This window comes from Astyanax mexicanus, chromosome 14 (genome assembly GCF_023375975.1).
Source record: "Astyanax mexicanus isolate ESR-SI-001 chromosome 14, AstMex3_surface, whole genome shotgun sequence".
NCBI classification, from domain to species: domain Eukaryota; kingdom Metazoa; phylum Chordata; class Actinopteri; order Characiformes; family Acestrorhamphidae; genus Astyanax; species Astyanax mexicanus.
Genome location: NC_064421.1, coordinates 12,382,229 through 12,454,317, shown reverse-complemented (window position 1 = coordinate 12,454,317; position 72,089 = coordinate 12,382,229). Strand labels below are relative to the sequence as shown.

Here is a 72,089-nt window from a genome sequence, read left to right as displayed (position 1 = left end):
TAACTAACTACCTTCCACTACCAGATCAGGAGGATCTCTTGCTATCTTTAATAAACTCCTGAAGACAGAGCTCTTCAAAGAGCACTTTCTCTCCTAACACCTCTAACTAACTACCTTCCACTACCAGATCAGGAGGATCTCTTGCTATCTTTAATAAACTCCTGAAGACAGAGCTCTTCAAAGAGCACTTTCTCTCCTAACACCTCTAACTAACTACCTTCCACTACCAGATCAGGAGGATCTCTTGCTATCTTTAATAAACTCCTGAAGACAGAGCTCTTCAAAGAACACTTTCTCTCCTAACACCTCTAACTAACTACCTTCCACTACCAGATCAGGAGGATCTCTTGCTATCTTTAATAAACTCCTGAAGACAGAGCTCTTCAAAGAGCACTTTCTCTCCTAACACCTCTAACTAACTACCTTCCACTACCAGATCAGGAGGATCTCTTGCTATCTTTAATAAACTCCTGAAGACAGAGCTCTTCAAAGAGCACTTTCTCTCCTAACACCTCTAACTAACTACCTTCCACTACCAGATCAGGAGGATCTCTTGCTATCTTTAATAAACTCCTGAAGACAGAGCTCTTCAAAGAGCACTTTCTCTCCTAACACCTCTAACTAACTACCTTCCACTACCAGATCAGGAGGATCTCTTGCTATCTTTAATAAACTCCTGAAGACAGAGCTCTTCAAAGAGCACTTTCTCTCCTAACACCTCTAACTAACTACCTTCCACTACCAGATCAGGAGGATCTCTTGCTATCTTTAATAAACTCCTGAAGACAGAGCTCTTCAAAGAGCACTTACTCTCCTAACACCTCTAACTAACTCTAACACTACTTCTAACCTAATTTCCTTCTTCCCCTCCTTCACTTCTCTATCCTATTATTTCCCTTCAACCTCCTTTAGGCCCTGTCTAAAGATGTTTTACCTTTAACTTCTATTACTTTTCTACTTGACTATTGTAAGTCGCTTTGGACAAAAGCGTCTGCCAAATGTAATGTAATGTAATCTGGCAATTGTTCTTTTTATTCAGATTTAAAGTGACATTATTGGACCAACAGAAAAAATCCTCTAAACAATTTGTACATTGTCTTCCATTAAAAGTTTAAAAAGCTATGTTCTCCACCTGTAAAGCTGACATTTTAGAGACTACGTTTTTAGATTACTGCGTGGACATGTTTAAAAAAAATGATTGCTTTAGTTGCTGGTTTCTATCATTGACTTCAGTTCTTGGAGCATGATGTGGTTTTGGGTTTCTTCCTCTAGGAGGAGCTAAAGTATCAACTGAATACTAGAATCTGCTTCATTTCACCCAGTTCTCCTGTTTTTTCTTGTCAATGTCACTACAAATTAATTACAAATAATTAAAGTATCTTAAAAACTGAGAAGTGGGTGAAAACATTAGAAGCTGTTTCACAACACGGGTTGAGTTGTGTTGATGTTAGTAAAAGTGGTTAAATGTGGTCAAGGTTAAAAGATTTTATGATTTGTGTTTGTACTCCTTCTATATCGTCGCTGTTCTATGAAAAACACTTATCACCATTTTTGTCAATTTTTAGTTCACTACATAATTTGAACAGACAAACTGTCCCTTACACTGTGCCAAAAATTCTTGATGAACAGACCAATAGAAACTCTTCAAAATTACCTGAAATAAACTCTTTTTACATTGACTTCCACTGAAAGTTTCCAAAGTTTTTTCTCTCTACTGTAAAGTTGCTGTTTTGGAGATGAGTGTTTTTCATTGGACAGCGATGATATGCTCCCTCATAAAGTCATTTTGCTTTTTCTTTCTAGGAGTGTATAATCACAGTCAAGTTTAAACTGATATTAGAAGCTAATGTAATGACATTTCATTGCTTGTTCAGGATCTACACTCCTTTCCGCGAGGACACGGAAACAGTAGGTCAGAGAGCTCTCAACTCCATCCTCAACGCCACCATCATGATCAGTGTGATAGTGGTGATGACACTGGTACTGGTTCTGCTCTACAAGTACCGCTGCTACAAGGTAGAGTTTCTGAAAAACGGATGTTAAGCCATAAATTATTGTGCTGGATTGTTCAGCTTGAGGGACACAAACCAACAAAAATATTGATTTTCTTTAAAGTCTTAAGTATACGATTCTTTATTATGGTTTTAACACCAAGAATACACACCAAATTAATCCAGAAATCAACTATTCAACATATCATGATCATCAGTAATGCAATCTGTGCACCAGTGATTGGAGTTGCATTACTGGTATTAAGTAGATATCATCTATAACCTGATTTTATTATGGTTATTCAAAATATAAAGAGTGTAAATTGTTACTTTGAACTTTGGACATGATATAACACAGTGGACCAACACCACCACATAACATAAACATAAACTCTCCTCCAGATAACCATCATTCACAATCAGTAAATTTTACATTTCATTTGTAAATAAAGGGATCAGAGTCTGGAGGAAGAGTGGAGAGACACACAGTACAAGCTGCTTGAGGTGTAGTGTGAAGTTTCCACAATCAGTGACGGTTTGGAGAGACATGTCATCTACTGGGGTTGGTCCACTGTGTTTTATCAAGTCTAAAGTCAGTGCAATGTTTTCCTGGAAAATCTTACAGCACTTCATGCTTCTTCCCTCTGTTGACAACTTTTATGGAGATGGGATTTCATTTTTCAGCAGGACTTGGCACACTGCCCACACTGCCAAAAGTACCAATTGGTCTTATATAATATTCAAATTTTTTAGACACTGATTTTTTGGGTTTTCATTGGCTGTAAGCCATAATAATCAACAATAAAATAAATAAAAATATATATATTACATCCGAGTTTATTTTAAGCAGAAGTATTTTTGTATCATGATTTTTCTTGTGGTTGCATTATCCCCGTATTTATTCTTAGCATGTTGATGTTACAGGTTATTCACGCCTGGCTGTTCTTCTCCTCCCTGCTCCTGCTCTTCTTTTTCTCCTTCATTTATCTCGGGTGAGTTTGATTGTTTGTCATCCGATGTAGATGCCGTCTAATTTAACATGTCAGTTCTATTAGAGTAGCTATGTAAATCTATAATGACACTGCTGTTTTACAGGGAGGTGTTCAAAACTTACAATGTGGCCATGGACTACTTCACACTGGCAGTGATTATCTGGAACTTCGGGGTGGTGGGAATGATCTGCATCCATTGGAAGGGGCCGCTTCGCCTGCAGCAAGCCTACCTCATCATGATCAGCGCCCTCATGGCCCTGGTTTTCATCAAGTACCTGCCAGAGTGGACAGCCTGGCTCATCCTGGCTGTGATCTCTGTCTATGGTAAGTAAGACTTTATTTGACTGATGTTTACAGGGATTGTTTATGTATTATGTTTTTTTTTTATTCTTTTAAATTAAAGCAGCAAAACCATTAACAACTTTACTGTTGTTACTGAACTGTGACTGTATATATCTATATACACACAATGCATTTGGAACTTTTTTCAGACCTTCCATTTTTGAACGTTGTTACATTTTTGTACAATTTATTTATTTATTTATTTTTTTCATTAATGGAGTAGCATTCCAGTAAAATACCATTCAATTCGTGAGACTGCATCTGAGATCCAAACAGGAAAGATATTATTTTTTATAAAACAAAGTCTTGAACTAAACATGAGAAGTCACATCTTAGATAGAGCCAGGTTTCCTTAAAGGTGCACCCTGACATTTCCATTATCAAAACACAATGTTATCACTGATACACAGGAAAATACAGTTATTTTAGTAACTCGCTGAGTGGCACAAGAACAGAAATAGAAGTGTTTTAGTGAGATGCACATAAAAGTGTGTACAGATCAATGTGAGGACTTGTAGACATTTAGCTCCATCTCTTTTTTTTCTTAAATGCCAATGATTTCTTCCTTTGGAATTTGTTCAATTTATGAAGCTGTTGGGATCAATCATCATAAATGTACAGCTTTTAACAATTCTGCTGTTTACAAACAAGTTCTGAATTATTATATTGGATTATATTTTTGATTGGACACTTTTTCCCCCAGTAACTAATTAAAGTTTTGGTAAATGGGGCCCAATTTTCAGATCTACTTTATTTCATGAGTAAATTTTATTTATCTCCTCTCAGCCACTGTCCACCAAAAACAGTGTTTCCATAGAGTTTCCACCCCTAGAACAGTCAAATTGATAAGTTTTTTTGGATAATATATTCTTCCAAAATTAATTCTAATGAACAGTATTATTGGCATTGTAAGAGCACAGCATAAGAATTCATTTAAACAGTAACTTTTAAGTGTCCGTGTTAGAATAGACATGTTTATTTAAACCTTGCTCTGTTTAACATATTGGCTCTTTTGTGTTAATTGTCTCCTCTTACTAAGTGCGGTATTGAGGTCATCAAAAATGACCGGGGTCATATCCATAATATTGTATATGTTTATAACATGGTAATGTACGGAGTGTGATAATTGTTTGTGGTTTTTCTCCCTCAGACCTGCTCGCTGTACTGTGCCCTAAAGGACCTCTTCGCATTTTAGTTGAAACAGCTCAAGAGAGAAATGAGCCGATGTTTCCAGGCCTTATCTACTCATGTAAGACTTTAAAATGACATTTTACTTCACTTGTTTTAGCACTTTCACAGTTGAGTGGCTCAAAAATACATATAATGCTCTTATTTTTACTTTTTTCAATGAATGTGCTCTTTTGCTTTGTGTAGCGACCATGGTGTGGCTGGTTGGTATGGCAGACAATGGGGAGACCAGGAATAACTCTTCCTCCTCCTCCTCACCTCCCCCTCAGCAAGAGAGCCATGGTGAGTCTTCAGGCTTTTTCTCAATAGTGTGTGTTTTACCTGCATCTGTCGGCACTTGTTTAGTCAAATGTGAAAGCAGCTTCCAGGGTACTGATCTCAGGTCCTCCTGAAATCAGTGATCGGGGGTTCACTTCTAGTGGACCGCTACAGGTGTGTAAGCTATCTGCTCCTATTGCTGTGTGTGGGGTTGCTTGATTGGTTCATTTTGACATTTGACTGCTTGGACTTTATTCGTCACTTTATTTCCTTCTGCAAGTATACCAAGCATAGCAAGGAGCACCCCCTGACACAAAAAGACAAGGGGCCCTCACACAACAGGGCAGATTGCACCTTGGGCAGTCCTCAATATAGCTGAAAGATGAGGCCATACGAATAAGTTATAAATATACAATTATTTATTGGTAATAAATGATAAAAGTTTTAAATTGGATGCTCAAGCCCATGCTTGAAGAAACTCACAGGTTCACAGGTTTGGTGCATATTTTCTAACATCGAAACTGCCTCAAAACATGTGAAAATGTCAATAATAAAACAAAATAATAATAATAAACAGATCAGAAACTATAGGGCTCTGTACCTCCAGTTCTCAGTTCCTAATAAAGCTACACTTTCATGGGACTAGAGTAAGGTCAGCTTTGTGGAGTGAGTGTGAATAGTGCCCCTGCACGGTAAAATGCTCTGTCCTTCACTACTCAAGAGTTTGCATCCAATCAAATAGTAAACATCAGAAAACCAAAAGCCAAAGTGTGCTCTCACCGTTTTGCAAATCTGTATACAGAAAATTGATGAATAAAATTGTGTTGTAGATCCATGGTGTATTTCTTATATATGAAATCAAGCCAATATAGCAAGAATGAGCCTTTTCCTGAATCAAGCCTAAGTTTTGCCTTGGGTTTTGCATGTTACACATCCTTTGCATGTATGTGTCTGTGTTCTGTGTCTGTGTAAAGACTGCACTTGTTAATTAAAACGGCATGCACTGTTTGTTGATTTGATCTTCTTCCCTCTTCTGAATCTGGACCTCACTTTAAGGTCTCTTGATGTATCCTGTAGTTACCATGGCACCGACAGCCCAGCCAGAGGATGATGGGGGTTTCACAAACGAATGGGTGGGCCAGCAGGAGCAGCGCCTGGGCCCGATACAGTCCACAGATGAGAGCAGGCGTGAGATCCAGCAGATGGCCTCTGCACGTCCACCTCCTCCAGATGATGATGAAGAGAGTGAGTGTCAGCTTGGCTCAGGCTTCAGCCATGCCCAACTCCCAACCTGCCAGTTTTTTTTGTTGTTGTTCTACTCCAGCCTAGAGCACACCTGAGCTGGGTAATCAAGGGCTGCAGAACTCTTGATGACCTGGTTCAGCATGTCAGGACTGTAGAGTACAACTAACTGACTGTGACTGGCTAAGATTTCCTCAGGGCTGGGTTGAGAACCTGTCAAAGGGTTTTTCTGAATAAAAAAAACAATAATTTATTAAGCTGTACTACCTCCTATAATTTAATTAGTTCACTGTTTTTGATTTATATAAAGCATATACACAACAATGAACTTCTGTTACCTCCAAATACCGTCCCCATTTGCCTCTACTGTCCATAATACCTCATATTCACCTATACAGCCACCTATACACTTTCCTTTACTTCACATACTTTCCTACATTGTCCTGTACTCCCATATACACTTATAGGGGAGTATAGTACTCTTACCTTACCTTATACTTCCTGTACTACCATCTACACCCCCTATATTCCTTATACTTTACTATAGAACCCTGCACTCCCCTATACTAAACTACACTCCCTATAATCCCTATATTACTCTACACTCCCTTATACTACCCTGTACCACCCTATACTGCTGTACACTCCCTATAGAACCTCTACACTATTCTATACTTTGCTACAGTCCCCATGCTTCACTATATTAACCTCATCTTCTCTCCCTATACTTAACGCACGCTCTATTTAACTACTATGCTACCCTCTACTCCTCTGTACTACCCTATACTATCCTTTACTCTCTACACTACCTTTCACCCCTATACTCCCTATATTTAACTATATAACACTATACTACCCTACACTCCCTATAATCCCTGTTAGGGCTGGGCGATATGGAAAAAAATCTTATTACGATATAGTTTTTCATATCAGCCGATATCGATATGTATCACGATATAAATCAAATCACTTTCTGTTACACTTAAAGGTTTCTATTTTTACTCAGAAGTGACAGAATAAGGGAGTTATGGACAAAATCACTAGCAGGCTCAGAGCCTTGTGGACAGACACTAGGATGTTAACATCTTGCCAGGTGGGTACAGCTTTTAAATTAATTTTAAAAAGGGGACAAATATATAAACTAAAAAATATGTAAGACCCTTTACATTATATGTCTGTTTAATTTAAATTGCAATAACACTTTATTTATTTTTATAAAATTATATTTAATCAAAAGATCATTCCCCTCCCTGAATGCAGGCAACTACATAAAGCAAAATACAAGAGTATATCACAGTGTTCATTTTGACAGGTGATTTTGATACAGTCTTAGTCTTTTCACTAAAATGTATAATAGTTTTAGTTACATTTTAGTCTATCGGATATTATTAGTTTTAGTCAGATTTCAGTCTAGTTTAATTTTGGTCATATAAAAAGTATGTATTACATATGTTTTACTGTTTTTCTATTTTCTATTTGTTGTAATTTTAGATAATTTACTGCTTATGTTTTTTTTTTAAATAAGAGCCTTTAGTTTTTTTTTCATTTAAATTAAGCTAACATTTAAATATTTAAAAAAAAAAGTGGCCTATAATGGAGGTGGGAGGAATAAAGTCAAGTTTCTGAAATGATCCACTTCTACTGCAGTACAGATTTATACTAACATTACTGGCTTTCAGTAGACTAGACTTACATTACTTAAGTGTATTTAAAACTCCAGTTCAGTAACAGCAATGTTTAGCTCAGTTCAAATACAGCTAGACAGATTATATAATCTTCTGTATTTAGTAAAATATCCAGCATAACAGACTCTCTATCTGTTAAAAACTATAAAACACAAAGACAGAGGAGAATGCTGCCCTCAGGGTTTTCTAACAGAAACAGTGAGAGTTAGGAAAAAAGATGGAAAGTGCTTCCTTTCTGTGTGTTTATATACTAACCCCTCACTCGTGCTGAAGTTAACCTTAATTTACACGAAACGTGGATTAACACGGCTAACGTGCGTTACCCATTAGTTTATTAGAATGTAAAAAGCAGTGAAAGCATCTTAGCTAATGATGACAGATTGCACAGATCCCTTTTACACCTAAACATCGCTAACTTTAAACTGGAGACAAGCTAATCTAACTAGCAGCAAACAGAGCAGCGTTTACCTGCCTTCAGAAATCTGAACAAGCTCACCTCTCTAAATATCTTGGAGACGCATGCCTCATATTTAAAAGGTGAGTTTTCCAGTGTAGCGCCGCTGAATAGTATAAATGAAGTTTATCCAGTAAATGGGAGAGAAGGAGCCGCTATGTGAGGAGTTCAGAGTGGAGGGGCTCGGGGGGTGGGGCGGAGGGGGATGGTGGAGAGGGGAGGGGAGGGGTTGTACTGGGCTGAGCAGCAGTTCAGCGTGCTGCCTGATCTCGTGCTGCGCCTTTTCACAACGCTACTTAAACGGGAAATAGAAAATTTAGTTTATCGAATTTCTCGCCCCGACTTATCGCGATATATAGTTTCCTCGATAACTATCGATATCGTTTTATCGCCCAGCACTAATCCCTGTACTACCATGTACTCCCTATACTTCTCTATAATTCCCTGCACTCTTATACACTACCCTACATTCAAAAGAACTATCCTATACTACCCTATATTCCCCTATACACCATATAAATTACTATATTACCCAGTGCTCCTCTGTACTACCTACACTTTCTACAATCCCTATATTATCTTATACTCCCATACTTACTGCCATGTATTGCTCTATAATCCATAAAAATCATTTTCTTAATGAAACATTCTCTATCACAACATATATTGATACTGAATTATTGTTATTATGGAGTGTCGTAGTTTGTCTTAGCTTTTTATGTCGCATTATGGTTATTCCCAAAATTGGACATTTTAAAACTGTTTTTCCAAGATAAACTAGAAACATTGCAGCTGTGTCGCTTACCCACGTCTGTAGATGCCACTTTTTATTTTGCTGTTAAATTAAGGGAATAGACTGCAGATGTGAAAATCCCCCAAAATCAGACAACCTTTTAATGTTGGCAAATTACTGTTTTTGTAAACATTTTAGCTGACAACCAAATTTTAAATGCTGCTATAAATACTGATGTGGATCAAGACTCTTTTAATTCAAAATGACATGAAAAAACCAAATGCTGTTTATTTTACTAACTAGTGACAGAAACTCCATGGAGTGTTTTTGAGTGCTGAAGCCTCATAAGACATTTTCTGACCATGCATTCAGGTTTAAATTAGTAGTTATGCCTTGCTCGTTTACGATACTCGATGATTTAGAGGTGAGGTATTAAATTGTTAATCCACTTGGCACCCCATGGGGCTGAAGCTGATTATGACTGCTGACTTCCTTGAGGTTTTTTTTTTCTATTTAGTGTTTTATAAGAACATGCATGTGTCCGCATGCTGTAGATCAAACGTTCTCATGAAAGAGAAGGTTAGGGCATCATATTTCGTAGAATTATTTTGTACTAGGCTTTAATCTGAAGATCTTAAATCCCCACCCAGTTCAACCACACCAAATACCAGTATGGAGAATGAGGTTTGCTCCGTAATTAAAGCCTAACGTTGGACATGGGGTACAATGAGAATGTGCTGTGCATGTTCTAAAGTGTGTGTTTTTGCAGGGGGTGTGAAGCTGGGTCTAGGAGACTTCATCTTCTACAGTATGCTGGTTGGAAAAGCCTCAGCCACAGCCAGCGGGGACTGGAACACAACGCTAGCCTGCTTTGTGGCTATTCTTATTGTAAGTGACTGTCAACATTCCTAAACTTAAAAACTTAAACTTAAAAAAAAATCAACTAATACTTTTCAATATGGGTGGACATGTGGAAGCTCACGGGTCACATAATCACACAGAAATCATTAGCAGTATAACAACACTTTGTGATATATATGTAGGACATTAACAATCCAAGCAGTTTTAAATCATGAATAAATCATTTAGTTTACATTTTATTCTCTGTAGTTACAGAATAAAAGCTGTAAAAGAGTGTAAAATAGCTAGAATTCTAATGGTCATATCCAGTGTTAAACTGCTTTTTTAAAAGAACTGTCCAGTCCACAGACTGCACTGTTCTTTCCCTTTGTACATCACACTCATGTGGCAGCTATTTCTATTGAAATGAATAGAATGCAATTAGATTTAGATATATAATTAGTTTTTGTAGTTTATAAGGAAGTATCTATGTAATTCATAGATTTGATCTATACATTCATATCATTGTAGATCTCAGACATTTATCTTAAAGGAGAACTGTAAAATGTACTGGTGTAGTGAAACATGATAAGGAGTACCAGCCTTTGTTGAATAGCCCACCTCTGTTCTTCTGCAGCTTTCGGAGATCTAGTAATTTTGTGCTTTTGGCCCAGCACTCTTTACAATGAGCACTTTGGGGCATTTACTTTCCCCTGCAAAAAAAAAAAAAAAAAAAAAAAAATCACTTTTCACACTGTTATCCAGGCTCAAAGTAGCTTCACACCTCATTGTTAGAATCTGGAGAGTTACAACATTTAAAAATGAGGCGTTAATATCTTTTTAAAAATGCACTCTGTTTACAACCCATAGCGTAAGCTAATCTCCGGGCACTGCCATCACTGCACTTTAAGATGGCAGTGCCCGGAGATTAGCTTAAGCTACTGGTTGTAAACAGTGTTTTTTAGTAAGCTTCTTGAGCATTTGAGCAGCTTTACAAAACACCTTTTATTTCTGTAATAATCTGATCAATAATTTGAATTTGCAGACGTCTAAAAAAAAAAAACTAAAAAAAAACAAGAACAATACTGACCAGCTGCAATAGATTTTAGTGAAAGACAGCAGGTGGCTTCGTCCTTCTTAATAAAAATTAGAATCTAGAATTAAACAAGTCTGAAAGCCTTGGTAAAAATCACTTTATCACATCAGATCTAGAATGTCCTGGTTCCCTACATTGTTGTCTAAGTGTTCTCTGGCTCCGTAGAGCTTTCACACCCAGCTAGACAAGGTGTGACCATTCAGTGACAACCCAGTAGTTTCTCAACCGTAAACAGTAATGATGGCCATTCATAGCAGTTTATGCACGTCATAATGGCCACTTTGATCCCTGCCTCACTGCACTGTTATCAGTGGTGTTTTTGTGCTTTTACCTTTTTTTGTTTGTTTTGTTTGGGTAACCCCCAAAATTACACCCCTAGTTTGATCCAGAATAATGATAATTTCCAAATAACCCTCCCTTAATACCAACTAAAATCTCCCACCCTCTCAGCACATTTCAAATATGCACACTAGGGTATGGAGGCAGGGTGTAGTGAGGACCAGGCAGGGTATATCAGAGCCAATCAGAGCCTTCCTGTTGCTTGTATCACTTGATGTCAGAGTCATTTTCAAATTGAATTGGATGAACTGAATTGGTTACTGTTTAGTGGCTAGTTTACAGATCATCTCTGATGACACTCTGTGTTTACGATATGGACCAAAAATAAAATGTGGGATAATCCTGTGGATATTACAATATCGAGGTGAAACAGAGTTAGTTTAAACTGGATCAGTGACCATCTGAAGCCTAAAAGAAGACCCACACCATGCAACTATTTGTTTGGATGATACACTCTCCCAAAAATAATTGTGATTAAATTATATTGTTGTCATGTAAAGACAATTATGCTAGTGATATAATAATAAATTAGCTCAATTATGTGAACACACTTTTTAATTAAGGAACTTCAGACATTATTATTCAAATATAAGTATAGAAAAAATATCCTAAATAAACAAAACATAAATAAAATGAAATGCAATTTTTTTTTATACTAGCAAATTTACGGTAATATGCCAGTATTGCCCAAAAAAACGAGTGGTGTCAATCGATTAAAACATTTAATCCTTATAATCTCAACAATATTCTGTTATTAACTGCAATTAATTGCACTTGTTCTTCTTAAGACACCGTTTTTTTGTATTAAACAGAGTTGCAAGCTGCAAGCAGTGAACGCTGCACATACCCTGCTCTAAGTGTGTAAACAGCATGGAGCAGCAGAGAAAACGCTTGTTCATGTGCAGTATATAATCAGGCTAATATATCATATTAATCTGGGCCTTATTAGCAGTTTAGTTCAATTAAAAAAAAGTACATTTGACAGATCACATTCTCATCACAAGCCAAACGCTCTAGAAAATTGGGCAGGGGGATGGCAGATTATGACGGATGTTGGGATCAAACTTGGTGGCGTTATTCAGTCCTTTAAAAAAATACTAACTTGTTAATGATTTCAAATTAATCGTCTGCACTTTAACGTTGACAGCCCTGCAAAAATGACTGATAATCATGTAGTTTTATTGTAGGATAAGTCAAAATAGTAATCATTAGGGGTTTTACGATTCTCTAAATCCTCGATTCGATTTTATTTCCGATTTTAGGCTCACGATTTGATTCTTGAGTTTCTTTTCTCTTTTTTTTACAGCAGAGAGGCCTGTTACAGATAAGATATATATGTAATGCCATTTAGTGGCTGTTTTTGGTAGCAGCAGTGTGCACTATTAAAACAGCAATGTGCAACATAAAATAAATAATAAAAAATACAGAAACAATCATGTACAAAATAATAGAACAATTAGAGCCTTAACAAAGTGAACTCTATCCTACTAAAACAGTTAAACATGAAAAATAAGACTCGGTCCCTGAGAATGACAAGTTTTTTTTCTTAAAAAAAAAAAAAGATATATTATGAACTTTATCTGAGAGAAAGATGATCCTTAAGGTACCAAAACTATTAACATATTTGAGGCTAGACAAAACAACTGTTTTAGAGGGAGGGATCGTTGATCATCTTTTTGACTTCGATGCTCGAGTCCATGACATAATTTCAATCGATTCCGATAAAATATCGAAATCGTGACACCCCTAGTAATCATCGTGACAGGCCTACATAAAAGTATCTGTCTGGCTCTTTATAAAAATGGCGCAACAACACTCAAAATGAACAACTAAATGTTTAATTGCACTACTTTACATTAACAACTACACTATTAAATAATGCTCCTGATTGCTTAATTCTAAGTAAGTATCTTATCACTATGTAAATAAATACCTGTCCTCGTAATCACTTAGGAAAAAATGGTACAGATGCGTCCCTAATTATCAACAACCCCAACAAGAATTCTCCAAATGTGCTAAGAAGATGAGAGACCTGCTAATATACAGGGTGAATGTACTATTTACCAAAATGCCACTCTGAGTTTGTTCTCTCTTTAACAGCATCCAGAGGTCTCAAATTATTTTCAAAAAGCTTTTTTAGGAAATCTGCATTCAAAAATAGATGAATGTGGTTGGGAAAATAATTAGTCAAAATAAGATGGAGTTTTTTACCACAAATAACATCATGACTGTCATTAGGTCCCTGTGAGTGCTGTATATCATCCTTCCTCAGAGACCATGCTCCTTGTAAACTTGAACATATGGGTTGTAAAATGGGTTTGTGTGGTGTAGTGGGTAACAACACTGCCTTCCTAGTGGCAGAGTCGGATATGATTCCATGAGCAAGCAAAAACACCACTTTATTTTTTTTCATCTGCTTATTATTTCTTTATGGAAGTTTATATCACTGGTTGTTGATGCAGATGAATGTTATTTATAGTGTCCTGCTTTCAGTTATATTATTATAATATTGGTTATATTATATTCTCTTTTGTTTCTCTTTCTTTCTTCTCTAGGGTTTGTGTCTAACCCTCCTTCTCCTGGCCATTTTTAAGAAAGCCCTGCCAGCTCTGCCCATCTCCATTACCTTCGGTCTCGTCTTCTACTTTGCCACAGATAATCTTGTGCGCCCATTTATGGACCAGTTAGCAAATCACCAGTTCTACATATAGCAGAAGACCATGTTCTTCAACCCACACTCTACGCTCTGGCTTCTACCACTGAGGATCCGTCCCTCAGGAGGAAAAGGCGGAGGGGGAAACGTTGGCACTCCTCTGGTTTCTCTGAGCTGGGTGCGTGACTGGACTTTTTTTCTGTTTGGAGTGGAGGCCTCCAGCTATTCATTCCTTACCTCCAAATTTGATTTTCTTTCTTTGTTTTTTTTTCTTTTTATTCATCAAATGATTTCTGTAATTGGAGTTCTCCTCCAATTGTGTTAAGTTAGTAATTGTTTGGGGTGAAAGCGGTGAAAAGTGGAGGATTCGAACAAGGCAACACAACGGTTCATCACCAAAAATCCATTTACATTTACTTTAAGTCCTTTAACTTTTATCAACAAACTGTTTTATAACTGGACGAGGAACCTGCATTACTTATTTCTGAGTGAGCTGAACTCTCTCTCTGCTGCACTGAAAGGATCCAAGACTGATCTTGTGCTTTAAAGCTAAATACAGATGCAAGGCATTATGAACATTTCCAGTTAAATATACAGTATAATGCATTAAATCAGTGATCTATGACTTGTAAGTGACTTTGATTAACACGGTGGTATTTGTGTTTTTGGAGAGCGTTTTTTTTTTTTTTATCCCCTTTTTCCTCTGTAGAGTGCCTATGAATATGGTTTTGGAGTGTTATATTGGAAAAAATGACAGACCATCCATGTTTGTATGTAAAGTCTCTGCATACTGACTTATCGCTGCAGTTTGCAATAGAATTAAAAGGAAGATGGTGGACGCTACTGTTTTGCTCTCAAAGAACGCCTGGGCTCGTCATTTTTTGGAATGTGTCGTTCATAAATTGCTCCAGATTTCGACAACATTTCACCAAAGTTTGTGCGGGAGATAAAGTTTCATGCTGTGACACTTTTGTTTCTGTTTATTAGCTGTGTACTCTGTCATTTGTCTGTTCCTTTTGTAGCTAATACCTCTCGAGGTTCGTTCATTTCAACGTCTTTTCTTTTTTTCTACGAAAAAGCGGAAGTGTCTCGATTGTTTTTGTAATTGGTTTGTAACCAACTCGGATGATTCTTGAATAAAGGGGAAGCTCGTTTGAGCAACCTTCTTGGGTCTGTGGTTCAAATGTATGCTTTAGAATATTTGTTGTCAGTATGTAAAGGATAGTTTGTACTCTACCTCATGTAATACCTCATGTCTTATTTCTAAATGTGCAAAATAATGCATTTATTGAGTATTAGAAGTTGGTATACAGTATGTATGTGATTTTGGGGCGAAAAATGCCCAGAAATGCTCCTTGAGGCGAAAAGCACATTTTAGTGCATTTCTTGTTATAATATGTCTACATTATCCTAATAATAGACTGTTAATGTGCTGATTAGATCAGGCCTGTTGGAAGCTAGGAAACACTAAAGGTGCAGAGTTTAGAAACCCTGGTTTAACAAACCTTTTTAGCACCCAGTTTTAGGCTTAGAATTAAACACACTGATTTATTAATGCTAAAATAAAAATAAAAAAAAAATGCTAAGCTCTAATTTACAGCACTTTGGCAGACTTTCAGACTCCATATATTTTAAAATAGTTGATGAGCCTTATCAAAAAACTATATTTGGTTAGTAAAACATATTCTTAAAGTTTCAGTCAATGTTCCTAGAATGATCGATCTCTTTTTTTTGATGTTCTTAATACATTTTTATTTAACATTTTCATTTTCATCAGAATGTTCCTGAAACATTATTTTTGTAACATTACAGGCTAATCTCCCTGAAACATCTTTGAAATGTTGCTTATGACCTTCTCTGTTAAGAGGGCATCAGCTAGTGTTAGATTTTAATTGGTGTTCTTTTTTTACCACTTTATTACATGCCAAATTTGAGCTCTTCTTCTATGGATAGGAAATGCCATGGTAATAAGGCTTGGTTTGCGTAGCAACCCATTACTAGCATAACTAGCATAGAGTCTGGAGGTGAAGAGCTGCTCTCCAGTATCCACACCACCATATTGTGCCAAAGTCTCATTTACAGTGACCACTTTACAAGCTTTTTTTTGTAGCACTTTAGAGTGGAAAAAGTTTTTATAAATTTTGGAGGTGCAATTATAAGGGGTCAAGTTTTGCGCAACAGTTATTAAAGTTCAGAATTCGCCTGTTTTTCAATTCTGTTTGGGTTATTCAGTTTTGAACACAACTGTGTGGTTGAGGTTCGACGTTCATCTGTTACATGTGCGAAACTCTCATTATCCAACTATACCAAGTATACCATATTCTATCCCTAAATGATTATTCATTGCTAAATATTTCACAATAAATGTAAATCTATAGAAATGGGAACATACTAAAACTGTACTCATAGAACCTCCTATTAAAAGTGTTCCTGTATCAGTACTCACACACATACACACACACACACACACACAACCTCTGAGAAGGTAAATACAGCCTGAGGCCTCATCCCATACAACAGTGTATTCAGCTAAACATTACTGAGGACACCATTGTCATTGCTCTGTTGTCTAATGTGGGTGGGTCTCTTCTGTGCGTCTGACCGTCTCATGTAAAACGGCTGGTAAATAATGGGGACATCATGGGAATTCCGTGGATACCGGTGCGCTGGCATTTTGTGAGTTTCCCCTCTGTTATAAGAGTGAAACTGGCCTGTTGCCCAGAGTTGTGGAGACATTAGTGGTCACCATGGGGACTGCCTGGCCGAGCGGGCAGGGACGATGACTGCCCATTGTAATTGTGCCGTGGTGTTGTGCTTCATGCTGGGCCTTTGCTTAGAAGACGTCAGTTCTGCTTTAGTGCTTCACCTGAAAGCTCCAGTTAACTCACAGTCACAGGTACGTGCCGTCTAAATTTCTCTGTCAGTGTTGCTGCTTGTTTGTAACTGTGTAAATTTAAATTCTAAAAACTAATCTGTTTCTTGCAACAAGAAGGTGAAAAAGTGCTTCCCCCACTGCCCTATAAAAAAGGCCCTGAGAAAATACTTTTGGGTAGTTTGGGTACCTTAGAATATTATTGACAAGTTCCTTTATTTCAGTAATTTAGTTCAAAATGTGAAACTCATATATTATACAGATGTATTACACACAGAGTGATCTATTTTATGCGGTTATTTCTTTATTGTTAATTATGGCTCACACCCAATGAAAAGCCAAAAATCAATGTCTAAGAAAATTAGATATATAAGACCAATTGGTACTTTTGGCAGTGTGGGCAGTGTGTCAAGTCCTGCTGGAAAATGAAATCTGCCTCTCTTCATAAAAGCTGTCAGCACAGGAAAGCATGAAGTGTTGTAATATTTTCGGGGAAAACAGTGCACTGACTTTGGACTTGATACAACACAGTGGATCAACACCAGCAGATGACATGTCTCTCCAAACCATCAGTACATTTTGCATTTTATTTGGAAATCATGGGATCTTCCCTCTGCTGACAACTTTTATGGAGTTGAGAATTTCATTTTCCAGCAGGACTGGAAACACACTACCCACACTGCTAAAAGTATCAATTTGTATTTTATAATATTCTAATATTGATGTTTGGATTTTAATTGTCTTGTGATGCTCTGGGGCTCCTTTTCTTTCTACTGGCACTGAAAACCTGCAGCGCATGTGGTGCAATCAAGTATCAGGAAATGCTAGAAAGTTGTAGATTGAGCATGATTGGTCCTTCCAACAGAACAATTACCCCAAGTTTACCTCAAAGTCTACCAAGGCATTGTTTCAAAAGAAGTCCTGGAAGATTCTATGATGACTAAAACAGTTCCCTGACTTGAAGAATCAGCTAAAGTTAGGAATCAGGAATGCTGCCAGAAGCTGGTGTCTGGTTATGCATCATGTCTGAAGAAGTTCATAACAGGTTAACATGACTTATTTAGCATCACGGTAGGTGTTTAAAATTGACAGTTTTCCAGCCAAGCTTAGCTCAGCTCATCTCAGCAGGCCTGTCTGGATCCACTGTCCCTAGACCATTGTCTGCCAGCCACAATCTACACGAGGCAGAGCCAAGGATAGCCCTTCTAAGGGGATTACAGAAAGTGAAAGAGTCGATGGGGGGAGGTGAGCGGGTGTCCCATCCCATGTGAGACAGGCAGGCAGGCAGGAAGGCAATCAAGGATTAGTCCCTAAGCACTCGCTCAGGACACGCAACGTTATCCTGACTGCAGGCAGGAGACGGGTTCATTCTCATTAGCAACACCTCTGCTGCCTGAAGCTCTCGTCTCTCAGCTCTTAGCTATCATCCAGCAACCATGTCCAAGGACAAGCTTGAGGGCCTCGTGAAGCGCATGGAAGTGACCCTCTCCGAGATGGAGCAGCTGAAGGTGAACTGCGGCCGGCAGAGCGAGGAGCTGAGCCAGCTGGTGGTGGAGCTCCGGCGGGAGAACCAGGAGCTTACCGAGAAGTACAACCAGCTGGCTGTGGACATGAAGGAGGCCAAGGAGATCATCGAGCAGCTGCAGGATACCAAGTACGCCTTTGACGCGAAGGAGAGGCAAGCCCAGAAGCTCAGCCGGCAGCTCTGAAAGGACAGATGATGGGAGGAGGTTTAATGGCCATGTGCGGCTATTTTGTGGCTATTTCGTGTGGACGATGTGAAGATTGAGGACTTTAAAATAGGAAAAATGAGGGCGGTGGGACAAGAAACAGAAACAGAGGTCTTCGTACATAGACATCCATCCGTGTGGGTGGCATATGGATGTGGCAGCCTCGTAATGTATATAGGATATACTGTCTGAGAATGTGTACATCTGTATGATGTCTATTTTTGGTGGGCCTCGGTTATGGTCGCAATGTAAAGTTTAAGGTAATTCTAATGTTGATGTAAATACTGTACTTTAGCGTTCCATTTAAAGCTCTGGTTAGATGTAATGAATGAGCCAGCAGGCAACTGGAGCATTCTTATAGGTACATGTGGAAGTCTTTGTACCGTATAATGGCTGTAAATGGGCTTGGTCAATGTGGTTTGAGTGTGAATATGGGTGAATATGGTTGAATCAGTAACAGGCCTCCACATATCAGACTGTAAATCTGAGTAGATTGTTACTAGAATTACTAGAGGCGACAAGGACCAAATACCTTATTCTGAGTGGCCTTCTGCCAATTGCCCACTGCATATTTTTGATTGGACACAGCATTAAGGGTGATTCACGCCTGCTGAGCACTCGTGCGAGGTGTTTGTGTGTGTGTATGTTGAGCGTCTGTGAACGTAATCAGTCCTGAAGATTATCTAATCGGGCTTAACGTGGCTACGACTTTACGTCACGTAGGGACAGTAAAGTCACAGTACATGTGAGTTTAATTTGGTCTCAAGCCTTCGAAAGCTTATGTTGAAAGGATGAGATCCCATAGGTGTCAGCCAAGACACGTTTCAGATCCATTAGGACACACCTTTTTTACTCACTTTCACCAAACCACACCCACAGATAAAATACCCAACCACCAGGAGTCTACCTACCAAGGATTCTTTGTTTGAGGGACCATGAACAACATATCATATTGGGAAACTCTAAGGCCAAAGACCCCTGCAAAGAGAACCTCACCCTGTTTTCCTTCCAGTTGACCAATGACATTTGTAGAGGACCACAAAGGAGTAATGCATTCATCTCAAAAGGCCAGGAGACCCACCTCAAAGCTCGGTCATCGAGGAGCCAGCAAAGCTCTGTCTGTAGGACACAAAATGGACCACAGAAACATTCCTAGTGCAACTAAATCTGAAATGGGCCGATTGCATAGAAACATACTGTATATTTCCTCTTACCACTAGCCTTCCCTTAATTACGATTTGTTTTTTCTTTGGCTTGGTGTTTCTTCTTAAAGGGAGCAGCAGTTGAGATCCCTGTGTTCCCCACATCTCCTAAAAGCAGGGAAAGAGAGCCATTTTCGTAAGCTCATAGTGGTAGTTTCCTTTTCAGAGCCTTCATTGTGGTTTCAGTGGTTTTCCCTTTAAAAAAAAAAAAAAAAAAAGAAGAAGCCTGTGTGTGTATGTTCTCTCTCTGCATGTTTTACGTGATGGTGTGTTAGTGTATATATTTATGTGCTAGTATGTGTTATGTAGTATTGCTAACCAGATACAGTACATCAAAATAATAAAAATGAAAAATGACGTTTGTTGCCGTTTTAAGTGGTTTAGTCTTTTTTTTTTTTTTTTTTTTACATTTCTTCTGAAAGCTGGGCTTCTTCTGCTGGTGTTATAACTGAGAGTTTTGCAACTCTCTCCGTTATAATTGCTCTTCTTTTTGCAGATCAACAAATTAAAGACCTGTAATTAGATGCATGAAAGCTTTTCAGATAATCACAGAGACGCAGATACACTTTTTTTACACAAGATTCTAGTTGAGAAAGAATGTACATATCACAGTTAGTGAATAAATATGATTAATACATTAGCTGAAAATGAACCAGCTTAACTCTGAACTTATTATATGATATAATATTATATATTAGTTGCATATGAAGCATTTGTTTTAATCTGAGATGTTGGTGGTCTAGTGTGAGATCAACTGGCAGCAAAGTGCTTCCATATTGAACCTTCAAAATAGGTTTATTTAAACATTTTATTAGAATATTAATAGTTTATTTGCCTTGAGTATTGACCTGTGTGAGATGTAGCTAGAGAGTTAACAGTGAGGGCCAGTAAACAAATATATATTTCTATACTGAACTTGCTGGGCAATATATCAATATTTATTCATTCATATCGTAATAAGTGTCCATATTGTGTCAACCAGAGACTGTAAAAAAAAATGGACGCCGTGTCGCCATTCCCATTCATTCAATGAAAATGAAGCCAAAATCTTCCGCCATGTTGGCGATCCCGAAACCCAAGTCTGCGCAGTAGAGGGAGAGGGAGGGAGAAAGACTGTGGAGAGCAGCCTACTCATTTAAATAACCCCGCCCCTGAGGGCTGCCTCGAGGTCACAGGCTGCAGAGCGGAACGGAGCGGGCGGAGCTGACGGTCTCTTATTGGTCCCGCCCATAACCAGCCCTTTTACAATAACCACACCTTTTTGAATAGAGCTGAATAACGTTTTAAAGACGAATTCTGTGGGGATATAAAAATGTGACAATATAAGTAGAGGTTACACTAGCTGTTGCATTTAAATAAAGGAGGTACAATTACAGTATATTAGAAAAAAACGTGATTGAAAGTTGTCTGTTTTGCCATTGAAACCTATGGGGATGGGTGGGGTTATACAGCTTTCTGAAACCGAACAGCAGGGGGCGCCCGACCTGTGGTGGCTTCACTTTTGAGAGACGATGCTCTGTCCAGCTATACACAGTCTATGGTATCAACAATATTCTTTTAATATGCATCTGTTACTAAATAAAGAGCTAAATAAATATCACTCTCATATGCATGAAAGTATTTTTTAACCATTTTGCTCAGCTCCTATGCAAAAACCTTGTATCTTTATTGTTCAATTTGTTACATTTATAATGACACATGCATGATATATGATTAATTATAACATAGCATTAATCATGTAGATAAACAACAACCATCTCTTATTATATCAAATATTAATATTAAATTATAAATATGGCTTCAACGATTAGTCTATATAACTGACTATGTCGATTTTTTTATTTGTCGGCTACAAATTTCATTATCGAATAATAGTTAATTTAAACTCCAAAAGTGGCCAAACACAACAGATTACATATTTAATAATAACTATCATTATTTTACACATTTAAACAACATCTAGATATTTAGATGGCGTTTTTTAATGTTATGTTCAGCTGTTTCTATCTTTTTTTAGGGATCGTTTTCTAATCAACTAATCACAAAAATAATCAATAGATTATCAGTCGACTATTGCACTAATTTTAAAGAAATCAGATTAGTCGACTACCAAAATAATCATTAGTTGCAGCTCTATTTATAAATGATACAAATATTGTTTGCCAACTTTATTAAACTACTTTTAAAGAAATATGTTTTTTTTTAACTGGAAAATGTTAAAAAAAAAAGTTAATTTGTTTAAACCTAATAATAAGACTAAACAATTATGCAATATTTGTAGCCTATAGCTTTAATTTATAGAAAGTAAACTTTATATTTAATAAAAATCTCAACACTTAGTCTCTAATTTGGGATGAGCCCAGAATCATGAAAAAAAAATCACACTTTTTTGTCGTTTAGGCAGAATAAATGAGTTTACGTCTCACTCTTTGACATAGACCATTATCTTAAAGGGGTAGAATCAAAATGATCTGATCAATCTGATGCAGCATAATGAGGAGATGATTTAGGCAAAAAAAATGCCAGAATGATTTGGGATTATTTTTAAGATGAGATGAGGATATGCCAAAAACTGGAGTGTTATACAACATACCTAACATAAAAGTTGGTGAATATTGTTTGTTTTGTTGTTTTTTTTTTCAAAAATGATGTGTAAAATTTACCTAAAAAAAGTTTGGCAACTTTCTTTTTTTGCTTTTTTTAAAGTAAATTCGATTTCAGATAAATTTAAGTAACTTTAACTCAGTTTCAAGACTTAAATGTTACATAAAGTAAATAAGTGAACTTTAGTCAATCCTTTCTTTTATTAAATTTTACTTCATTTATTTTTACTGAATCAATCCTTTCTTTTAGTAACCTTTAATTAATTTCTGCATAAAATATTATCTAATTACAATGACTTAATTTATACAATATTATTATATATAATTTTAGTTAAACACACATTCAAATATTTATATAATCTCAAAAATTTATTTTGTAAACTTTACTTTAAAAAAAGCAAATGCAGAAAGTTGCAGAAAGTTCATTATTTTTTTCAGTGTACTTTTACAGACATATGGTGAACACTTTAACTCACGCCCATCCTGAGTGTTTTTAAAGTTATGTTTTAACTGGAAAATTACACCTTGAGGGCAATTACTCGTCCTGCTTTTGGTGGAGGGGTGGGCTAGTCTGCGGTTTGGTTTGGGGTAGTGAACCTTTAACAGGCTGCTTCCTCCAGCAGTGTGTCTCAGAGAGAGAGAGAGAGAGAGAGAGAGGAGCACCTCAGCTTAAACATCTCACCAGCTCAGCTCTCAGCTCCATACCCAGCTCAGCCCAGCCCAGCACAGCTTAGCCCAGCCCAGCTTAGCCAGCCCAGCCCAGCTCCACACTCAGCCTGCACGCTTCTGCTGCTCAGATCTGCCTCAGGCTCCTCTCACAGCTGCTGCCACACCAGGGAACACCTCCACAGCTCACACAGGCTCCTCACTCACAGCAGAGCAGCTGCAGGGTAAGAGTTTATATATTTATATATGTTTTATAATGTTTATATTCTTTGAAGAGGTGCTTAATGCAGTCAGTATAGAAGGAAAATGCAGTTTTGCTGCATTTCTACATACTACAATAATGTGGGTTTTAAAACAACTTTGTTTAAGGCTTTTTTATTGTTTATTATTGGATATCTATACATTGATTTCCTTCCTGTTGAATGTTAGTAGAGTGTATTATTAGAACCTGCTCTAGTGTCACTATTAAAAGTATAAGTTCCTTGAGGAACTTTTAGGTGTTTTTTTTTATTTGAAACTGTAAAGGAACCCTTGTAGGTGCTTTGAAGAAACTTCAAGAAAGCTTAAGATGTTTCAAGGAACCTTCAGGAAACATTTTTTTTTTTCTAAAAACATATTTAAGGGTGCCACAGTTTCAAACTTAAGAACCCCTCAAGGAACTTACACTTTTAACAGTGTAAACACAACATATTGTATGGTTTATAGCTGTACAACCGCTATAGAAAAGACATCTAATATAATATAACCATGTATACAATATACTAGTGCATCTCAAAAAAAGTTATATCATTGAAAAGTTTATTATGGCTTACAGCCAATGAAAACCCAAAAATCATATCTTAGAAAATTAGAATATTATATAACACCAATTGGTACTTTTGGAAGTGTGGGCAGTGTGCCAAGTCCTGCTGGAAAATAAAATCTGCATCTCCATAAAAGTTGTCAGCAGAGGGAAGCGTGAAGTGCTGTAAGATTTTTGGGAAAACAAAACTGCACTGACTTTAGACTTGATTTAACACAGTTCCATGAAAAGCAAAATTTATGGATGGTCTATCTGTCTATCTATCTATCTATCTGTCTGTCTGTCTGTCTGTCTGTCCTTTTTTACTGCAGTATATTTTGACATAAAACAAATGATTTATAACAGTCATTTCATTACCAGAAATCATAATTGGAGTAATCTAAAAGATATTGGGCAGATATTATATGGAAAGGTCAATCATAAGCATGCAGATTTTACTTTTTTTGCATATATGTTGTGTATATGTTTAATGCAATTTGTCCTTGCACCTTGTATTGCACATCCTGCCATGTGACTACTGCACTACTGCACATGTGCATATTGCGATAACGATGCTGTGCTGCCCTATTGTACATATATGTAAGTCTCATATATTAGACATGTGCATGTGCATGTATGGACTATACCGGTATATATATTTTTACATGCATACATACATACGTATTTATGATAAACGTAGAGATTTATGAATGTTGTGCTGGTACAAGAAGATCTAACACAGCAGTGCTGCTAGAGTTTTTAAACACTTACTTTTAAACTCATTATTCACTCTATTCAACTCCTATGTAGCTGATCCACCTTGTAGATGTAAATTCAAGTCAAAAGCAAGAAATCAAAAGCTCATCTGTTGCTGCACAGATTGTTGATCATTTATTTTCTCATCTTTCTTCAGTAACAGTCACACCTGGCCTTAATCTTAATGTAAACTTGTAATCACTGTCAGAATAAAAGCTTGTCTAATCTCCAAAATTATTCCAAGAGAGAAAAAATATATTCTTGACTTTTATGGCCCAGGCCACTTGGATTTAGTTAGTGAATCAAGTTATAGTTTGCACTGTACTTTTGAACAGTTTGTATTGATGTCCAGGTTTCTGCACGGTCCAGGTTAGGGCTGCAGCTATTGATTATTTCATTGATTATTTAGAGTACTCTACTGAAAAATCAATTAATAATAAACTATAAATTTGATTAATCAAGTAATCAGATAAAACATATTTGCTTGCCAAAAAAGCAATTAAAAATACACAAGAGAAAACAAGAAATTTCACGTAATAACGAATGACCAATTGGTTTAATTTTTTAATTCACAACATACATTTCCAAATTTCAAACACAAATAGAAATAACTAAAACACAAGTCAGACACAAATACATAAAGTCATAATTGTATTATTTTAAGCATTAATCAATAAAAAATCCAGGTGACTCTCCTCGATTCTATGCCCCTCCCGATAAGCCTGTGTATAATAACTCTGACAGGTGGCAGCATGCACTAGCTGGCAGCAGCAGCAGAATCAGGCTGACTGCTTCTCTAGAACTCTTATATTGGAATGTTTTTTTGTTGTAAATGTATCTTAGCGTGTTTGTTTCTCCTGTCAGTGACCACATGCTCGTTCTGGCTCAGTCACAAACTCTGCGAGTGCTGAGATTTTGGGTTTTTGGAATTGCTGTTTGCCCTCACCGACACTTCAATCATAGCTTCCTCACAGTCTCCAACTCACACAGGCTCAGAGACTGATAACGAGTCTCGACTGGGTGCAATTATGAGCAGTCGGATCAGTCTGAACAGTGTGGTGCCTGCTGCCATCCTGACGTCCTGTCCCATCACACGGGTTACTGGTCCCAGTTGACCGTAGTCATGAGAACAGAGCACCCCGAAGCTTCATTCTCACTGGGATTGGCAGTTATGGCCTTCTTTTCCATTTCATAGAGCAGGAGCCCCCTGCCGTCTTACCAAGAGCCAGCAAAAACAAACAAACAGCCAGTTCTCCATCTGCATTCGGCTGGAGAGAACCGTAAATATCTCAATTAAGCAATTAAATCTTCTGAGTCGGGCAGCCTGACACAAAGTGCTGCTCTTTCCCATGACGAGTTGCTTCAAGCTGTGAGTGTTGTTGCCTCTGGGGAGGCTGCTTCCTCTTGGGATGTGGAGTGCATGGAATTGTTTGGGTCTCTCCCAATCAATAATCAGAAATGCTCACTATTTAAATGTATTATTAATGTATATAACTTTTTTTTTTTTACAGGGTATTGGATACATGACTATTTGATCTGCAGTGAAAACCCCCAGGTAAAAATAAAATGCCACTCATATAGATTTCCTAGACATGTAAAAGCATGTTTTTCTGATTTTGCTGTTTGTTATTGTGGTTCTTTTACAGTGGTATTCTCTTTTTTGCATGTTGGTTTTGCGTTTTTGAGTCAAAGAAAACAAAGAATAGCCTGGCATATGTTTGTTTCATAAGCTGTCAAGTCTGCAGATGGTGTGAATAATTTTCCATGTTAGAAAGCAATGCATTTATACAGATGCTTAATTCAATGGAAATTATTATTGTTAGATATCATTATGCACTGAAAAATGCTAATTTGGAACAACTTAAAAGGATAAAGAAACTCACTACACAATATTTTGGACTTAACTCAAATTTGTTTGGTCACAAGTTCTTCTAACTCTTCTAACATTTTTTAAAGCTATTAAAGCTGTTTTTTCTTTTCTTTTTTAATCAATTGTTTTTTATCCTCATTCAGATTTAACTAAAATTCATTTTGAACCTCAGTTCTGTGATTTTATTCTTATTCTCTGCAGTTAAGAACGCATAAGGCTATAATATTTCACCAACACAAACACATGTTGAGTTTGTTTTAAGGAGCTGCAGGTGAAATTGATTAAATCATTTAGAAGCTGTCAGTATTAAGTATTCCCATCTGCATGTTAGCACTCCATCAATCACCTGACCCCAACAGACTGGGAGGCTTTGTACAACTCTTGCTGAGCTCTTGCTGGGATTTGAAACTCAGCCTCGAGGGGCATCAGTTAGATTGTAATGGTGTAACATAGTAATTTCTTTACATAGGCAATGCTATGCCCCTATCTCTAGCATTGTAAACTTGTTGGGAGCGTTGGTTAAAAGCATTGTATTTTGGAATGCTGGTGGTAAACGGAGGTGGAATATTCGACTAAGCGTTCTACTCGTCATCATGTTTCACTACAACCCAAGTTCATTTCACATTAAATTTCTCCTTGAAATAAACTAAGTTGAGTTAATTTAATTTTTAAAACACTCTATAAACAGTTACTTTATATATCGTTGTCAGTCAGCCTTGCTTTAAACTCAGGATGCTTGTTTTGATCCATGCTTGCGTTTAACAAAAGCTGCATGTCTTCAGTGCTGCATTTTCACTAGGAATCGGCCGTGTGCTGACGTGAACAATGAAGCTGCTGTTGGTCGGGGCCTTCCTGCAGTTGCTCCTGGCCTCGGTTTTCACGGTGAGTTGAGCAAGTAACCGACCTGGATCAAATAAAGCAAGAGTCAGGCCACAGTTTCATACAGCTAAACCAGCTAAACCAGGGGTGTAGAATCCTATCCGGAAATCCGGCTGGAGTAGCTGCAGGTTTTCATTACAGCTAAGCAGAAGCACATGTGATCAGCTGCCTAAAAACTGACCAACTGATTATACAATTAAAATCAGATGTGCTGCTGCTGTTTAGACCAAAAACCTGCAGCCACACCAGCATTTTGCAGGTAATTATTGTGACCATGAGCTCAATATTTGAGAGAGAGGGGAAAAATAGGTGGTAGAGTGTTTAGTGCAAATGAAAAGTTATAGATTTGCCAGCAGGAATGTAGTGTGGCCTATATAGTGAGTGTTTATGACCATATGGGATACTGAAATACTGTTCATTGTTGTATATTAAATATTTGAAAATGTGAAAATGAATGTTGACTGTAATATTCTTAAATTTATACTCATGATTTCATAGCTGTCACAAAAAAAAAAATGGATAACACCACTACCTGCTAGTGAGCTACAACATCACGTCCAGGGGGACTGAAAAACTGCACTACACCTATAAGAGTTCTTGGGCAAGACTCCTAACACTACATATGCCCAACTCTATAATAGAAATAACCTTGTAAGTCGCACTGGATAAAAGCATCAGATAAAAGCTGTAGAAAATTCTGTAATTTGAATCTGGCAATTGTTTATTTAGAATGCATCTTAATTTTATGTTAAATGTGGTTTTGTGATAAATAGAACAAAAATGCTCCAAAATTACTTGAAATAAAATCATTGTACATTGACTTCCATTGAAAGTTAAGAAATTATTATTATTATTATTATTATTATTATTATTATTATTATTATTATTATTATTATTATTATTATTATTATTATTATTTTTAATTAAATAAGTTATGGGTTTGCCACCAAGACAATATTGTGCCCTATATGCTGAGTTTTTGTATGACCATGCAATACTCACATACTGCTCACTGTTTTATATTAAACATATATTTGATAGCTGTAATATTCTTTAAGATATACCCATGTTATTGCTGTCACAAAAATACTTTATATATATTTTTTTGACGTTATTTGAATCTCGCTGTTGTACTTGAAAAAAATGTTCATTGTCTTCTATTGAATGTTAAGAAGTTTTTAATTTTTTTTATCATGACAGTGATGATTTTCTTTCATCAGAGCAGTACATACAGCTCTGAAAAAAAATAAGAGACTTAAAAAAAACAAAAAAAATGAGTTTCTTTGATTTGAAATTTACCTCTGGAACATAATCAGGAGGAAGTTTAAATTACTATATTTTTTAATGTGGAATTTGGGAGAAATGTTGTCTGTAGATATTTATAGAATAACAACAATAATGTTTTTTATGTATTTTTATGTATGTATTTTATTCAAACATATACCTGTAAATAGAAAAATCAGAGAAACGGATTCAGAAACAGTGGTGGTCTCTTAATTTTTTCCAGAGCTGTAATATGTTCAAAAGTACGTATTTTTTCTATGTTTTTTATTCAGCCACTAAGGAAAGGTTGGGGTGGGTCTGTAAAATATCAAGTTACAGCTAATGCAATATAGTGCTGTCCAAATAGACTAAAGTGTGCCTGATGTATTTTTAGCTGCCCAGTGGTGATTACTGGGACGAATGGGGACCATATGGAGAGTGCAGCCGCACGTGTGGCAGCGGGGTAACGGTGAGGACGAGGCGCTGTGTGACTCAGCGGTAAGCAGGCGGTGCACAGACACTTAATTGAGCAGCATCATGTCTGTATGAGTGTGTTTGGGTGTGTGTGTGTGTGTGTGTGTGTGTTGCCTCAGGCTGAGATTTGTTTAGTAATTCAGTTTCTTTTTGAAACACAGGACATTAGATCACAGTGTAGAGTGAATCAGCTGGTCTGACATATTCCTTTACCAGTAGTCCATTATGTAGCCAAAGGTGGGTTCAGTCAGGTCACCTGACCATAGATTCTTTCTCCTTAACATTCCTCTCATGCATGGAAAATACACACATATCCTGAGGTCAAATTTCTGCTTGTGCATCCTGTAGTAGCATTCTTTTAAACCTCATAGACACATCATTTCAGTTTTTTTTTTCAGACCTAATGTTTCTAGTGAGTTAGTGTATGCAAGTAATTGCACACACTAGTTAAACCATTATTGAAAAGAGTCGTTTGAACTTAAAACCTGGCTTTCTCAGACAAGCCCTCATATGAAAGACTTAAGAGTTCTACTGTTACCACTGTTCTTTCAGAGATAGGAGATAGCAAGTCCAAATGATCCCATTTAGAGAATAGCAGGGCACAACCTACTGTAGATGTTTTGCTTTTTTGTTTAGTAAATATTTTTATTATTTTTTATTTCTAATTTTTCCCATTTTCTTCCCAATTTACACGGCCAATTACCCAACTCACTAGGACTCACCCTATCACTGGTGATGCCCCAACACACCAGGAGGGCAAAGACTAACACATGCTTCCTACGTTACATGTAAAGTCAGCCACCGCTTCTTCCTCCAGCCAGTGCGCTCGGAGGAAAGCGCAGCGACTCGGTTGTGATACATCAGCTCACAGACACCCTGTGCTGCAGACATCACCCTAGGAGTGATGTAGGGAGTGCCATCTACCCACCCTGAGGGAGCAGGGCTAAGTGAGCGCCAGCTTGATTGCAAAGCTGCAAGAGTGGGGGTTCGAACCTGCGACTTCCCGCTCATAGTGGCAGCGCTTTAGACCGTTGGACCACTCGATGCCTGTAAATATTTTTGATATTAGAGAATAAACCATTAAACCCATTAAAAATGTAAACTACTTTGCTGTAAATTAAAATGTAAACGTTGTTAGCATGTCAGGATATCATGGCCTTTATGAGCAATTCTAATGGAAGTACACTCTTAAAAAGGATTGGAATTACATTCTTCATATGTGCATCATTAGTAGTAATGCAATGCTTAATACTAGAGTAGTAAAAAACAAAATATATTATAGTATAGTGATATGTGTTTCACAATAAACACACCATAAAGCTGCAATGACTTTATTAAAAACAGCTCAACTCAAATCGTATTGCCCGTGTGTATGCTGTTCACGCTGCAGGCTATGTTCACTTGACATAACGAGGCTGGAGGTAGAGCGAGGCAGAGCTAAGTAGTGCTCTGTAGAGTGAGTTATAGTGAGGTCCACAGTGAACTACACACTCCAAACTACTTCTTAACCCGGGAAAAAAATGAATGCAGCCAAACCTTAAATCTGAACTAAATCACAATTTTAATTTATTGCATTTCACATCAATATAGTGATATCCGACAGCATTATAACACAAGCAATCAATTGGTAATCAATTTGATTTGTTGTCCAAGTTGATACCAATGTTCAAATGCACACACACATCTTATCATTCCAAAAAATGTAATGCAGGGTGTCTTGGGCTAAACGAAATGGCCAAAACATATATCCCAATATATTTCTTTATTTTGGTTGAGACAGTATAATTCTAATATTGATATAATACTGTATGAAAGCCACCACTTGTGGAGTATGTAAACCCGAGTAGGATGGGTTCCTCGGACTGAGTCTTGGTTCCTTCCAAGGTTTCTTCCTCTTAAAGGGAGTTTTTCCTTGCCACTGTGTCACCATAAAATGGGCATCTCTGTGGTGCTGCTCATAAGAGGCGTGGACCTGTTTTACCTGTAAAGCGGCTTTGTGAAAAGCGCTATATAAATAAAATTGAATTGAATTGAATTGAGTATGTAATGACACACTGACAGAGCTGGGTAAAATAATAAAAAAAAGGGATATCACAAAATTTTAGGACATTTTAAGATGCACAATTTGTCGCATTTTTTTACATGCAGACAAAATGCATCAGCAGTGGCCAATTCTTATTTATTTTATAAATAAATGTATTATTAATTATTATTTAAACCTTTTTTCATGCATATCACAGTGATTTTTATTCAGCTTTGCTGCAACGTCAACCAATCAAACAGATTTTTTGGTACCACTTTAAAATAAGACTACCTTTATAAAGGGTTTATTAATGGTTTACAATTAGTTTATTAATGGTTACTTATTAGGTTGTAAATGCCTTAAAAATCATTAATAATCAGTTATAACACATACGTAGAAAGGGCAATAATGACCTGTTGTTTGCCAAGAAGTAAACCCACAGCCATCTATATTGTTGCCCTTTATACGTATGTGTTATAACTGATTATTAATTATTATTAAGGCATTTACAACCTAAATAGTAACCATTAATAAACTAATTGTAAACCATTTATAAACCCTTTATAAAGGTAGTCTTATTTTAAAGTGGTACCGATTTTTTAAATTTTCTTTAATGAAATGTTCAGCAGGGTTAGTGTTTCTGAAGCATTGATGATATCTTAGATATGCATTTTTAAACATATTTTCGATACAATCTGAAAATTGAATATCAATTAATGTTTTGATAAACATGAATAATGAGAGGGGTTTAACGTGTAAAGTATAGTATAGTATAAGTAGTAGCATTAGTAAGGGAGACCATGGCGTTAACTGTATCGTCTGTAAGTGGAAGCTCATTTAAGTTTTTCTGGCTCTGGAGAATCCTCACCAGCTTAGCGTTGTGTCCATAAATCTTACCCGAGTTGGAATCTGGCTTGCATGTTCCCTCTTGCACCTGATGATGTGAGGAGCACTTCTAAAGAGGAGACGTTGTGTCTGTCAAGCTGGCAGTCTCTGCTTTCCTTAAACTTCCTTCAAAAATCTTCTGTTGCGATTGTGTAATACTGTGCTTTTTTTTATCTTTTTACATATACTTCAAAACTGCAATTAAATACATTGAGTTATTGGGTTCAGTTGTGTTATGATATTGTAGTACAGCTGCCTAATGTCCACTATGGACGTTTACTAATGTTTTATCACAAAAATTGTGACTAAACCCGCTTGTTATGCTCATTTGTCAGGAACAGCCATGATGTTTCTGGGTCATATTGAACTGGTGCATGTAGTGCTGTGCGATATGACGATAAATATCGTTTCTACAGTGATTTTATCAATTATTCATGCAAATATATACAGTAGGCTACCATGAAATGTATTGTCTTGGTCACCTTGTATATACACAGTTTAATAAGTGATAATAGTAAAGTAATCTTCACAAAAAAAGCTTCATAATGTGGTTTTGGACATGACGCTGTTTTACGTTATTGCGCGGACACGCCGGTTTGCGACATGCTTTACATTATTAAACTCATGAGAGCTGAACAATGGAGACGCATTCTTTAGAAAAAATGAGCTACTGCATCTACCTCATCTGTTTTCATTTTATACATATATATATTGCTGCACTTTAAGGTAGTAATTTTCATTTGTGAAAGTTTGGTTTATTGTCACTTTGAAAAGAAGTTGGAAGTATTTTTTGAAGAATAACTGAAAACATACTTAAATGTGGTATATCATGATATATATCGTTATCATGATATAAAAAAAAATCATATCATGATATATGATTTTTCCCATCTCGCCCAGCACTAGGTGCATGTTTAATTATCCAAAAGATGTCTGAAACCCAAAAAAAACCTACCAAACAGTGTAAATATATATTTTTTACTAACTATTGCTAATTATTCTATCTAGTGTTCCTTACCTCTAACAGGTGATAGTTCAATAAGGATAATTCACTAATTTTTCATATAAAAAAACATGTTCAAACTTTTTTAATGTTTCATTCATCTACTTTATTTCTTTTGAAAGATCAACATATAAAACAATATTTACATTTACACAAGTTTACATAGTATTAAAACATAACATTGCAATTTTGTTTTAGTTTTTTTTTTTCGCAGGGGGTGGTTGCAAATATGTGAGAAAAACCATTTTCATATTATATGTTGATTACACTAATAGGGCAAGCGGTAGACGTTTCATACTGAAAAAAAGTACTTTTAACAGTTTTTCCTGAAATGTGTCGAATTGACCCGAAACACTGCAAAAAACTAAATCTTAGCGAGTAAAATTTTCTAATTTTAAGGCAATAAATATAATTTTCCTCTCTGATAAGACTTTTTGTCTTACTAAGCATTTTTTATATTATATGTTAATTACATTAATTAAGGCAAGCAGAAGACATTTCATACTGAAAAAAAACTTTTAACTATTTTTCCAAGATTTTCAAACTTTGAAACGGGTCAAATTGACCCGAAACACTGCAAAAAAATAAATCTTTGCGGGTAAAATTTTCTAAATTTAAGGCAATAAATCTTACTTTCTTCTCTGATAAGACTTTTTGTCTTACTAAGCATTGTACGTGTTAGATTATTTTGCTTATTTTAGGGATAATTATCTTAATCATTTTTACTTAGAATTTGTACCTTATTTTAAGTAATTTGAATTCAAAATAAACCCAATCAAGCAGCAATCAAGTTATTCTGATTATTGTGCCCCAAAAAAAGTGACTTTTTTGCTTGATTTAAGTGTTACTTCACTCATTTTGAGACTTTGCCATTGATTTTTGTAAGAAATCTTACTAAGAACATTTTGCTTACCCTATTGGCAGATTATTTTGCTTAATACACATATATTTGTCTTAATTTGCTTATATTTTGTCTATTTTTTTGCCAATGGATTTTTTGCAGTGAACATAACAGGAGGGTTAAAATGAAATGTAAAAATAATATACCTGAAAAAAAAGAGCAACAACAACAGAACGATCAATCATGTGATTATACTGTCAATGCAGACTTATTTTTGCACCAGTCAGCATCTGGTCTACCCACCTGACTAAATGGTGTCTGTAAGAATTGGGCCTTAAGGCACTGGAAAACACAGACTGTAGTTAGAAAGATTATGGCCACATATTACGTGTCAGACAAGCTGCAGCAGCATTGTATACGACGAATGTGTCAAAAATTCCCGAAAGGAGGCATTTTGAAGAAAAAAAAAAAAAAAGAAAAAAAGACGTGACCCCGCCCACGACTCCGCCCATGACCACTGAGTTCACACCTTACAGTTCACATCCTCACACACACGCCCACCCAAATGCTCACTCCTCGCAGACATGATGCAACCAGACATACCCCAAATCCACCGTTCAGTTCATCTTCAGGAGACGTTTTGTCTCCTCAGTATTAAACACCACACCCTGCCAGTCATCAGAACACACAGTCTCACACAGTCTTAAAATACCATTGTGTGCAGACTTGCTCGTTTGAAATGAGGAACCCCAAACGCTGTAATTAGTGCTGCTACTTTAGTTCACCTTGGAGAACATGATGTCATCCTTTTAGACCAGACAAGATCTTAATATCTCTTTATATCTGTAAAGTATTTGTTCAGACTGCTCTGGATTAGCATTTATATATTAAACTGATCTGCAGAGCTTGAAGGGAGAGGCTCTAACAACACACCCAGAGAGAGAGAGAGAGAGAGAGAGAGCACACATTCCTTTAGTGGATGTCAAGCTGTGCATGCATGCGTATGTGTGTGAGTGTGTGTGTGCATGACATTATGCAAGAAACAGTACAAACAGATAGGATAAATATTGCTTTCATGTAAAATGTTGAGCGTAATCACTGTTGAGTTCATCAGTCACTGCCTGTGTTAGCTGAGGATCATTAGCAGCAGTTGGCCAATATTAATATGGATGCACTGAATATTTGGCAACCAAATTTATTAAGTTGGAGATCAGACAAATAAGTGAAACAACTGAACAAGTAATACTGATCAGTGACATTTTTTAATAATGCAATCAAATTTTTTTTTGTTTTGTTTTATAATTTTATGAAAATTTTATGTCTGCTAGGATGTAAAGACATTTCAGTTTTCAATAATCATTTTTAATTGTAGTTTTGTAATTGCTTTTTCTTTGAACAGTAACTAAATACAAAATACATTCATGTTATTTTACTTCAATTATGCAAAAATAAATGAAAACCTTTTTAAAAGTTTGGTATTCCACCATTAATCTTTTTTTTTTTAATTTTGCCCGGTTTTTGTTTTGCAATTTGATGCATTTCTTCTATTATTATCTATTACAAGGTTAGGTTTATCCACAGCTTTACATTATTCAGCTCTTTAAGTGATATAAATGTGTATACTGAGATCAATGTAAACACCAACATGATCCTGGCTGCAGTGCTGTTTGTCAAGTATGTTTTCTTACGCATCTAATATACATGTGCTAATGCATTACTATTAGCACATATTATTTTATTATACTCTTCATATTTCACAATTTTGATTTAGTGCAAAAGGGAGATAAACTAAAGCTAAGAGAGAGAGAAAAAAACGAACATATTTTAAAATGTTCTGTTAGTGTAAAGTAGCACTACTGAGAAAGCATTTTATTAATATTACCTTAAACATTTGAAGCTGTGTTGCTGTGATGTAATAAGATGCTTTTGTGTGATGTTATGTAAACTGTTATAATTCAGAATTTTATCAATATTTTTCAGCAGTGTTTACCATTAAACCTAAATTCAGAATTATAACAGTTTACAGGACATCACACAACTTATACAGTATGTATATACATTTTTCTGCTGCAGACGTTTAGTTTTTGTCCTTTGTTCAGTACCCCAATACTTTCCCTCATGCTGCATCTCTTCTGCTCTTAGGCTCGATGGAGGGCACAACTGCGTGGGACCTGATAAGTCCTACCGCACCTGTAATATTCAGGTATGCTCCTTAATACAGTATAATGACCCATCTTGTTCTGTAAAAATGAAACATGCAGACATGTCTGTGCCCGCTGTAGATGATCCACTGATTCATTATCAGTGTTCAGCTGACTCAGCTCTGTCTCTCTCTCTGTCCTTCTGTTTCTCTGTGTTTTTTAATTTACTCGTTTCTGGACTCTTTTTCTCACTCTGTGTGTTGTTTTGATGCTATCACTTGTAGGACTGTCCTGAAGGATCCAGAGATTTCAGAGAGGAGCAGTGTGCACATTTTGATGGATCTGAATTTCATGGAAAACACTACAAATGGCTTCCTTACTATGGAGGTGAGCAGGATCTATCAGTATAGACCCACATTTTTACATTATTTGGCATTATTTACATAAATGGTAACTTAGTAAAAACTTTAGAATTATGTAATTTCACTAGAAGGCATTTAGTTTTAGCTCTTTTTGAAATACAGTAGGTCACGCAGAGTTGCATACATATGCTGCACATGAAACTATGCATCTACCCCCATTGCCTGCATTAGCCAATAAAAAAAAACAAAAAAAAAAACAAGTGAATCAGGAAAAGCCCACGGACTGACATCAACCCGTATACTAGGATTCATGACCTTGCCCACCTTGGCTTGTGATCACCCACTGCAGGAGATGGTCATCTATGCAGAACCACAAGTCCCGAGGGTGGGGCTGTATCTGCTTCAACTCCTCCTACATCATATTTTTATTGGTCTGAAGCAGATCTGACCCTATTTCTAATCCTAAACTTAACCCCACCCCTTCCCCTTGAATTTATGGGAGGAGTTGGAACAGATCCAGCCCCACCCCCTGGTCTTGTGGCTCTGCAGCGAGTGGTATTTGCACTTCAGAGCTGTGAAGGGAGCCTCACAGTAGGGGTGGGCGATATGGCCCTAAAATAATATCACAATATTTCATGGTATTTTCGCATAAACGATACTCTTGGCGATATGACTAAATACTGAATGAAAAAAATAAATAAAAAAAAACCCACTTTAGGGTTAGATTTTAAGCTTAGGTTAAGGTTAGGGTTAGTGTTAGGTGTAGGATTCGATTTTATGGTTGATTAAGGGTTAAAGTTAGGGTTAAGGTTAGGGTTAGGTTTTATTTTAATCATTTACATTCAACATAGGGTTAAGTTACATTTAATTGACATTTAATTCAGTGTTAGTTGAATGTCAGTTGAGCACCAACAAGGCCATAAAACGGACCATCCAAGTAAAGTGTTACCAAATTTTCTTATTACATACAGTATGATATGGCACACCCTTAACTGAGATTTAAAAAACATACAAGAAATTAAGCAGTAACATTAATTTGCAACAGAAGTCAAAGATCCAGAATGTCATGGTTCTAAAAAAAAGTAGTACCCTGATGTGATAATTAGGGGTGGGTGATATTGCACGATATTTCAGGGTATAAAATCGTGAAAAATGTTGGCGATACTATCATGTACGATACGATATGGCACACCCCTTCCTCACAGTGATGTAAGCCAATCAGAGGCGTGACCAACTCCTCCACCAAACTAAAGCGGCATGAAACAGGAACACCAGAGCACTTTCTCACAATAAACACCACAAATCACAACAAAATTAATGAAAAAAAAAACATAACATGAGACTTTTAAGTCAATTTCTCTCATCCTTTGTTCATTAACAATGTTATTTCTGCAATTAAGTTAAAATATTTACATATTTCCACATGAATGAACCTCTCCTGAAATAGGTGGAGTCTCGCAAAAGACGTTCTAGGATCTTAAAGGCCGTCATACTACAGGACTTTGCTTATTGACTTACGTTTCATTACAGAGTGAAAGTAACAAAACACAGCCGCCAAAGGAGCCCACACTGCAGCGTACGCCGCTATTCTAGGTTACTACTTATGCTTCTGTTTAGATCTGTCCACCCAGACATAAACAACAGTTTGAATGGCATCTCTCCTACTCTCTTCCCAACAGCGGAAAATCCATGTGAGCTGAACTGCATCCCCCGAGGAGAAAACTTCTACTACCGTCACCGCTCCTCTGTGGCGGACGGCACACCCTGCCACCCAGGCAGAAAGGATATCTGTGTGGAGGGAGTCTGCAGGGTGAGCATCCAGACTGAAGTGGTCGCCTTCTAAATTTTATTAGAGGTGACCTAGAACGGCAGGCTGTACTTAGCTTTGAATAGTTGAATAGTGAGAGTTTTGTAGGTGGGGGTGACAAATCGTGAACCTCAAATACTATAGCGAACCAAAACACAGCTGTAAAACATTAACACACATTCTGTTCATTAGCAAAACCCCCTATTCAGGCTACATGCAACAGCAGCCCAGTTAAAGGAGAACTCCGGTGTAAAATGGTCTTCTGGTGTAGTAAAACATGATAAAAGTACTTACCTTTGATGAACAGCACACCTCCGTTCTCCCACAGCGTTCCACGATCCAGAAATTTGAACAGTTTGTCCAAACACCCTTCAGACTGGGTGATACGGGGCATAATTTGCCCTGATAAATCGCTTTTTCCACAGTTATCCTGGCTCAAAGTAGCTTCACACCTTCTTGCTAGAATCAGGAGAGCCCTGACATTTAAAACGAGGCATTAATAACTTAAGACATGCACAAAAAGCTTATTAAAACCACTGTTTACATCTTAAAACACTAGCTTCAGCTCAGAGCTCGCAAGGAGGTGTGGAGCTATTTGAGCCTGGATAACAGTGTAAATAATGGCAAATTATGCCTTGTGTCACCCAGTCTGAAGGGTGTTTGGACAAACTGTTAAAATTTCTGGATCTCGGAACGCTGCGAGAGAACGGAAAATGTCCTCTGAATTCCCCTTTCCTCTCCACTTCCTGCCCACAGCGTCTGGGTTGTGATGGCATGCTTGAGTCTCAGCAGCAGGAAGACCCCTGCCTGCAGTGTGGGGGGAACGGCCAGTCGTGCTACCCAGTTAAGAGCACCTTCTCCATGCGGGATCTGCCCAATGGTAAAACACCCCAGCCTTCATAGATTAGAGTGCAGATTTGTGGTTTGGTAAGAAAATCATCAATTGGCCAATTGTTGTATTTATTTTGTTCTTTTGTTCAGGTTACAATCAAATGTTCATCATCCCTGTTGGTGCCACCAGCATCCGCATTAGTGAAGCTGTAGCTACACGCAACTACTTGGGTAAGTGTGTGTGTGTGATCATTTTAGTGGAGTTTATTTATTAGTATTAGTATTACTACTGGTAGTGATGTTGGTACCAATGATAAACCTTTAATGTGAATTCTTCCAGCTATCAAGAACCTGCGTGGTGAGTATTACCTTAATGGACACTGGGTGATCGAATTCTCCCGTGCCACCCCCATCGCTGGCACCATGCTCTACTATCAGAGAGGAACAGAGGGTGAGATGATCCCAGAAACCATCGTTGGTCGTGGGCCTACAACTGAGCCTCTGGTGATTGAGGTGAGACCTTCACTGAGCCCACAGTCCTGAAAGATGTATGGTTTTTAAGGCTAACCTCAAAACCTCTGCAGTCTGCCTTTATAAACATTTGTTATCAGTTCTAGACCAACTGTAAATGGAAATATTGAAAAGTGGAAGAGTTTAGGAACCACGGCAACCAAACCACAAAGTCTCAGACCGTGTAAAGTTACAGAGCTGGGTTTCAGAGCACTGAGAAGCGTAGTGCAGAAAGTCTACAATGCTCTGCTGATCAATAACAGAGCTGAAAAGGGGGACCGACTCCATACTAATGCTATTGTTTGGATTTAGAATGGGAAGCCCTAAATCTCCTCTAGGTGTAAATGTGTAGATATAGTCCCAATACTTTTCTCTCTATAGTGTAAAAGTGGAATACAAGTCTAAGTTTGTTGCAGATGACAGGTTGCTTTTTAGTTGGGCATTATTTGTTATTTTTTTGGCATGATCCTTAAAGTTTATTGCCTAATTTTATATTAATTACATTGTGAGTTATATTCTGTATCAGCAGATTGGATTCTTCTATTTTAGCTATGAGGTAAAGACATGACAACATAGTTTTAAACTTTTATTTTAATTAAAATTGTAATAAAATATCAATGTCTCTCTAGATGTCTACTGTATATATCAACAACAGGGCTGTCAACGTTAAAGCGTTAATGCATACAATAAATTTGGAATCAGTAACGCTTTATTATTTTTTTACGCAAATTAATTACGGCACCAAGTTTGACCCCAATTTTCACTGTAATTCCCCCCCCCCCCCGCCCTTGCCCAACACACAGATTGTTTTTCTGGAGGGGTTTGCTTGTGGTGAGAATGTGCTTTTTTCAAAAATACTTCTTTTTAATTGAGATAAACTGCTGATAAGGCACAGTTTAATCTGATATATTAGCCAGATAATATCCTGCTATGAACAAATGCTGTCTCTGCTGCTCCATGCTGTTTTTTACACATGCAGCAATGTGCAGCACTCACTGCTCACATCTGCGCTGCATGTCCCATTGAAAACAGTGTGTTTAAATGCACAGAGGAAAGTTTTCAGCGTTCTGTGTTGAAGCAGCTTCAAACTGCACAGATAAACGAACTGGAACACAGAATCTTTTCACTATTTCACTATTTACTATCTTGCTCCCGTGCCAGACAGCTCTGACCAATCAGAGGAGACAATGTGCTCTCGTGGTTTATTGGTGCGCATTTTGGTGCGTTTAGGTCTATGCCTGTGTGAAACAAACCAAACAGAGGGAGAAAATGCTCCAAGTAAACGTCATTCTCTGTTCCAGCACCCCATGTTGTTTTTTTATCTTCCCTCAAACATACAAGTATATACTAGTATTTTAATTGACACCACTAATAATACTTCCAAAAATAAAATTCATTTTGCATTTCTTACATGAATTCTTTTATTTACATTTAAATATCCACTTAAAAAAAAATTGCGTCTTAATACCAACAAGTGTGATTAATCACAGTTAATCACAGAATATTGTTGTGATTATTCTGATGACATTTTTTAATCGATTGACTTCACTAATCAAACATGATATACTGTATGTTTATGAACACAAATATGGCTTTGATTTACTAATCATATAATAAGAGTTCACACTTCTGAAAGAAATAGATAATATTGAATACATCATGTTTTATAAATACTGACAATTAATATATATATATATATATATATATATATATATATATTTAAAGTAAAAATAACAGCGACTTCACAGATATTAACCTGCTGCCTGCTTGTCTACAGCTCATCTCTCAGGAGCCCAACCAGGGAGTGGATTATGAGTACTACCTGCCGAACGGCCGCTCCAGAGAGGGCTACTACTGGAGCTATGGCTCCTGGTCTGGCTGCAGCAGAGAATGTGGATCAGGTTAGTGTTAAACCTTCAGTCTACTTAAGGGATTGTGTGAAAAATATCTGATTATAACAGTGGTTTCCTGTCTTCTTAAACAATTATGAATGACAGTTTCTAATATCTCATGATCTTTTCTTATTTCTTATTTCTCTGTTTAGGCTACCAGTCCCGCTTGGTCTTCTGCACTATTGATAATGAAGCCTACCCGGACTATTTGTGTGCCTCCCTGCCTCGGCCGAGCAATAACCGCACCTGTAACGAACAGCAGTGCCCCCTGACCCGCAGGTACCTCAAAACATCTTTGCAGTTCTTTTGGCTATTTTAAATGTTTCCAAATTGATGTGAGCATTGCCACGCTTGTGTTTCATTGATCTGGACTGTCTGATAAATGGGGAACCACTGGGCCTGAAAAGTCTGGTGTATTGCTCCTGTTCTGTAAGGATGGCGTATGTGTACCAGCCGCAGATGTGGAGACCCAAGGATCCTCCTCGTGTCTATGTTCAGGTGTACAGGTAACCCAGTCAGAGGGAGCAGATGGTGGTAGAAGATGATCTCAAACACTGGCTTCAGTTCACAGCCTTACAGTCAGCTTAGATTCACTCTTTATTTTGAGGGTCTCTATAAATGCCCTAGACTGTTGAAAAATTGATTGTTCATTAATTGACTACTAGATAAAATCTTGTAGCATCAACCCAACATTCTCTAACACCAACAAACCAAATTTTATACTGTTCCAGAATGTTCTCCATTAAAAAACATTTTGTTCTCCAGTTTTCACCATTATTAACTCTTTTTTTTCTGTAGTCATTACTATTCAGATTGTTCTAGAATTTTCTATCCCATTAACTCTGGTTCATTTGGCTTTTCTGACTGAATTTACCCTGTTGCTTTCTCATTCTCACTGTTCTAAAAGGTTCCCCACCATTTATTCCTTCATTTTTCTTTATTTTCCTGCAGTTACTTTAATTCAGATTCTTCTAGAATATCCTCCCCCATTCACGCTGGTTATTTTGTCTTTTCAGACCTTTTTACTATACCAGCAGGGTTTAGTGGATGTTTTGGAGTGTTTGATGTTGACCAAGGATAAATTACATTGATTGTAGGTTACTTTAAATTCTGCAGTATCAACCCAACATTCTCTAACACTTCAGGGTTTTCACACCTGTAGTTAATTTCTCTGGTCCAAATCAATTGATGAGTTTACTCCTTGTGTTTGGTTTGGTTTCACACAGGCATAAACTTAAATGCACTAAAATGCGCACTGATAAACCACGCGAGCAAATCGTCTCCTCTGACTGGTCTAGGACTGTCTGGTGGGGGAGCAAGAAAGTAAATAAAGTAAGAAGATTCTGTGTTCCAGCGGGTATATCTGTACAGTTTAAAACTACTATAACACAGAATTGTGAAACGCTGTGCTTTCAAACACAGTGTTTTCAGTGGGATGTGCAGCACAGATGTACATGTAGTAAAGGGAGCTGCGCGGCTGCGAACATTAAATGCAGCACAGACTGCGAGTGTAAACGGCATGAAGCAGCAGAGACAACATTTGTTCATAGCTGTGGTAATTAGCGCTATCTGGCTAATATATCAGATTAAAATGAGCCTTATCAGCAGTTTAGCTCAAATAAAAGGAGTATATTTGATAACTCGGTCGGATCAAGACCGGATCACGTTCTCACCATAAGCGAACTGCTCCAGAGTTCATTTAGGACCGGACCGAGACTACCTCCTCTAGCACTAGGGGTACAAACAAACCAGAGTTGTTTTAACCAGACTAAATATTGATGGTGTGAAAAGCCCTAACAAATCCAAATGTTTGGTTTGAATTCTACACTGAGTTTCTTCCCTTTTGCACCAATTCATTTTATTCTTGACTGTTTTCTTTTCATTTCTGTTGCTTTCATTTTTCCTGGATGTTCTACTTTTTTGACTTTCTTTGTTCTCCGGCAGCCACCCCAATTCAGACTGTTCTCCTTCGTTCAGCTCTCATTCTGGAACAGTAATTTCTGGGAAAAAAAGCATTTATGGTGAACCATCAAAACAAAGTGTTAACCATAGACAGTTGAGGCTCTTAAAAAATGTAGCACCTTTCTTTCCATCATTCCACCATGATCTCATACTCAGATCCTTAAAAGAATTTGGGCTCAAAACTTGGCTTCACCTTACAAATTTCTTTTACAACATGTCCAGATCTAAAATAAAAAAAAAATATATGGATTCTTAGAAATCTAAAGCTTTCATGAAACAAGACCCCGACCTGATAGTCCACTCATAGGATTATTTACTTACCCCAGTGACATGTGTTTGAGCTCAGTCTGTGTTGATGAGTTCCATGTGTAGAAGATGAGTGTTGTCAACGCCTGTTCTTCCACATGTGGAGATGAACCAAGGCCTGGGGCAACTGTCTAGCTCAGAGCTTTAATCTGGTCTTCTCCTCCCACTCACTGCAGTATTTCTCCCTCAGCAAATGAGGTACCGGAGTGCTGTTTCTCTTCAGCGGATACTTCACTAAGCCCCCTGTTAGAAGACATACGCATGCCCTGTGTATGACCCATGAACTGGAGCCCCGGAGCTCTGAGCTGGGCTGCTGTCCGTGCTGTGAGAAGCTCGTCTGTGTGTGTTAGCGTCTATAGTGCTAGTGTCTGTAGAGGCTATGTTTGTGCTTTAGAGACCGAGATCTGTCTGCAGTAGAGTTCACTGTGTCTGGGAGGGTGTAGAGTCTGTTTGTGTGTTTGAGTGTGAATCTAAACCCAGAACGTGTCAGGAATGTTTCCTGATGAGGGTTTTACCTGAAACCTGAAACTCTATTTAACTGCTTTAATCAATGTTGATTCTGCCTTCTACTGACAGGGGCATGTTTCTGATTTGTTGATTCTCGATTTTTTACATTTTCCTCTCTTTCTTCCTAAGGGCTCATCAGATGACTCGACAGGGAAAGTGTTATTTAAGAATTATTTAAACGTGAAACCGGGCCATCAACTAGAATCTAATTAATGTTCAATGATACTGTGTTTTTTGTGGTTTCACACTCTTAAAAATAAAGGTTCTAATTGGTTCTTGTACAAAAAAAAAAAAAACGTTCAATTGAATAGGGAAACACAGAACATTTGACAACCCATGTCAGGGTTTCCTCTCACAGAGGAACAAAGGATTTTAAAAGTATTGTTTCCACTCAATGCACATACATTAATTAAATTAAAAGTGGAATTCCACTTGCTATGTAAAAGATCCGAGCCGTAGCTACAGGACATTGTTTAACAGGACAACTGAACCATTTTATTTTTGTGTATCAGTGTAATTGATATAGAAACTTTTGTGCAGGTTCTGTAAATTTTACATTGTATAAACTCTTTTTAAAAGGCTTTCCTACGGAGCCTCTAAGGTGACATCATATTGAAAAAATATATATATGTGGCCACGACTTATTAGGGCATGGGAATGAGATCCTAAGGCGTGGCCACAACTTATTAAGGCATGTGAACGAGAATCCAAAGCGTGGGATCGATATAATTAAGGCATAGGAACAAGATAATTAAGGCATGGCCACAACTTATTATGTCGTGGGAGCGAGTTAATTAAATTGTAGCCATTAAGGTGTAGCCACAAGGTCCTTTAGTTTCTTCTATTTCGAATTATGACTCCAAAATATTGCCGTAATTCATTCCAAGACGAAAATAAAACGATTAAAGATTATCCCTGGATTGAAGCTTTGGTGTAATATTCAGTTTATTCATGGGCATTAATTTACAGAAAAGCAAGTTTATTATTCTCTTGCTACTACTTAATTATCTCATTCCCATGTCTTAATAAGTTGTGGCCATGTCTTAATGGTCTCATTCACATGCCTTAATTCTCTCGTTCCAATGCATTAAGATCTCGTTCCCACGCCTTAATAAGCCGTGGCCATGCATTATTTTCTTAACATGATGTCACCTTAGGGGGTCGGTACTTTTTCACATTCATATACTGTATTTAATTTACAAAAGTGATTAATTGTGTTTAATTGCATTCAATACATAGACAATGGTAGAAAAATCTAATCTAATTCAATGTTTACGTGAACTTTGGTTATTAGATAATGAGAAAACTCTGAGCATATACGAGTAGGGCTATAATCACACCACATAATATTAAAAATCTATTTGACATCATTCATCATCAACTGAATGATCAAATAACCTTATAATAAGTCTTATGAATCATCCAATGAAAGCTTCTTCTGGAAACCAAAAACAACTACAGTTTGTAATCTTTATATTTTTAAGAGTGTGAATGTGTGATCTTTGTGGTGTTGACTGTAACCAACTATTGAAACAATAGTTGACAGTAAGTTGGATTCTCTAGGTTGTCTGTGGTGTTGCTGTGGGGTTGATGTGTGGGATTGCATGTGTTAGTATAGTGTGGGATGGATGTTTTACTGTAACTCTACAGTATTTACTTGTGTGTTTGTGCACTGTATGTACTTGTGCTCACCATTGTGGTTTTGGTTTTGATGGGCCGCAGCTGGAAGATTGGCGAGTGGAACCAGTGCTCAGTGGCGTGCGGTGGGGGCTCTCAGGTACGACGGGTGGAGTGTATCTCCCATGATGCATCTGGAATGAGAGTGGTGGAGGACTCTCTTTGTGAGGCCTACTCTGCTAGACCCCTCAGCCAGCAGAACTGCAACATACAACAGTGTGCCCAGTACACCGTGTCCTCCTGGAGCCAGGTACACATTCACAAGATTCTTTATAAATAGAGATGTATATTTTTTTTGTTTTTGCATTTTTGTCATACTTACATTTTTCAGATTATCAAACAAACTTTATTATCAGACACATAAAACCTGGGTAAATATAAAAGTACTTTTTAAATGATAATTTCATTTAATTTATTATGGGGAAAAACCTATCCAAACCATTCTAGCCCCCTGAAAAGATTTTGCCCACCCAATAATTATCTGTGATTAATTGCACTTTTTGGAAAGCCGAGTTCAATTTCACTACTAGCCACAACCAGGCCTGATTACTGAACCATTGGTGAACCATTCCAGGACGATCCAGCTGACTGAAATTATTCCAAAAGGGCAAGGACAACTCATTCAGGAGGTCACAAATGAACTCAGAACTATATTTAAAGAACTCAGTTATAAAAAATTACATCATACTGAGTGTAAAACATGGTGGTGGTAGTGTGATGGTCTTGGGCTGCTTTGCTGCTTCGGGGCCTGTATAATTTGCTATAATATATGGAACCAGAAATTCTACTGTTTACCAAACAATCCTGAAGGAGAATTTCCGGCCATCTGTTTGTGACCTCAAGCTCAGGCGTACTTGGGTTCTGCAGCAGGACAATGACCCAAAACACAAAGACGGGTCCACCTCTGAATGGCTTAAAAAAAATCTAAATTCCTCCACAAAAATGTGAAAAACTCGTTACCAGTCATCAGTAAAGCTTGATTGCAGTTGTTGCAGGCAAGGGTGGAACAACCAAGTTATTAGATTTAGGGGGCAAACACCTTTTCACGTAGGGCTAGATTGGTTTGGATAGTTGTTTTCCTTTATGAAATAAGATTATCCTTTAAACAGTGCTATTTACTTAGGTTTACTTAGGTTATCTTTGTCTGATATTAAAGTAATATCAGACAAATATAACCTGGGTAAATATAAAAAGCACTTTTTAAATGATAATTTCATTTCATTTATTATGGGAAAAAACTATCCAAACCAACCATTTAGCCCTTAGTGAAAAGATTTTGCCCCCCGATAATTATCTGTGATTAATCACACTTTTTGGAAAGCCAAGTTCAGTTTCACTACTAACTACTACTATCATTTTTCTTTATTAAATAAGATAAGATTATTAAATAAAAATATCAGTATGACTAAAAAGCAAAAACGACAGAAATCTGTAGGGGGCAAATACTTTTTCACGCAACTTTATGCTTTTTTTCATGTGTGTGTGTGTGTGTGTACACTCTGGACTGTGTGTTTGTGCAGTGCTCTGTGACTTGTGGCTCTGGGGAGCAGATGAGGGACGTGATGTGTGTGGGTTCAGGAGGAACCCGTCTGGAGGACAGCATGTGCGTGAACCTCCCGAAGCCCCCCACCACTCAGACCTGTGAGATGCCTGCCTGCAGAAACCTGGTTGGATGGCATATTGGTGACTGGGGTCTGGTAAGAGCGTCTGTACTCACCTCCGTTGACCCGATCTTACTGTAGTAGTACCAGAAGTTAACAGAATCATTATTAGAAGATTAGATGTAATGTTGTGTTTACTACACTATATAATCACATAATTAATGGCTTAGGATCTGTACACCCTATAGTTAATAAATGTTATAAAATGTAAAGGTCTGGGTGTCTCTGTTCCTCCTCAGTGTTCTAAAAGCTGTAGCTCGGGGCTGCGGGAGCGGCAGGTGATCTGTTCAGACACACAGAGGAACCTCTACGGGGCGGAGCACTGTAGCGCCCATCCCAAACCCCCTACTGTGGAAAGCTGCAACACCCAGCCGTGCTACAGCCCTCAGGGTACACGCCTGCCTCACACACACACACACACACACACACACACACATGCACACTTCAACTACTTAACTATTCCTAGCTTCCTCTATGTCTTAAGAACCCCATTAGAGACTGGTTCCACAGTCACATGAAACAACTCAAACATTAGTGTTCTTTACACTGATATGCCAAAAGTCATTGGAAGGGAAATACAATATATGTCAAAAATATTTACTAGTTGTTGAGTTCCTGCACAGTGGGGGCGCCGAGCGGCCCAGCGGTCTAAGGCGCTCCCACTATGAGCACAATTGGCCCTGTTCTTTCTAGGAGGGTAGATGGCGCTCTTTCCTCTCATCACTTTAAAGGGTGATGTCGATGAGAACAAAGCATCTGTGAGCTGATGTATCAGAACCGAGTCGCTGCGCTTTCCTCCAAGAGCGCTGCGATGATCCAAAAGAAGCTGTAGCTGACTTTGCATGTCTCGGAGGAGGCATGTGCTGGTCTTCACCCTCCTTAATTGTATGAGTATGTAGACATAACATTTACAGAAAGTGTTACGTAGATAGTAATGTCATGTAAGGCACTCTTAAACCTTATATATTCACATATTTGTACCGTATAACGTGTAATGTTATGTATGTAATACATGTAAGTAATTTACAAGGAATTATGCATGCATTATAAATACATTTATAAGGCTTTGAGAATACAGGATTCATTGTAAAAATGAAAAAATGTTTACAGGTGCTTAAAACACACTCTTCACTCAGAGGTGTCAGTGTTATTGTTTTTAATGTGTCATCTAGCATATCAGAGCACACCAAAAATTGCATAATTTTAATTTGTATTTAAATAATTTTTGTTTAAATAAAGTATGATCATGAACTGTTCTTGATTGGGGGACAGCTTGAGAACGACCACAACTGTATACATTGTGAGGTGTTATCTTATGTTATCAGTATGCCCCTGGCAAGGCAAAATGGATTATTGGAATTCTAGCGAGGCCTAATAGTGGGTAACAGATGGATAAGACGTTTATGTTTTAAATTGTGCACAAACTTTTTGTTTTGCCATTTTCTCCCAATTTAGCCATTTAGACTCCTTGTGTTCAGAGAAAGTTTTACCACTATGTATAAAATGTACTTATGAATGTATATTTTAAGACATTATGACACCTCTCTTTATAATGTATTATTTACTGTATGTAGCTATAAGTGCTATTGAGTTATTATACAAACATATCGCACTCAATATAAGGTATTATGTATGGCAGGGGTCGGCAATAGGCGACCTGCGTGAGGTTGTTTGAACTATATAATGAACGGTAGTGGAAAAAAAAATAACATTTGCATTTGTTTATATCCCTCCCCAATCTCTTTGTTATGTTCGGCGTGACTTCAGTTTCCGCTCGTTTTCATTTTCCACCTGTTCTTGGCCTCACTACTTCCTTATAACAGCGTTTTTTCCTGGCTGTGTCCAAATTCACTAGCCAGGGCAGCGGTAGTGTATTGAACCGTGACCCTGATGACATTTTTTTTTCCCTTTTCTCCTGGGTTTACCGGCTTTGAGATCAAATGATCTGCAATTGGGTTTAACAACCCTCTGGGCTGGAGAGCTACTAGTCTGTAGTGCTCCATCCTATTACACTTCATTTTTCAAAACAGATTTTTTTTTGTGGTTCTGATGTATGGCATATAATGCATTAGGAATGCACTCTTAATGCTTTAAGAATAAAAGACTCATTCTCATTTTTTTTATTTTATTTTTTCTACAAAATCAGAGCAAATTTCATTAGTGTTTTTTTGTTCCGCTCATGTTGAACAGAGGTGCCCAGCATGCAGGACCCGAGAGGCCATGACAACACCTTGCAGGGATTCCAGCTTTACACTCCGGAGGAACCCGCTCCAGGTTACTGATTTATCAAGCCCTCCTCCTTCTCTACACTCCATAAATCTCTCTCTCTCTCTGTTCGTCAGTTCCGCTCTGCTGCTGCCCCTTCGGCCTCATATCTCTCCCTTCTTCTCCGTGTGATTTCTGTGTCCCTGTAACTTCCACCCCACCCTCTTCCTGCCACTGCACCCCTCACCCCTCACCTCTCTGTCCCTGCACTCATTATCTGGACCTGATTGACATGTTTTCAGTAATGCCTGTGTGATTAAAATTTTTGGGAGGCACTCGACTGTAGGAGTGTGTGCTGTGCTGGCTTGGGCTGCTGCTGTGACTGTGACTGCCTTGTGTTATGCAGTTGGTGACAGATTTGGTACAAGAGTGTGTGAATGTGTGTGTGTGTGTGTGTGTGTGTGTGTGTGTTTCAGCAGGCTTGGAGAAGTTTGTTATGTTTCATATGAGTGTCTGCAAATAGATCCATTCTGAATGTGTTTAGTTTATGGGAAAGAAATTACGTTGTGGTGTCTTTCTCTGTGGTTTTCTTTACTTTTTTTTCTTTCTGTTTTTCTTTTGGCTTCGTCTTATTATGACAGCATTTGTCATTTTCTGTTTCTTTGTCTTTGTCTCCTGCTGTTTCCTCTGATTATCTCATGTTTTCCCACTGTCTGCCTGTCTCCTTCCACTTTCATTCTCAACATTTGTTTTTGGGCTTTGGGCACTTTCACATTCAGTCACTGTAGTGTCCAAATCCTGTTTTATTTTTATTATTTAAGCCCATTATATGATGATCTACAGATGCCATATTCATCTTTGCAGGAAGATTTGGTAATGTTTAATTATGCTACTATTTCTTGAAATGACATGTACTTTACCTTTTGGAATTAAACTTTTGGATTGGAAAAAAATACTGTGGAACTCCAAGCACCAGCTGAGAAACCATCCTGTGAAATGAAAACCGCACCATGGAGTTTAGAAAGCAAAGACAACCATAAAGTGCTGCTTATACCAAGCCAAAACCTTCATTGTTTTTTTTTGTGTGATTCCTTTAGCATTCTAACCATTTCTGGTAAAAAAAAAAAAAATCTGCTCCAAACTGTGTTGCTGTGCTAATAGCTACTCATTGTATGGGCAGAATGATGCACACTCGAGAGGGAAATCTGGTTAGTGGTGTTAAAAGTCTTTGTTCTCTTTCCTACATAAACTGAGTTAGTCTTTTGATATGCAGTACATAAAATTAATTTAATAAAATAATTAGATGGTTGAACACTGGGTGATTACAGAGTTGTGGGTGCACTGCTAAGAACATTTGGCTGATGGTCTTATTTAGAGTGAATGTAGGACTTCTATAGGTGTAATGTGATGTGCTTGCCCAGCTAGGGAATTAAACCCTAGTCTAGAATTGAACCAACCCCTCATTACAACACCTCAAACTGAGGTTCAATTGCAGTGTGAACATTATTTGACCCAATAAAAGAAACCCAAATTATAGAATTGTAAGTTTTTTAGGCTTTCCACTTACCACACACCCTTGTATGTTGTGTGTATATATACAGCTCTGGAAATTTTTACCAAATTGAAAACCTCTGGAATATAACAAGAGGAAGATGGAGATGATCACAGCCATAAAACCAAGCAGGACTTCTTAAATCTTTACACCAGTAGTGGCATAAAGTTATCCAAAAGCAGTGTGTAAGACTGGTGGAGGAGAAAATGCCAAGATGCATAAAAACTGTGATTAAAATCCAGGGTTATTCCACCAAAATTGATTTCTAAACTCTTAAAACTTTATAAATGTGAACTTGTTTGCATTATCTTTGCATTATTTGAGGTCTGAAAGCTCTGCATCTTTTTGTTATTTCAGCCATTTCTCATTTTCTGCAAATAAATTCTCTGAATGACAACATTTTTATATGAAATTTGGGGAAATGTTGTCCGTAGTTTATAGAAAAAAACAATGTACATTTTACTCAAACATATACCTATAAATAGCAAAATCAGAGAAACTGATTCAGAAACTGAAGTGGTCTCTTATTTTTTTCCAGAGCTGTATGTATTTATAAACTCTACTTGGCCATATAAATTACATCAACCCCATAGGGCTATACAGTAGCCACTACCAAATGATGGATGCTATACTTCAGATACCTCTCTTCTGAGCCTGATGCTCTCTCACCACTCTGGATCAGGGCAAATCTGGACTCCTCAGATCACATGACCTTCTTCCATCACTCCAGAGTCCAATCTTTGAGCTCCCTAGCAAATTGAAACCTTTTTTTTTTGCCAGTCAGCTGTTTAGTCCCAATCCCTTAAGATCCCATTATATTTTGTGTGTGTGTGTGGAAATGCTCTTACTTTCACTATTAAACATATCCCTGCGTTCTAGTTTAGTTTTTCTATATTATTTCACCAAATGTTCAAGAGATCGCTGGATTTTAGCACTGCACCCACAGGCTTCTATGGTAATAAAAATATATATATATTTAAAAAGTTATTTATCTCTGTTTATCTCGTTCAGTACGTCAGCCAGAAGAGGCAAACCCTAACACCAACACTGGTTTGGTTCCTCACTGCCGTCAGACTCAATATGGTTGCTGTCCAGATGGCAGGACAGCAGCCAGTGGCCCCCGGAACCAGGGCTGCGTCCAGAGGGCTTTTTGCACCCGCAGCAGGTACATTACTGGCAGAAAGTCAGGTTATACCATGCATGTGAGAGGAAATTGTAATTAACTAACAGAATTCTGAACTTGAAAAAATGCAGGTTTATTTTAAGCCTAACAAATATATCTCAAATATTTATCACATACCTCAGGTATGGATGTTGTCAGGATGGAGTATCTAGAGCTCATGGCCCAAATAAGGAGGGCTGCCCAGAATATGTCCCTGTAGCCCCCACTGTGAGTATCTGCCCTTCACTCTGATGGACTCTTCCATTGTACAGCTCGTGTTGTAATAGGGTTAACGCTGTTTAAACATTATATTATCTTTCTGTATATCTGTCTCAATATCACCCTCAGCCTGCTACTCCACCAGAAGACTGCAGAACATCCACCTATGGGTGCTGTTATGATGGCGTGACTGCTGCAGGTGGTGCTTATGGAGAGGGATGCCCCAACCCCCCTACCAGTGGTGAGTTGTCTGTCTGTATTGATATACAGTAGATATATTTTTGTCTTGATTTTCAAGAAACAAGCATTTTTTATTCTGCTTTGTGCACTTACATTAACTGCATTGTAGGTCATTTGAAGGGTGATTTAGTTTTAATGTATGTACCAAATGAACTAAATGAATACTGCCTAGATGTTTAGCTTAAATATGTGTAAAAATACACGCGAAATAATTTAGCCACATACAGTTATGTGCAAGGAAAAACCATGATAAAAGCTCTGCAGTCAAGACAAACTATGTCACGTTTTTAAGACATGCTTGTACAATTGGACACCAGCAATCAGGAGAATGGATTCATTAACCTTTTACTACAAACTGCAATATTATCTGAAACTGTAATGATGTAATACATTTGGAAGGTACCAAAGGTACCGATATTTATCAACTTTCTCCATCAAGGAAATATTTTCTACTAAATTTTAGAGCATTCCTACAAAGATTTGATTGTATTTTGTGAGAAAAACATCAGTGAGGTCAGAATGTTGAATGACCCCCCCTCCCAAACTCATCCAAAAACCCACCAGCTCCAACCAAATGTAATAAATGGAGCACCATCAATCCAGAGAACACAGTTCCACTGCTCTACAGCTCCCCCTGCCAATAGGTTTATGTTTATCTGTTCCAGAGGGTCCTGTTCTATTTGTAATACTTTCACAAAGACTTGTTGAGCTATGAGCTGTGGATTATCTATTATATTCAGCCTTCCATCCATTCCAAATTAGTGGTAAAGCAGAGTATGTTTAACCATGCATAGCATGATATTTATATTTGTTGAGAAAAAAATATTTTTTGTCTACTTTTTGGGAAGCTGGGTATCTCTGTTGATATACTATTAATATTACTACATATTGTTGCCTTGAGGCAACAAATGAAAAATCACAGTTTTTAATAAGTAAATGAAAACAAAATAGCCACAAATAGGAAAATTGACATTAAAAAAAAACTGTGTAAAACAGTCATTTGTTGCCTGAGAGCAACGCCATGCCATAAAGGGTTAAAAGTGAGGAAAGATGCATAAAACAATCTGATTAACTAGAATTTAAAGTTAGACCATCAGGACTATCAGGAATAATACATCTGGTGCAGGACCAACTCATAGTTTTAGAAATTCTGTGAAACACAAGAACGTTTAATGTAAAACAGGTGGATGATATCTTGTTCATGCAGTTATGGGCCAAAATATAAATTATTACAGCAACTTAAGGGCACTTTTCTTGGCAATTTCTTCATATTTCTTCTAGGCAGTCCAGCTTTGTCTTCTTCTCAGCAGGAGGGTGAAATTTACAGCACTCAGGCCTGTTCCAGTCTGATGCCTCTCATATTTTTTTTTTTTTTCCAGCTCAGCGTGTGTCCTGTGAGCTGCCCCATACGGCCGGCCAGTGTGACCAGTGGACCGCCCGCTACTACTACGACTCCGCCTCCTCCCGCTGCATTCACTTCTGGTACGGTGGCTGCCATGGAAACAGCAACAACTTTGCCACATTAGAGGAGTGCCAGCGCATGTGTCAGGGCGCTGTTCCCGTCTCGGGCGCAGTCCGTCTGGGAGCCAGCGCCGCCCAGCATGCCCGCCATGCCAGGACCCAGCTGCGGGGGCGCCGGCCTTCTCCCAGAGCTGTGCCAGTCAACAGCCCCTCAGGCAGGTAAGAGCCCGGGACCCCCACTGAATCAGCCCAACTGCCCTAAACCACCACAATTCCATCCAAACCACTATACTGATACTCTACACACTACTCAATCCTGTACTCGGCTGAGGAATCTGGCACTGAATTCACTATGGTATGGGAGTAGTTCACCCGTTCAAAAGTTACACACAGTGCTGCACACACACACACACACACACATTTAAACAGCACTACAAACAACTGTAGCCACACACACAGCCACATGCACCAGCAGGGCTGCACAATATATTGTTTGTTAATTGTTATCGCAATGCTGAAATTGCAGAATGCTGTATGATGTAAATAAGCAAATTATGCCAAAAAGTTCTTCGAGTATCTTAAAAGAGCTCTAAACCCCATGATTTTTGCTAAATCCACCCTCACCTCAAATTTAAAAAAGGTTAAAAAAATGTAAGAGTTAGTTTAAAAGAAGCACTGGGTGATGTATGGGTTTAGAGGCAGAGCAGAAGGGAGAGCTGATTGGCTGAGCATCTCTTTTGAAATGTTTTCTGTTTTTATATCACTGCAGCATCATAATTTTGAAAAACAGCATGCAGAAATTATAGCTATGTGTATGGTGAGCTCAGCTAGTCAGCATCTGTGGTTCTGTAGCTTTTAAATTGGGAAAAAACACTGAAGGACACCAGCTTCTTAGCCAATACACCAGAACACACTAGGTCTAGTTGGTAATCTAGCTAGCTAGCGATTTACAATCTACACATTTCATTTTTTATATATATTAAAAATATGTTTTCTACACTTGTAGATTTTAATTATTTGTATTATTATTACTTTTTGTTTTAAATTTGAGCATTTCAAATTCATTTGCAGATTTAGACATTTAGTGTAGTGTAGTTTTTAGTACTTGTATTTGTGACTAATGTTTTACAAATTTAAATTTAAATCTTTTTGAGCATTTTTTGACAGTTTTTTTGATGGGGAATCCTAATGAGAGGGTGGGTTAAGCTGGTGTTTCAGCTAAATTGGAGAGAAAATTGGGTAAAAATATGAATACAACCTTTTTAAATTGGTGTCTATTAAAGGTTTTTTTAAAGTTGCTGTTTTGGAGATACATGTTTTTAGATATATTGTAAGGCCCACTTTTTGTATGTTGTGCAGCTCTCACATACACACACACACACACACACACACATACACACAAAAGAGGGCCAGGACCTGCTTACTCAATAATTTGTGCTCATATGCGCCTAATCAGGGTTAAACTTGAGTTGGCAAGGTCTGAGTTATACACTTTACATTGGGTTTTAAATATATTTCTCTTCATTTATCCAGGTATAGTTGCTGGCATATAGATTATTATTAGCATAGCATACCCACTGCTTACACACAGATAAATTACCTGTGTTGTAGCTCTAGTATCAGGTTATTTTCTTTACACACTCTTAAAAATAAAGGTTCTACAAATGGTTCTTTGAGCAAAAGGTTCTTTACATAGACGTCTCTTTTACGAAAGAGCTTTTTGGTTGAAAAAGTAGCTCTTCTATAGCTTGGCTCAAAGAAACTCTTTCTAAAGCTTTTAGTTATAAGAATGCATATTCTGACATATATACACATACACTGTATATACACTCATACCCTGATCTTTAGTGGTGCCCTGTGTGCTTTGCTTGAGTTTATACATGCCTTAATGTGTATGCTGACTCCCATACCCAGTTTCATGCTGCAACACACCCCACACATACTTTCCCCCTGGCTGCGCACACAGCTCACTCTCTCTCACACACACACACACACACACTTTGGCCAGGAGAAGTTGATCTCCCTCACTGCGGCCCTGTCGGACATTGCTGCGCTTTTGGGACTGGTACATTTCTCCTGCCGCACACTTTGACCTCTTGCTCCACTGTTGCTGTTAGATTTGTGTTTAGTGTGTTAGTCTGGTAGTCTAGTCTTTCCATCTGTACCCCCCACCCCCATCCCCTTCACTTGTCTGTTTGCTTTCTACACACCCCGTCTGAACCCTGTTGTCATTCCTAATGTCATTCAGTCTCTTGGCTAATAAAGAAACCTGCTGTGACGCCCCACCAGTGCTGCTCTGTCTCTGTGTGTGTGTCTCTTCCCAGCGTTCTGTGGCCGAGGTGTGGGACAATATATAGGATACACACACCCTGTTTGCTGTGAATATCATTTCCAAGCACTGTTGTTGTCCGACCCCTGAGGCTAACTTTTTTTTTGTGTAGCTTTTAGATTCAGCAAAATGTTGCCCTCTGTCTTTCTCTTCCAACAGATTATGTTTATTTTATACTTATACGTTTTTCCATGTTTTTATTTGTGATTTATTTTCTTTTTCATGCATTTATGTATAATCATATAAAAAAATAAGGAGGTGATATTTTAGCAAACGTACATTTGATCTTAATTTTAGAGATGGAGGTAATATAACCAAACACACAAAAGAAATGTGTTTTTTCAAATTTTAATTACTTATTTAGGTGCTTTTACATCGACCTTATTTGATCGAAACCAAAACATTAGGGGCCCCATTTTAGTGTTCTATATTGCACCGGTCAATTGCAGATCTCACAGCTGGATTTAGGGCGTATCAGTTTGTCTTTATCACCTCACCGTGACTCAAATTGCACAAAAGGCATGTACTAATTCCCTTAATTAATCATGGGTGTGTTTTGGGCCTATTATGGAATAAACCAATCAGTGTGCCAGTTGCCATTCCCTTTAAGAGGTGCGCTCTGACTTTGGCACCTTCGTATCTTAACAGCACAGACCTTTGCGTGTCTCCGCAGAGGATACTTATCTGCGCATTCACACTGTCTAGGTTCATTTCAGTCAGTGGCCCACCTGTGTTTTCTGCTGCCAAAACAGCAACACGCCAGAAATTTACCTGAACACACCTCGCTTCCAGACCACCATGCCCTTCAGTGTACACACCTGAAGTAACCATGCCCAGGTGAGAAAGGTGCTATGAACCAATGAAATCAAAACTTGAAACAAGAAAAGAAGTGATGTTGGTTTGACTTATTTTTTTTTGTGTTAAAATGCTTTTTATAGACAGTTCGGACTTTCAGATCAGTTTCAGGTAATTGAGGCAGGCTGTTGTCAACTAGTAAACAAAAGAAGATGAAAAAGAATCGATTTTGTGCCTTGAAGTAAATGCCTGTATAAGCATAACACATCGCACTGATGATTCCTGTATCTACTGTAACTGTAGATTATTCCTTATGTCTAAGAAGAAATAAAAGGAATCCATGCATAATGTTATGTTTAATCTTCTTTGAGATTAGGTGATAATGACAGGATGTAGCAAAGTTCTTTAGCATGCTCACTAAACTGCAGTGTGAAATCAAAACTTACTGGACCAAATCCACTCAACATAGTAATGTAGTGAACAAATTAACCTTTTTTTTGCATTTTAGGTACAAAAATACACTTAGAATCACCATATCAACTGTAGGTGATTAGGTGTGATAGAAAGGAGCCTGTCTTTTTGGAAAGAGTTTGTGGACACAGCTCTGGTAGCTAAATGTATTAATTTAGCATAATTCGGGCAAATATTTTTGCACCCCACACGTAAACCACTACACAGTATTGTCTGTCCATAGAGGAGCTTTTTAAGCTAAAGTTTTGGCACCCCAAAGTTTTTGCAAAACCTGCACTCTCTAGTTTGTTTAGTTATTTTATCTCCACCATCTCTATTTCATCAGAATCTTGTAAATTGTGATGCTAGGGCCCATAACAATGGTACAAAACATTGAAATATATGTTTTTTTTTTTGTCTTCTCTTGTAAAGTTGCCATTTCAGTGAAAGAATTATTGTGAGAATGGGTGTGAAGTGTTGTTGTCCGTCCCTCTTTCCCAACAGCCCTAGAATAGAGAGTGTTTGGGTGTAGAAACATAAACTGAGACTAAATTACTACTCTATCTGCTGTGGTGTTGTAATAATGTGGCCGATGTGGCTACATAAAACACGCCACTTGGAGCAGTAAACAAGTGACAGTTTGGTGCTGGTCAGACGTTTCCACCACAAGACAAACCTATACTGCCCGGACACCCACTCCTGAACTCACAGAGTTGCTTGTGTGGTGTGAGGAGGAGGATGAAGTGCATGATGGCCCCAGGGCTGAGGCATGTGTTAACTCTGTCCGCTATGTGAGGTCTAAAGGATGTTTGCTCTTTAGACTGGAAGAGAAGCCACAGAGGATGTGCCTGTGTCTGTGTCTCTGTGGCTTAGCCCAGTTACGGCGGATCTTTATGCTTACTTTGGTGACTGCAGAAGCGGCTATGTTGTTGCCAATAGTACAGCATAAAGTGATTTTCTCCTTTTTTTCTCTCTCTCTTTCTCTCTCTCTCTCTCTTTTTCTTTCTTACTGCATGTTTTCCTGTGCTGTCTCTCTGCCTTGTCTGTGTTTCTTGTATTTTTTTTTTCTTTCTCTTCCTTTCTCTTCTCTCCCGGACTGCTCTGCTTCAGTTGGACTGCTGTGGGTGTGAGTATAGACAAGTCGGACCCCTCTACAGTGGAGGGGGTGGTTGGACAGGTGGTGGTTATGCCCTGCAGGGTAAGCCCACCTCCCTCTTCCACCGTGACAGTGGAGTGGAGACGAGACGGCGTCCTTCTCGATCCTGCCAGGTGAGTACATTAACTGGTTAAACATTTTACATTTCAGTTACTGCTTATTGTCTTGTATATCATGTATATCATGTGTCTGTTTGTATGTATTTTTGCTATGTTATTATACTAGTTTTATATTTTATCTGGCTGGTAGCTAATGGTTTAGCAATTTATTATTTAACTCATTAAGTCCATCCATTCATCCATCCATCATCAATTCCCCTTTTTATCTGTCAGGGTTGCGTGGTGGGGCTGGAGCCTAAACTTATTAAATGCATTAAAAATGAGTTGTACCCAGAAGGAGTCAACCAACAGGAATTAAACATTTGACATAATAATGCTTAACAGTGCATATGACATAAGCAAGGAGGGGTTTTATTGTTGCTGTTGTTCCTGACTGACTACTGGTATATACGATTGTTTCTTTGTGCTTGTTTTCCATTCAATTCATACCGTTGTGTTGTTAGTTTGAAAGCAGTTTAAGCAGTGGGAACCATTTGAGAGGGGTCGCATCATAGGGCTCGGGTTTGTAATAATTCTGATACCCTCTATGAGCCATCCTGTTAGTGCCAGCACCATTGGCAGACAGATGCATGACCCAGGGCTACACACACATAAAACCATTACGATGATTGCCCTTAACTCCATGTCAGACATCCCAAGTTGCAAAAAAAAATATTTCAGGGAGGAACCCCTATTTTATCTGACTTGCGGGTATCATGGAGCTGTTATTGATATGCGGTAGACTCCTGCAACTTCAGGGAGACTTGGGAAGTCTGCCATGTCAACATAGCCAAAGACTGAAATGGTGTTGTGCCAGACTGACATGAAGTCACTTAGAATGGCAGGAACAAATCCATGTGTGGAGACACTTTGGTCAGTGCCCAGATTAATGCTTTGTCGACACACGTCACACAACCAGCTGGCTTCACCCCTACCTTAAAATCTGCAGCGATTGTGTAAATATTCAAGCTGCATAGGGTGGATGACAGATGATGCATGGTGGACTGACCACACACTGAGAGGAACTAATTGTGTATGTGTATTTTAATGTTCATTTTTTTTCCTGGTAACTTTTATCTTACTTCCAAATACCATTGCAATCTGAAACATCCTTCCTTTTGGTGATATGGAAATTGTGTGCTGATGCCAATATTCAGTATTTTTCCTGCTCATATCTGCTAATGCTGATGCCAGTACAATTAACATTTTTAAAGTTGCCTTACTGGCAAATAAAATGGCTAATCTCCATCTGGCGAAACTTTGCCTCACATCTATAAAGATTGCTTAATAATGTAGTTTTTTTTCCCCCAAAATATCTCTGCCAGTACATTTTAAAGCTAATTTCTGTAGATCCTGAAATGATTCCAGTTTTACTGTACATCTCTTATTCGTTTTATGTTGTCAGAAATGCTGTATAAGTTTTAAACAGTAGTGTGCAGACACCCTCTTTTTCTATGTGTTCAGGCATAGACAGCAGCCTAATGGCTCTCTGCTGGTGGGCCCTTTGAAGATGGAGGATTCTGGCTGGTTACTGTGCTTGGCTACACGGGACCGTGAGAGAGATTATCGCTATATCTACCTCTCTGTCTCAGGTAAATCCTGCTCTCTGCTGGCCTTCTTAAGTAATGCACCTAAAAGGCTTGAAGCCCTGGTGTGGTGTGCACTGATGAGTTTACTGTGGGTTGTTTGCATTGTGCTAGAGGCTTCTCAGGTTGTTCAGGAGCCGTTTTTACCGATAGATGCATCAGAGGGAACAGATCCTGCTGATTCACTGTTTGCAGTTCATGACCCTCAACACCACACTCCCAGGTACTCAACACATTGTGTGTACATTAACAATTAATATAGTATAAAGCAGTATTTTCTGGATGTGCTCACTTTGTACATTTAAAATCAGGTTCAGCATTGACCGCTCAAGCTCATCGTTGGTTGAGGCTCATGCGCGGCATGTTGCCAGACTACACTGCACCATCCTGCCCTCCTCAGCTGCGTCTTCAGTCAGCATACAGTGGACCAAAAACGGAGCTGCACTCAACACACTGAGGTATGAGATATGGTGTATGGTTCTTCTTTTATTCATTAAAGGTTTGCAGAGTAGTACTATAGGTTATGATACCTTGATTATCTTGCTTCAAAGTTTGTGTTTATTTTATTGAGAAAGTGTTTGCATACTTATGTATGTGAGTTTGTGAGTGTTTTTCTCTGTGATGCATGTGATTCTACATGTTTTCACCTTTTTTAATTTGTTTTTCTGGCTAGGCACTCTCAGAACTCAGATGGCACACTGATCATTAACAACCTGACGTCTGATGATTCTGGTGTCTACACCTGTACAGCTGCCAGCAGTCAACAGCTGGAGCAACTGCAAGTCCAGCTCAGAGTCACAGGTTTGATTTGTCTATATGTCTACACTATATTGCCAAAAGTATTCACTCATTCATTCGAATCATTGAACTGAAGTTCTGATCACTTCCAAGTCCACAGGTGTATAAAATATCAAGCACCTAGTCATCCAGACTGCTATGACAAACATTAGTGAAAGAATGGGTCTGTAAGGGCTGGGGTCCGGCCGAAGGCTTCTCCAGCCGCCAGGGGGAGGTCGCGAGCCACTAATCAGACCTGATACACTCCACCTGGGTTTGCCCCCGGTTTATAAGGTTTATATGCTGCTCCCCACCCATTACAGGGTCGTTCTCAGGAGCTCGTTGAATTCCAGCATGGTACCGTGATAGGATGCAGCAGTACGGTACCAAGTCCACCCTAATAAATATTCCACAGCCAACTGTCAGTGATCTAAGAAAGTGGAAGCCACTGGAAACAAAGCAGCTCAGCCACAAAGTGGTAGACCTCTTAAAATGACAGAGTGGGTCAACGGCGAATCGTGTGCAAAGGTCACTGAGGCAATTTGAGCCAGTTGCCTCCAAACTTCATGTGGCCTTTAGATTTGCTCCAGAGCTTCATGGAATGGGTTTCCATTGCCAAGCAGCTCCATCCAAGCCTTACATAACCAAATGAAAGGCATCAATCTATTTGTCTGTCTGTCTGTCTTTACATTTACGTTTACATTTAAGATATTTAACAAACACCTTTTTCAGAGTGACTTACAACAACAGTGCTTCGTTGTTTACTTCAATATATTCGTAGCTAGTTTTTACCTGGTACCTTTGTACCTAACTTGAACCCTAGGATATTATTATTATTTGTTATTATTATTATTATTGTTATTATTATTATTATTATTATTATTATTATTATTTATTATTATTTTTTTAAGATTAGTTTAGGAACTAATCTTAAAAAAAAGAAAAGATGAGTCTTTGGTTTGATTTGAAGACCACAGTTCACTGTTCTGACACCCAGTGAAAGTTCTTTCCACCACTTTGGTCCTCCAGCACAGAGAAAAGTCGGGATTTGTTGGTTTGTTTTCTGCATGTTATGAGGGATGGTGGTTCCAGCTGAGCCATACTGGAAGCTCTAAAAGTTCTTGGTACAGATCTGGCTTTGACTATTGTCATCAAGTAGGAAGGAGCTACTCAGTGTTTGGCCTTTCTCTCTGTCACATTAGCTATCTATTGCTGTTCATCCCTAGTAAGGTTGTTGCTGTTTTAATACAATTTCTATTGGTTTATTAATTGCCTTTCTGCATCTAGGGGACTTGAGGATCACCACAGTCCCCAATAACGTGCAGGTGTCCCGGGGCAGCACGGCTCAGCTTCCCTGTGTAGTGTCTGGAGAAAACGTCAATGTGGGCTGGTCCAGGTCTGTAGAACCATAAGATTACCTGTCTATAATATTTAGCAAATATTGTTTTGTTTGGAACAGTTCTTGATTTTTATATATTTATATAGGGTAGATATATGTATTAATCAGTGCTTGTGGTTTTGTTATACCTTATTTCCTCTGGGCAGAAATGGTGTTCCAGTGAGGCCAGATGGGAATCGAGTTCAGGTGTCAGCTGATGGTACTCTCATCATACATAATGTGCAGCCTGTGGATGAGGGCTCTTACACCTGCAACGCCTACACTGGCACTTTCTCTGTCAGCGCCACTGCTGATATAAGGGTTTCCAAAGGTACAGATGTAATGGTCTATTTATACAATTACATTTTTTTATGATTTAATGCATATTTTATGTAGGTAATGTAGTCAGTACTATTATTATAAGGACTTGAAGGCACTAGTGAATTTAAGACGTCATCTTAATTTTTATAGCACATTCAAAAGACAACGAGTGCCAACCAAAGTGCTGTATAATAAGATCAAATAACACAAACCTAACTTAACATAACACAAAGACTAAATGGCCTTCCCGCCACTAGAGGTAGGCTGCGCTCTATGCCATGTGGTAATCAACAGGATTGACAACTGCTGGTGTCACTGGTGTAGCTTATAAGGTCTTCCTTCCAGGTCTTCATTGCAGAGTCTTGAGACAGTTCACAGAGTTTCTCTTTGCTTTCTCTCTCTCTCTCTCTCTCTCTCTCTCTCTCTCTCTCTCTCTCTCTCTCTCTCTCTCTCTCTCTCTCAGTTCTTGTTTAAAAAAAAAGTTTCCACTGCACTGGGTTTAAAGCCAATTGGTCTTTCCCAGGATGATAGTCTTATTACAAAATGGAAAAACAGTAAAATATTTGCATTACAAACAATCATATGAAAGAACCTGATGACAAGAAAGAATAGACCAAGACAAAACAGACAACTAACAACATGATTTGCTCAGGACTTAAATGCAGGGTTCCAGCGGTTCCTTAAAAAGTCTTTAAATGTCTTTAATGAAAATTAAAGATACTTAAGGTCTTAAATTGTCTTACATTACTGTAAATTTGCTGTAAGGATTACATTTTAGAGGGTTTTTAAATGCCAGTGGGAAAGCACATACTATTATTAGCGGTGAATTACCTTGGAGAAAACTAAGGTTAGCAGATAGCTAGCTAACATCAGCTGTGAGCTAGCTTACATTACTGGTGAGAGAACTAAGGTTAGCATAGCGCTAGCTAATATTAGTCGCAAGCTATAGCTAATGTTACTGGGGAGGGAACTAAGGTTAGCTGCAAGCTAGCTAACAATAGCTGCAAGCTAGCTAAAAAAGCTAGTTAAAAAGCATTAAATTTGACTTTTAAAATGGAGCAAGAACCCTGAAATGTCTGAGGTAATAGGTAGCTTTTTAAATTGGGCCTAAACCCACCACTGTGGCTATTTCCTTTAGAATAAGTTTTGAAGCAGCTACAGAAAAAGCCCAATCGCCTTTGTTTTTTTTTTTTGTTTTTTTTTTAGCCATGAGCGATCTAAAGGAACACTAGTAGATCATTACAAACAAACCTTATGATAAAAACTTTAAACTTACTTGTATTTGTCCCTCTCCAGATAATGGTGGAGGTCCAGGTCCGTCAGCTGACTGTGTGGACGAGCCAGAGCTGGCTAACTGTGAGCTGATCGTCACTGCCCGCCTTTGTGGGCATCAATACTTCTCCAGCTTCTGCTGTGCCAGCTGTTATAACTATACAGTGGGCAAGGGCAGACCAGGCCGACTTGGAAGAACAACTGGAATAATTCGCCACACCGGCTGACCAGGGCTGACATGACTTTTCCTGCATACAGAGCCGAGCTACTGCACTCACGAGGGCCAGCCAGTGACTGTATACAGGAATGCACAGCATGGCACCAATGACTGCTCTCACTGAGGCTTGAAATTGGGTCAGATGCCTAGATGTTGTTCAGATCCTGAGCAATGTCTTGTCTTGTTCATGTTTGTGTGGGGCATCAAGACCACCCATACTGTCCACAAACGTCTGGTAGTTGTTGAAACTCTTTGACTACCACACAATCTCAATCTCTGGTATTAAAATATGGTGTTTGTGTTGCCACATCACCCAGTGGGCTGCAGTGGTACTGCAAGAGGGGCTAGATATAGCCAGATATATTTTTAATATTTTATTTTTTTCTGTTTTGCTAATGCATGATGTTGCATATATTATGTAAATGATTGGCCATATAAAATGTTTTATTAAGGTTGAGCTCATTTTAAGTAAAATTCACTTGGGCTGGCATAGTGCAGTCACACAAAGCTAACTGACTCAGGATTTGGAAGTTAGTTATTTGCAATATTTTCTTACTCTAAGGAAAAACTTTTCTATCTAATGACTTTATGGTTAAGAACAGGCTCTTACAAAACAAGATTTAGGGTGTACTCACACTAGGCAATCTCCCAAAACATGACTTGTTTTACTAGTGTGATCTCTCTGAACTGATTAAAAAGGTGTGCCAGGGCACGGTTCTCTTGGACTTGAGCAAGGTATGCATGCAGTTCTAAGCACAGATAAAGATGATGTCAGTGATGCGACGTTCCTGTAAATAAACATGTCAGTGTTGTGCCAAATTTAGGGCCCCGGTCAGAAAAAGCATCCCATCTCTCTGGAGCGTGCACTATGTTGCTATGTATGTAACCGTGCCTTTTGACACGTATTTCTAAGTAAGTTAAAGTGAATTATCTCTGCTTTCATCAAGAAGATGTTGAGAGAGAGGGTGCTTTTCATGGCGGGGGTGCTGAATTCGGCACAACACAGCTAGCCCACTGAGCAGTGAGTATTGGTGTATGTGTGCTTGGGCACGGATTGTTTAAACGAGCTGTGAGTGCAGGTCAGCGGGGCAGTCAACCAAACGGTGCCTAGTGTGAGTACACCCACAGAGGCAATTCCAGCCAATAAGTCATTTTGATAATCTACACTACACATTGTTGTGCTGTATTTGTTTTGATCTTAAATGTTTGATTACATTGGTTGTGGGACATGAAACGTTTAGTGGTTGGTTAAATGCCCTTAAGACCTACAAAAACATATTAATTTAAAATAAGTCTTGTAGCCTTGCATAGTTGCTGATTAAATTAACAACCAAAACATGTTGGAATATTGGTCTGGTTTGTGCTGTGTTTGGGCTGGTGTTGTTGAGTTGCAGTTTGCACTGCATTGAGCCACTAGAGGGCATCAGAGATACCACCCCTTCAGCTGCTGCCGTGCCATCCATTCATATATACAGTCACTGGTGCCTCCAGAGCCGACATCAGCTTTTATCAACCATTGCAACATTAACACGACCATAATCAGACCTCAGCAGCAGAAGAAAAGTGCAGTGCACTTCAGTTCCGGAGGATAAAGGACTGCGTATTATGTGCCAATAAAATGTACTGTTCAATCAACTCCACTTTACTCCATGGCTACAGACCATAACTGCTTTCTTTATTTATAATGATGTACAAAGCCTTTATATGTTTTGTGTTCACTGTATCATTGTTTATGAAGAAATCTTTGTGAATCACACCTTTGTATTTAAAGAATTGTAATAAACAAATTTCATATGATTTAAAGGGATGTAAACTAAGTGAATATTGCACAAGGCAATCTATAAATATGTATAAATCTTTAAAACTTTAATACTGGAAGAGGGGATTACAGTGTCAAAATGGATGTTGAAATGTTCCCTAGTTGTGTTTAAAAAAAAAAACAAAACAAGTACTTTCTAATTGCAACTACTTTGATACAGTGTGTGATTATAATTATTGCATTGAAATAAACTATTTTTTTGGTACAAAACTCTTAAATTATTTATGAATATTTTATACTTGTTTATAGACAGGTCCTGGAAGTGAAGTTGCAGTCTGCTCCTGAAGTTCACCACCTGAATTTAACTAAGCAACAAAATATATAATCATAACTGCTGCAGGGAGTAGCTTCTCATTTGTTAAACAACCCATGTGAAAAGACACATCCTGTGTTTGTGGGAAAAATTAATCTGTTGCAGAAGGGTCAAATTATTGGCAAACATCAAGCCGATAAAACATGTTAGGAGATGAATGCTGAAACTACTTAAATCTGGGTTTACACTGCAGACGAACTGGACCATGGTTCAGTAGATCCAGATCGAAACCATCTCTTTTGGTCTGGCCCTTTTCACACCTGTTACTTTGGTTTGAACCAAACAAAAAAAAATCGGAACAAACAAGGTAGGTGTGAAAGCCCCCAACGTGTACAGAAATTGCACTGTGACATTTTGACCTTTGCATTGAATCACATTAGTGATCAGATAGGAGTTTATTAGTTAACTTTATTTAGTCCATAAAGCAAAAGAACTGAGTTTGTTGAGATTCTTCAGAATGAGAGTGTCTTGCTAACAAAAGCTCCTTCCTCCTTTTGGCAGGAAGTGAACCCAACATTTAACATGATCGCCACTGGGGGGTGATGGTCACACAAGAAATGTGCAAAAGCTGGAGAAAAAAACAGAATAGTGCTCTAAATGTGGCTCTTTTAAGAGTGTAAAAGTTTTAAACCCTAAGAAATAGCTTTTTAAAAACCAAATTAAAAGTGCTTAATCCTAATACAGTGTTCCTCAATCTGTGGTATTGGAGTTTGTAGAGTTTACTATAGATCTTAGCACTAATAAACACTAATTTACAGGCACTTCCTGAGGTAGACTGAGTGTTTTAAAAGCAGAAAAACATAACAGCATTCAGACCAGTGGTACCACAGCATCAGAACTGTGCCATACAGACTTCTTTAGTTGCGTTTTCCAAGGTTGGCAACATGATTTCTGAGTAAAGAGATGAGAAGTTTAAGATGCTGCTGCAGAGCCCCGCCCCATATCTGAGGCCATAAAAGCATTACACAGCTATTACTGTTTGTTATTTGCCTCAAAAAGATGCATCTGTACCTTATTTCTTCCATTTTAACATTGCGATGGATTTACACAATATGTAAGCTGATAATATAATAAGTGAAACACTAATGGACTAATTTAAACTTGATTTAAGCAGCATTTTATAGACATTTTACAATTAAATTCACTTTTTTATTGCAGGTGCACAGCTCATACAGGTCCAACAGCACCCAGTGGATCTGATTGTTTCTCCTGGATCATCTCTAAAGGTCTCCTGTTCAATAATTGGTCACAGTAACCCAAATCTATACTGGTACCAGTGGACTCCAGAGGCAGGCTTTACACTGGTGTTCACTTCTCTAGGCAAAGGGAGTGTGAACCCATCTGAGAAAGACCGGTTTAAATCTAGCAGACCTGATAATGTTCAGATAGTTCTGGAGTCTGATGGAGTGGGTGAGAGGGACTCTGCAGTGTGGTACTGTGCTGCCAGTCCCCACAGTGTCCCAGAGCAATTACTGAGCTGTACAAAAACCACACCAACATCTGTTGGGGCCCTGGCACCAACAAAACAATTGTGAAGTGTAAGCTCTATTTAAAAAGTTTAAAACATATATAATATATGGAAACGAAAATAAAGTACCCTAATGAATAAAAGTAGATTAAAGTATACTAAGCAGTATTTTGCTATAGTGCACTAAAGTGTTCTTGTAGCCACTTTATTATTCATCAGTATATTTAAAGTGTGCAAAAATGGAACAACTTTTTTGTACTTATTATACTTTAATTGAATTAAAATATAACAAAAGTCTTATTTAAATTGTGCTAAGCGTATTGTACTAAAATCGAACTATTTTAAATATACTAAATATACATTTAAACATATTACTTAATGTATGTGACCCCATATTTTAAATATGCTTACAGTAAAATTATAATACACTTAATGAGTATTACAACTGTATCACTATTATACATAGAGTTTACTAGAAATGTACTAAGAATTGATGTTAAATATACAGTATTTACATTAGAGTACAAATATGCTTCTTGTTCCTGTTTTTTGTAAGTAGCACACTTCTAGTATACTTCGTTGGGTATAAAAATATATATTTTAATATAATTTCCAATTCAATTCAATTCAATTTTATTTATATAGCGCTTTTTACAACAAAGGTTGTCACAAAGCCGCTTTACAGGAAAAACAGGTCCACGCCTCTTATGAGCAGCACCACAGAGATGCCAATTTTATGGTGACACAGTGGCAAGGAAAAACTCCCTTTAAGAGGAAGAAACCTTGGAAGGAACCAAGACTCAGTCCGAGGAACCCATCCTACTCGGGTTGACCCGCTACAATGTGCTATTATTTTTAGTGTGTTACAAATTTACTTTAAATTTTTTATTTGAAATTTAAATGTGTTATTTAACACGGTGTCCTATAATTTACTCATATTTATTTTTTCCTAATTATAATTACAGAGCACTGAAATACAATTAACTGTTACATTAATGTAATACCTAAATATATATTTTCAACTGATTACCAATGTAGTAATTTAATTTACTTTCTAAAACGTTACATGATACATTGTACTTTAAGTGAACTACTGTAACAGCTGTTTTTAACGCACTTTGCTAAAAATGTGCAAAAGTATATTCGAGAATAAATATTTTAAAAATATATTGAATTAAATTAAACTAAAAGTGTACTTCATAGTAGTCTATTTATTTAAAATGCACTATATTGTACTTTTTAAAAAGTATGATCAAAGTTTACTTTTCAATATTTAACGAAAGCATAATATTAATGTACATAAAACTTTCAGTATATTTACAGCATACTTAGACATTTCTCAATATGTTTTAAGTACAATTAAATATATATTTTTTTCAACAGTGTATACCAGGGACAATTCGCACATTGCCACTGCTCCCGTTTAAAGTTTATCAGCCCTCAGGGTTCCTTTAAGTGCCCCTAGCAGTTGCCAGCTTTGCATAAGAAACCATGTGACATCCAGGACTGTTACTGTATCTGTAATGACATTTCTTTATTATCTAGTCCACATTTTATTAAAGTGAGAAATTTCTGACTGATTGACATATTGAACAGAAAGTAGCAGCTGAACAGCTAAAATGAAATTTGATGGTGAGGGTGTTTCTCATAACTCACCAGTTGCTGAGCTTTACTTTCCATTGTGACTAATGTCACCAATGTTTTTGAAGATGTTCCTGGCAGATAAGTGTTCCACATTTACATTTAGTCATTTAGCAGAAGATGCTCAGAGTAAATTGCAAAACATGTAAACAGTGGAATCCAAACCAACTCTTGTAAAATAAAAGTGTATTAAGTATATTTTTTAAAAGTATACTTAACATGAAAAAAGTACATACTTTTTAAAATTAAAACGCTTAATATTAAAATATTAAGTATAAAAATACTTAAATACATACTAAATATACTATTTTGGAACAACTTAGGGCAACTTAAGTATATTAAGCATTTGTTTTTGTACAACTTCTGCAAACTTAAGTAGATATAAGTTTGTGTTTTTTAAACACATTTTTAAATACATTTGATGTACATTGTAAATGTACTACTTCGCATATTGATGCACATATTGTGTACACCTTAATGCTACTGAAAAACAAACCTACACTAAAGTGCACTTTCAGCTCAGTATTTTATGCCACTATATATATATTTTCTATCAACACAATTGTAAATGTAAAGTAATGTAAAGCATATTACTTAAAAATAATATAATACATATTTTATGGAAATGCAGAGAAAGTATATTTAATGTGTATTTTCTTAAAGTATATTAAATTGAAAATGCACTTTTAGTATTCTTTACCTTATTTGAACATACTTTTAATGCTCTTAAGTTTACTTCCTTTTCAAAGTATCTAAATACCAGAATATTGCCATTCCAAAACCTGGTATCTCTAATATAGCAACTGTACAGGAGAAGAACAAACCTTCTAAACTATAAAAAGATGTCATTGTAGCTTTTTTGGAACATTTCTTTTAATTGATTTATCATTCAATTTAAACACAATATAATCAACAGTTTTCAGACTTCCATTATATAAGGACATTATTTCTGATTTTATGTGACCTGGTCTGGTTAAATTAAAAATAAAATAAAATAAAGACCTGTGTTCTCTGGAATGATGGTGCTCCATACAGTACTTTTAGAATTGAAGTGGAAGATGGTCATCTAATATCTTAACCTCACTAATGCTTTTGCTTATTGATACAATCAAATCCTCACAACAATGCTCCAACATCTAGTAAACAGCCTTCCTAGTCAAGGAGATAGTAATGATGTTTCTTGATAGATTTTCCACTAATTTTCACTAACATTAAGTGGAGTTATGTATTATAACTAAATTTTGGGAGTGATCCACGCCCTCACTCCTCCCACTTCCTTCCCTATTTAAACCGTCACTTCCTCTCTACCTGCTCATTGAACAAACCTCGCACCCACCTCCTCCCCATCTTCCTCCTTCTTTAATTTTATTCTCTTCTCGTGTTTCTCTTCATGAGAGGGGGGGGCTTCGGCTTCACGCTTTACAGCGAAGCTGCCCCGAACTCCACCCCAATACTCTGAGTTCGCCCCCCTCTTTTCTTCTTCTCCGCCCAGTCAAGGGCGTGGGTCAATACTAGCAAATTGTCTATATTTTCAGATGCACAGCTACTACAGGTCTATCAGGAGCCAAATCAGATCATCTAATCATTTCTCCTGGATCAGCTTTAAAAGTCTTATGCTTTGTAAATGGCTCTGATTATGTTAGAAGGTGGTCTATACCGCCAGTCACCAGCAGAGGCCAGGACTGGCTAGGGAAGGGGAAGAGCTGGAGGATCCGGGCCAAAATGAAGGCCCAGAATCCCCAGCAGTAATCAGCACTGATCAGACTCAGCTGTGGAACACAGTATAAATACACCACTTAAACCACAGCTCTTTGTTGAATCTTTGTAGAGAGGTGACTGGTAACAGTGGGGGAAAAGAAACAACAACAAAAAAGAGAAAAGAAAGAAGCGAAGAAAAAAACAAAACAAGCCCAGCAAGCCCAAACAAAGCAACAGAGTCTGCCAAAAGACAAAAATAGTAAAAAGCAAGAAGTATTTGACCTTCTCTGTTAAAGAAGAGAACTGAATTAAACAGCCTGGTGTTCAGCTCCACATTAAGAGAGCCTATCTATGAAACCTCTGATATTTTCTGTTTAAGTTCATTTTACTCTTCTTTGTTCAAACATACCATACCTTTGTTAGGTTTTCCCACCATTTTCCTACCTTGCCCTTTTTAAAGCACAATTTCACAGCCCCAAGTGGTGCAGTGGTGGCATACAGGCCTAGGTTGGCCACAGTGCACAAAATCACTTACCACAAATAAATACTTACCCTAACTCTAAGCTATGGAAAAAATTAAGAGACCACTTCAGTTTCTGAATTTTGCTATTTATA

General features: G+C 37.7%; 2 protein-coding genes across 5 annotated transcripts in view; both read left to right on the top strand.

The window, feature by feature from the left end:
• Positions 1–14,984, top strand: part of psen1 (presenilin 1) — a 22,075-nt gene extending 7,091 nt beyond the window's left edge. Inside the window, exons 4-11 of one of the 2 annotated variants that reach the window (XM_007257304.4) lie at positions 1,875–2,016; positions 2,916–2,983; positions 3,087–3,307; positions 4,476–4,574; positions 4,700–4,795; positions 5,849–6,016; positions 9,655–9,773; positions 13,716–14,984. In XM_007257304.4, coding sequence (XP_007257366.2) covers positions 1,875–2,016; positions 2,916–2,983; positions 3,087–3,307; positions 4,476–4,574; positions 4,700–4,795; positions 5,849–6,016; positions 9,655–9,773; positions 13,716–13,871 — 1,069 coding nt within the window. In that variant the 3' untranslated portion in view covers positions 13,872–14,984. Of the gene's footprint in view, positions 1–1,874; positions 2,017–2,915; positions 2,984–3,086; positions 3,308–4,475; positions 4,575–4,699; positions 4,796–5,827; positions 6,017–9,654; positions 9,774–13,715 lie in introns of both variants that reach the window. The other variant, XM_007257303.4, reaches the window with a different exon arrangement.
• A 7,887-nt stretch (positions 14,985–22,871) lies between these two features.
• paplna (papilin a, proteoglycan-like sulfated glycoprotein) lies at positions 22,872–66,572 on the top strand. 3 transcript variants are annotated; one of them, XM_007257299.4, is made up of 29 exons: positions 22,872–23,110; positions 25,935–25,978; positions 27,076–27,175; positions 28,830–28,933; positions 35,804–35,864; positions 36,087–36,189; positions 37,844–37,974; positions 38,728–38,851; positions 38,953–39,033; positions 39,143–39,315; positions 41,090–41,213; positions 41,357–41,483; positions 41,639–41,710; positions 45,702–45,906; positions 47,177–47,353; positions 47,557–47,707; positions 49,508–49,591; positions 52,086–52,239; positions 52,380–52,464; positions 52,585–52,696; positions 54,075–54,375; positions 58,841–58,999; positions 60,449–60,576; positions 60,685–60,793; positions 60,882–61,028; positions 61,244–61,371; positions 62,635–62,743; positions 62,893–63,056; positions 64,343–66,572. In XM_007257299.4, the coding sequence occupies exons 3-29, from the start codon at positions 27,119–27,121 to the stop codon at positions 64,543–64,545; spliced, it is 3,573 nt and encodes a 1,190-aa protein (XP_007257361.3). In that variant the 5' UTR covers positions 22,872–23,110; positions 25,935–25,978; positions 27,076–27,118; the 3' UTR covers positions 64,546–66,572. The 3 variants fall into 3 exon arrangements, with proteins under 3 accessions (XP_007257361.3, XP_015463380.3, XP_007257362.3); XM_015607894.3 differs by having other exon boundaries at positions 41,612–41,710; XM_007257300.4 differs by lacking the exon at positions 41,639–41,710.
• The last annotated feature ends 5,517 nt before the right edge of the window (positions 66,573–72,089 follow it).

What these genes read in the sequence shown, in the direction of transcription:
- paplna (XM_015607894.3), top strand. Translation starts at nt 27,119, where the DNA reads ATGAAGCTGCTGTTGGTCGGGGCCTTCCTGCAGTTGCTCCTGGCCTCG. An exon ending in ATGGCTTCCTTACTATGGAG is followed by an intron (nt 36,190 to 37,843) that starts GTGAGCAGGATC and finishes TCTTCCCAACAG; the next exon opens with CGGAAAATCCATGTGAGCTG. An exon ending in AGTCCAGCTCAGAGTCACAG is followed by an intron (nt 61,372 to 62,634) that starts GTTTGATTTGTC and finishes TTCTGCATCTAG; the next exon opens with GGGACTTGAGGATCACCACA.